This window comes from Muntiacus reevesi, chromosome 1 (assembly GCF_963930625.1).
Source record: "Muntiacus reevesi chromosome 1, mMunRee1.1, whole genome shotgun sequence".
NCBI lineage: Eukaryota > Metazoa > Chordata > Mammalia > Artiodactyla > Cervidae > Muntiacus > Muntiacus reevesi.
In genome coordinates this window covers 118,434,324-118,506,412 of record NC_089249.1, presented here as the reverse complement: position 1 = coordinate 118,506,412, position 72,089 = coordinate 118,434,324, and the positions used below count along the sequence as shown (strand labels likewise).

Sequence of the window (72,089 nt, the reverse complement as noted above, 5' to 3'; positions counted from 1 at the left end):
CTATATCTATTAGTCTAAAAACAGGAATTATGTTGTCAGATGTTCCCCCAAACAGCTCTCTTTAAAATAAACTTCTTTAGAAACCTAGGTTTATAATTGCTAGTCATAACAAAAGTAGGGCTTTGGAATCTCCATCCTTTGATGGTCTGTTTAGAGATAGTAGTAAGTAGATTACAGTTTTAGCAAACTTTCAGACAAGGGCCATGTTAGGCTGAATAACATCCCTTCCCCCAAAAGAAAGCATGCCCTTATCCCTGCTGCTGCTGCTAAGTCACTTCAGTCGTGTCCGACTCTGTGCGACCCCATAGTCAGCCGCCCACCAGGCTCCACCGTCCCTGGGATTCTTCAAGCAAGAACACTGGAGTGGGTTGCCATTTCCCTCTCCAATGCATGAAAGTGAAAAGTGAAAGCGAAGTTGCTCAGTCGAGTCTGACTCTTCGCAACCTCATGGACTACAGCTTACCAGGCTCCTCCATCCATGGGATTTTCCAGGCAAGAATACTGGAGTGGGGTGCCATTGCCTTCTCTGGTCCTTATTCCTAGAACCTATGAATATTGCCTTACATGGCCAAGACAGACTTTGCAAATATAATTAAGGATTTTGAGATGGGAAGATTACCCTGGATTATCTGGGTGCATAACCCTTACTGTTGCTATAATTTATAGTTGTACCATAGTACCACTTTGTCAGGGTAACTGTTTAATTTAGAGGCACAATGGATTAGGATAAATCTTGCCTTCAAATTGATGTAAAAGACAAGGTTACCTGGATAATAAAAGTCAACACTCTCTGGTCCACCTCTCCTGAATGAACCAGACTTCCATTTATTCCCTGATTTGGCTCAAAGGCCAGACTGTGCTTCAGGCAATCACAATCAGTTACTCACACAATTGCCTCACTGACCCTCCTTAAGAGAGTCTGGCCTCATTTGCTCCGAGTTATAACTTAATCTATTAATAATTCATGACCTGTCAGATTGTCAGGCCAGATTTTCATGATACAGCTCCTGAAAAGAACATTTAAGGATGGAGATCTCAAAGAACTGTTTTAACTTTTTATGATATTTAACTAAATTTTGGAATAAGCCCTCTGCCCCACACTTCCTGGATAGACAGATAAGTTCTGGCAAGTGTGGCTTGCTTCCCTAATTGCTTTGGATGGTTTGATTATCCTGCATATTCCCAACTGTCCTCACTGTCATCAATCCATACACCTTTAGACTGAAAATTAAATCTCAGGTATAGGCTTTATCTTTACTCTCTGTAATTGAGACATTTTTATACACACACATGCCAAAAGCCTTTTAAATTAAAACCTTTTGGTGGTAATACTTTCCATTGTGGAGATGATGAGAAGTAGATGAAAAGTTTTGATTCTGTGCAGAGTATTCCTGTTTTAAATCAAACTAATTTTTCCATAGAATATTCTGTAATTTGCCCACTCTTTTAATATTCTTCAGCCAGACACTCTCTTTTGAAATTAATTCCAGTTTGTGAATTTCAAAAAGTGAAGACTAGAGGGAATGTAACTTCATATTAGTGATTTCTGTGGCTGGGTAAACATTATTAATGTTTTCACAGTGGCATGGTAAGTAATTTAATTCACTAAGCAGAATAGACATACAGTATTATGTTTGTAATTAGCTATGCTCAGTACATGAAAATAAATCACTAAGTATAATCCATGTGCCTATTTTTATTTTTAGTAACCTACTGCATTTGAATATGAATTTGTCACCAGTAATGAAGAACTCAAGTTAATATGAACAACAGCAAGAAAGAATATACCATTAGATATATAGGTTAATAACTAGAACATACAAAAATTGATGATTAGAAACTCAATTCTATAAATCCTGGGATCATACTATGTGACAGGCCCTATATTTTGAACTGGGGTTAAAGGAGTAAATGAACCAGATTCTGCCCCTGTGCCACGGAGGCCAGTGTACCAGGGAGGTAGCACTCCTGCCAGACTGTTGATGCAGTGACAGGGATGGACAGAACAGGCTGTCTTTCTTACTCAACAGGAATTCCAACCTCCCTCCTGTACTCCAGAGCTTTCACTTACAACTCAAGTTAGAAAGCTAAAAACTGAGCTTTCCAGACTTCCTTATAAACAGAGTTTAGGATGTAATTAGGATTCCACTAATCAGGTGCACTTATCAAACACTTGGATTAAGGCTAAATTAATTGGAGACTGGGCTAGCTGCAGAATTTGTGGGACCCAATATGAAATGAAAACACAAGGCCCCTGTAGGGAAAAAGGTAGGAGCTGGGAGGAGGACTTTTGTCTTCCTTTTGTGGTCTTTTCCATAACTTATCAAGGTGGTTTCTTTCTTTCTTTTTTAACCCCTCTGTTTTTATTTAATGTGAAATCCCAGAAATCGAGGACCCTAAAATGCTCACCGTCCCAGGGTCCCTGTCCGTGACCACGTGCTCACTGGCTGCTCAGTTTCTTTTCCCACAGGCTGCTGGACCAACAGAAGCTTCCAGAAGTCAATTCAGATATCCCTCTTTTCCAGGGGCTGGCACCCCAACCCACGGAGGATGAGTGACCCTTGAGAGTACTGCCACCTCCACGCCCAGAGGCCCCAGGCGCCTAGATAAAGGCAGTTAAGAGGCTCACCCCTGCCACCAGCTGTGGGCGCAGCTTCCCGAGCCAGGGAGGCGGACGGTGCCGAGCTGCCCAGCCCCTGCTGAAGCGGCGCACGCGCCTGACGGGGGTCAGGCCCAATCCTCCTGGTTCCTGGGGCCAGGTCTCCACCTGGGGTTGGAAGGCGGTGGTCGCTGGGCAGTAGCAGGGAAGGGGAGGCCTGGGGCGCTAGAGTGTAGGGGATGGGCTGGCGGAGAACTTGTCACAGGCAGGCGACAGGAGAAAAATCCAAGCTCCCGGCGCATAATTCCCAGCGCATAATCCACTGTCCTAAAGGACTTCTCTTCAGAATTTAATTTTAAATCAAGAATTTCAAGATGGCAACCTCAGAGTATTAAACTTCTAAAGTTGCGCCCTTCTAAGTGTTGAACCTTAACTGGCTGCACGGGTTGCTTGCCCATGAAGCTGGTCCTGAGTGGAGAGAAAGGGTGGGAGGCTTTCCTTCTGTGCCTGTGGATGGGCAAAGACTAAGGTTTTCATGTCAGTAGTCTTCTGTAAATGTCAAGAAGAGATTGTGAAGGTTCTGGCCATGCAGAAACTGTGTGATTTTGGATATCAGGAGTTGTTTCCTGAAACCTAGATCCTAGGTTTCTCAGCCTACAGCCTCTTCTTATAGTCCTTCCAATAATTTTATAAACCATCTAATAGCTGGCAATAATTCCATTCACTTAGCCCAACGAGCAGTGTTCAGTTGCGAACAACAGAAACCACGATAGATACAGTAGTAAATTCTCTCTGGAGAGGCATGAAATAGAAAGACTCCAGGAATAGACTGTGGTGGGTGGACAGGGTTCAGGTGCAAAGAAAGCACTTCATATTAGGAGTTCATTCTATGCTATAAGAAAACCAGTTATACTAAAGCAGAGCATTATTAAAATAGAAGAGCTGTGCAATTCCTCAGTGTCCTTTGTAGCACAAGAGCTGGAGAGGATTCTTGAAGCAGAGCTGTGATTAGATTTGAAAGTGGGACTTGAAGTAATCTGAGTCTACTAAGACAGAAGTAAGAGTTGTCCCCTTTATATGGAAGGAAAGCATGAAAAAAGTCTACTTGCTGTAGATCTTGACAGTATAGATTTACTTGCTGTATTATCTTGAGTAAGTAAATTAACTTCTCCAAATCTCAGGTTTCTCATACTTTCCTTCCATGGTAAGTTCAGTTCAGTCACTCAGTCGTGTCCAACTCTTTGCAGCCCCATGAACTGAAGCATGCCAGGCTTCTCTGCCCATCACCAACTCCTGGAGCTTGCTCAAACTCATGTGCATAGAATTGGTGATGCCATCCAACCATCTCATCCTCTTGTTCCCTTCTCCTCCTGCCTTCAATCTTTCCTAGCATCAGGGTCCTTTCAATGAGTCAGTTCTTCACATCAGGTGGCCAAAGTATTAGAACTTCAGCGTCAGTCCTTCCAATGAATATTCAGGACTGATTTCCTTTAGGATTGACTGGTTTGATCTCCTTGCAGTCCAAGGGACTCTCAAGAGTCTTTTCCAACACCACAGCTCAAAAGTATCAATTCCAGGTTAAAGATAATATATAAAAAGAAAAGAACAGGGAATAACATCTAATTCATAGTACATTTTCAGTAGTTACTGTTATTATTATAATAAAATCAAAATTTCATATAGAGACATGAGGATGGCTTTCCTAGGTCACCCCTGCAGCTGGATACATCATCCAACAAAACTTTGAATAAAGAAACACCACCCCAGTTCTCTACCAGATTCCTTGGCATCTACCGCCTATCTCCCACTTCTAGTCAACTTACCCATCCACCTCTAATCTTTCTCTCTTCCAAAGCTGGAACTGTTATACGAGTTGATATTTAATATTCAGAAGTGTTAAGTTATCCTAGTAGCCATCTATCACAGTAAGCCATAAATTATTTACTCCAAAATAAAGTTAGTTCAAAATCCATATAAAATTTTCTCCTCAAAAGTTTGCACCAACTTCATAACAGTCACAGGGATGCTAAATATTTGTTTTGTCATGGAGAGGAATGATAGAGGTGGGTCTTCACATCACTTCTATCCACCATATTGAATATTCATGAGAAATCTCCCTGAACTTTTGCATGTGCTATTTCCTCAACTTGGGATTGCTTTCCCTGTTTTATGTGATAAGTTTTAGGCCTATTTCATGTTTTTACTCTTCTTTGAATCTCCCAGCATCCCTAGACAACTGGTTGTCCCCCACGGCCAACTTGTATATACCTCTGCTTAGTAAATTACTATGTTTGTTTATACACGCATATATTTGATATATACATTGTTTATATTTTTAACCTAATACCTAACTCAGTTGGGCATTTTAGGTATCTGATAAATGATGAATTGATCTAGAGTTTAAAAGCAAGCCTAAGCCCTTTACTCCCCACTTGTAGGCTCAGCCCAAGGTTTCCCTCTTCATGATGAGGGAATATATGTGACCAGTATGATGAGCAACTCCACCCATCATTCCTTCCTCTTAGCAGAGCTCCTATGAACCCAGCTCACTGGGTGATGATACCAAGGTCACACACCATGTATGGTTCAGGAAAGGCCTCTCTGAGAGTGAATATCTGAGCCAAGACCCAAGAGATGAGAATGAATCTGCTGTGTGAGAGCATGGGGGAGAGAATCTGGGGCTGTGGAAAGAACGAGTACCCAGGCCTGGAAATGGACAAGGATTTTTGCAGGTTGAATTATAAAAAGGAGGTTGGTGGGTCTGGATGAGCAGGAGTAAGGAGGCAGAGTACAGGAGATGAGGCTGAGGGGCAACAGGGGCTGGATCACACCAGCAGGCAAGTGCATGACGAGACGGCTGGTGAAGCCAGAGTGGCTGGAACAGTTGCAGTGGAGCTGAGGTGGCAGAAGGCAGGCTTAGCAAGGAGAGAGTGGGAGGTACAGAAGTGGAGAGACATTCAAAACTGCATAAAGAACACTAGCTTTAGAAAGGGGGGAGAGGATGGTGATGAGAGGCAAGGTGTGGGATTGACAAACCTTAGATACATATAAACGCTATGGGGAATGAAGTGAGGACAGAGGAAAGAGGAGGGATGATGGACTGAGCAAGGTCTGCACGCACCAAAGGGCTAGGGTTCAGGGCATGGTGGGGGGACTAGGTTCAGACAGGGGAAGACAGAGTGATTCCAGTATGATGGGAGTGATGCAAGGAAGGAGAATCAGGACACACGTGAGCTCATGGGTGGAGTGGAAGAAAGCTGGGGAGTTCTTATCTCTTTCTTCTGTTCTGTGAAGCAGGTTCCTCAAATACTGTGTCCCACTCACCTAGTGAATACTCATATCCAATTAGGGCTGAGACTCTTATTCCTGGCCCTCATCCTAGGCTTGCTTGCCACTCCCAAGTCAGGTTCTTTATGGGGGTCACTGCTCCTATTTCCTTCTCTGCCGACCAAGAGGTGCTCAGTACAATCTAATGCTTTGTGCTTCTCTTCCTGAGACCTAGTAATACCTAAGGGACTTCCCAGGTGGCTAAGTGGTAAAGAATCCGCCTGCCAAGCAGCAGACGTGGGTTCGATCCCTAGGTCAGGAATATCTCCTGGAGAAAGAAATGGCAATCCACCCTAGTATTCTTGCCTGGAAAACCCTGTGGACAGAGGAGCCTGGTGGGCTACAGATGACGGGGTCATAAAAAGTCAGACATAACTGAGTGACTAAACAACAACAGCAAGTGTAACTAAACTCTTAAAATGGCAGTAATATATACTCAGAAATTAAAAATAATACATGATAGTTGATCTCTTTATCAAGGAACTTTATAACAAATGGCTTAGTACATAGGCAAACCTCATACTATGACATGATGCCAAAGAAATGTCATAGCTTCAGTATCAAGGAAAACATTTCAGTAGAGGGTGAAATGCAGTCCTCTGAAGACTCTCCTCTGGCAGCATTGATACTGTCAACCTATATTTCATATAGACTGAAGGGGATCATGGATTCTGACAGCTATAAAATTCCACTGGTGCAAGACCTTAATGAGCATATTCAATAAAGCTTATATGATGAAATGACATGTTCATTCAAAACCAGCTGCCCACAACTTACCCATCTCCTTTTGAGAAAATTACAACAGTTGTGTTTCTCTCCATTAATAATTAAGATAATAAGGACAATCCATATAGAAAAGGATGAGTTACTTGCATCAATCAGAATGAGTTTTATATACAATTTACTCACTTTTGAGAAGTAAATTCTCTCCTCCTATGAAAAGGCTAAAATTGTAACTTAAAACAATTATATAAGAAAATTTTCAGCTAGATGATGATAAGGGCTGAGGACCTAATGTGTAGCATGGTGATTAGTTGTTAACACTGTATGGTATAATTGAAATTTGCTAAGAGAGTAGAACTTAAATGTTCTTATCAGAAAAAAGGAGATATATATGTGAGGTGATGGACGGGAAGAATTAACTAGGGAGGAATCCTTTCACAGTGTATAAACATATTAAATCATTGTGATGAACATTTTAAATATCTTATAGTTTTGTCAAGTATACCTCAATAAAACTGAAAAAAAGTCAAATGATTTGTATATATATTTCCTCCCATTGCTAATTTTTTTTTCCTCTTTCTACTGCAAGCAATAATAACAACAATAACAATGAAAACCAACTGAAAGTGATTGAATAGTTAAGGGGCTAATTTTTTATGTAATAAGATCTCTCATGTAAGGCTATAGAGGGCTGGTGCATGAGCTCCCTGATTCCATCAAGAACCCAGGGTCAGACCTCCTATCTTTCTGCTCCACCATTCTTGGCAGGTGGCTTTTCTCCACATGCTTAAGAGATGGTTGCTAGCCCACCTCATGGTTCATCTTCCTTCCGAATCAGGGAAGCTTAGTGTATTCCTTTAAAATGCAGTTTCCAAGTTTAATCCAATGACTTATATATTATTGGCTAGAATTGGGTCATCAGTAGTGGAAAGATTGTAAGAAAGGTATTTTAGCTTTAAAGCCCCTGTGTAGAAGAAGACAAGACTGAAAGATTGTGAATAGGTTTTAAGCCACCTTGTCTGCCTCTGTGGGCAAAAGGATGAGGAAGTTTACTAAAAAATATTACTAGGTCATCCAAATATTTTAAATCATAGAAAGAGAACATTTCCTTAGCAAATACTGACTTTTATAAGCACTACTGTTTGGCAGTACCAGGCAGATCTTACTGATTTAGTGAGTCCATGCAAAAGTCATTTACTTACTGCTGGGATGGTTTCTCAAAATGCTAAGCTCCTACTATGATTTGACCTTCAGCTGAGTTCTATTTTTCAAATACTTCTATTTAAACTCTGGTCAGTTTCAGACACCCAAACTAATGCTGAGTACTACTGCATGAGGAAAAAGAAGAGATAAAAACAGAAATAGCATGGAAAATCTTGAGCAAATTATTGAACTTCTGTAGGTTCAGTTTTCCCAGCTTGATTAAATTAGTTCATCCATATAAATGTGTAATTCAGTGCATGGCACATGGCAAACACTTAGATATTGTTTTACTGATGTTAATTTTTTTAAAATCATTTTTCATCAAATGGAATTTTTCCAAGGCAGGCAATAATATATAAGAGCATAGATCTTGAAGACAGCAAATGTGGTACTTAAATTCCAGTTTGGCCACTCATTAGTTAAACTGACACTAAGCGGGTAAGCCATTTGATCTGAGTCTCAGTCTTCTCATCTATTAAATGTGAATAATACCTTTCTCTCATGTTGTGCCTATTAGAAGATACGTATGCTAAAGCATAATTTTCAAAACAATAAAATTATGACTCATATAAATATAAAATGGACCTATATCAAAGATTTTATTCAACTCTTCATTTTTTCAGGGAACCAATAAGATGGTAAGACCTGCTTTCAAATGAGCATTTGACTTAAGCTTTATAATTGACCAGTCAAAATACATTTACCTTGTTATGAACACACATTGCATTGCTATTTTTTTTCACCATTTAACAGCTGCCTCTTTGGAATTATAAAATAATCTAGTCAAAAAAGTCAATTGAAAGTACACATTCCTGGAATCAGATAATGTCCTGAGGGTCACCTGGCCAAAGGCCAGCCCTTCACTAAAAGATACCAGTAATCCTCTTTGCCCACTTCCAAGTCCTGACATGTAGATAAAGTGCATGGTAGAGTGTACCTGCCATGTAGTAAGTACTGGTTAAAAGGTGACTCCAGTTTTTGTTATTCTTGAGTAATGTGATTACCTAGAAAATCCAAGCAAATCAGCAAAATGTACTGACAGATTTACCATTGATGTGACACTATGCATTTGTGCTATACATTCCTCCCTCTGCTGTAAACAGAGCTATGATAGTTTTTTTTTCTTTTTTTTAATTTATTTAATTTTATTTTTTTTATTAGTTGGAGGCTAATTACTTCACAACATTTCAGTGGGTTTTGTCATATATAAAGAAAAGCCATAATCATATCAAAAGCAGGATGAGAGAATCTGTGGCAATATGCAGGAGCCAAAGCCTCAGGCAGCCCAGAGTTGGACTTGTGTGGGGTGACAGAGCAAGGCATCCTTTCTAAAGCTGGAGGCAAGGACAGTGTTACCCTTTGCTAGCTCAACAACTAGGTCTCTGATATGTCCGGTCACCAAGGGACAAGAGCTCAAGCCACAACTGAGACCAAGCCCGGGGCTAGAGATGTGGGGGAAAGGAGGGTGCAGGTGACTGAGAAACTGACAAAATGGAAGCTTGGAGGAGAGGAGGGTGAAACATTCACATAAGATAAACTCTAAAACTAAAATCTCAAATAAGGAAAATTAACACTAAAAAAGACAGCAATAAACTTAACAACTAGAGCATTAGTAATTAACAAAGAACATGATGCAGCCATTAACTGTGGGAAGAATATTTAACAACACGAAAAAAAACCATGTTAAACAACACACAAAAAAACACGTTAACAACACGTTAAAAAAAAGTGTTTTAAAGACTGGTCTGCTTCTTGGCCATTCCCCATGGTTGCATTTCCACATTTCTATGCTTCTTGGCATTGTAGGGAGGCAGAAGTCTGCATACTCGTCTTTCCATCCTCCCTGGCAGAGTGGAAAGAAGGATTTCCCTTCTCCTGGAGGTAGCGCCCACAAACAGCAGCAGCAGCAGGTAAGCCTTAGCCCCTGACAAGCAACATGGTTTGAAAAGGAGGGTTCCCAGACTCTTGTAACATCTTCAGGATGTTTTATTTTTCATTTTTTATTTTAACTACATTTTATTTTCATCCAGGTCAAGGAACAATTTAGAAAAGTTCCTATCCTAAACACAGCCAAGGAAGACTAGAAACGTTCTTGATGCCATTGTTTTGAAGTTAGCCTATCAGTCATTGTGATTGAAACATAACCCTGATGGCTTGCACAAGCTTAATAAAATGCTTCCCACTGTAGAATGTAATAGAGTCTCAGTTCAGTTCAGTTCAGTCACTCAGCTGTGTACGACACTTTACTACCCCATGGACTGCAGCACGCCAAGCCTCCCTGTCCATCACCAACTCCCAGAGTTTATTCAAACTCGTGTCCATTGAGTCAGTGATGCCGTCCAACCATCTCATCCTCTGTCGTCCCCTTCTCCTCCTGCCTTCAATCTTTCCCAGCTTCAGGGTCTTTTCCAGTGAGTCAGTTCTTCGCATCAGGTAGCCAAAGTATTGGAGTTTCAGCTTCAGCGTCAGTCTTTCCAATGAATATTCAGGACTGATCTCCTTTAGGATGAACTGGTTGGATCTCCTTGCAGCCCAAGGGACTCTCAAGAGTCTTCTCCAACACCGCAGTTCAAAAGCATCAATTCTTCGGCACTCAGCTTTCTTTACAGTCCTTTCACATTCATACATGACTACTGGAAGAACCATAGTTTTGACTAGATGAACCTTTGACTAGATGGCAAAATAATCTCTGCTTTTTAATATGCTGTCTAGGTTGGTCATGACTTTTCTCCCAAGGAGTAAGCGTCTTTTAATTTCATGGCTGCAGTCACCATCTGCAGTGATTTTGGAGCCCAAAAAAAGTCTATCACTGTTTCCACTGTTTCCCCATCCATTTGCCATGAAGTGATGGGACTGGATGCCATGATCTTAGTTTTCTGAATGTTGAGTTTTAAGCCAACATTTTCACTCTCCTCTTTTACTTTCATCAAGAAGCTCTTTATTTCTTCTTCACTTTCTGCCATAAGGGTGGTGTCATCTACATATATGAGGTTATTGATATTTCTCCTGGAAATCTTGATTCCAGCGTGAGCTTCCTCCAGCCCAGTGTTTCTCATGATGTACTCTGCATGTAAGTTAAATAAGAAGGGTGACAATATACAGCCTTGACATACTCCTTTCCTGATTTGGAGCCAGTCTGCTGTTCCCTGTCCAGTTCTAAATGTTGCTTGCTGACCTGCATACAGGTTTCTCAAGAGGCAGGTCAGATGGTCTGGTATGCCCATCTCTTTAAGAATTTTCCATAATTCGTTGTGATCCACACAGTCAAAGGCTTTGGCATAGTCAATAAAGCAGATGTTTTTTTCTGGAATTCTCTTGCTCTTTTGATGAGCCAACAGATGTTGGCAATTTGATCTCTGGTTCCTCTGCCTTTTCTAAAACCTGCTTGAACATCTGGAAGTTCACAGTTTACATACTGTTGAAACCTGGCTTGGAGAATTTTGAGCATTACTTTACTAGCGTGTGCGATGAGTGCAATTGTGCAGTAGTTTCAGCATTCTTGGCATTGCCTTTCTTTGGGATTGGAATAAAAACTGACCTTTTCCAGTCTTGTGGCCACTGCTGAGTTTTCCAAATTTGCTGGCATATTGTAATAGAGTCTGCTTAGCTTCATTTCTAATGCTGCACAACTCCCTGCTCCCCGCAGCCTCAAGGGCACACGACTGTGGCTGGGGTCTGGGTAGCAGCACCTTCCATCCTGCTTCTCCTGTCTCAGCGTGTTAGTTGCTGCCAAAGTTACTCTTCTTTAGGTAAACTTAACACCTCTCTTTTTTGCTCCTCCAATCTTTCCAACCATTTTTCTGCACTGTATCCCCTCTATTGGCCCTCATTGCCTGAGTGAACAGTAACTGACAGTCAGCAACCAGCAGAATATAGATGACATTCAGCATTGACATAAATGTGAAAAACTGGAGGAGCAGTGATGCTTAAGGAACTGAGAATGCCAGTAGGAACTGACCTGTTACACTAAAAAGTAAGCAACTAACACATTGCACCTGTTTAAGCAGAACTATAGGAAAGAGACCAGCTTTGTCTGGTTAGCAGGATTGCAGCTGACTTTTACATGGTGAGAGGATCACAAAAGCTAGAACCAGCCTATCTATAGGTTCAAATCTCAACCCTACCACTTCTGGGGTGTGTAGCCTCAGGCAGGATTTTTACCCACTCTACCTCAGTGTCTCCAAATGCAAAGTGGGTTATATAATATATCAAAAAATTATTTGAAGAAAAAAGGTGAGTTAATGAAGTTGAAGAACATAGAAGAGAGCCTGGCATATAGTATTATGTAAGTAGTTTTTGAACTTGTTTTTTTTCTTTATTTTCCAATTTTAATAAAGGGTATGTATTGTAACTGACCAGAACACGTCATATGTAAGAAGAAAGATGTGACATTCTATAAAAAGATAATATAAATGATCTTAAAGTTATTGCTACATGTATAATTTTTACAGTAGCAGTGACCTGGCAGGGTGTGGCAGGGCACTGCACAAGGGTGTGAAGGAAGGCTGGGATCACTGTGGGCCATCTTGGAGACTGGCCACCACAATTAGGAGTATGAACACCACTGTCATGCATACGTCCTAGGTCACTTCAGTCACGTTCAACTTTTTGCTACTCAATGGACTGTAGTCTGCCATACTTCTCGATCCATGGGATTCTCCAGGCAAGAATACTGGAGTGGGTTGCCATGCCCCCCTCCAGGGAATCTTCCTGACTCAGGGATCAAACACACATCTCATCTCTCCTGCATTTGCAGGTGGATTCTTTACCACTATCACCACCGGGAAGCCCATTGTCATGCTTATTGCCAAATTAAATAATTCTTGAGTCATTTAGTAATGCACGCAGCTAAAATATGCATACAACTAAGAGTAATGGGAACCCCAAGCAATGGTGATTTAAACAAGATGGGCTTCCTTCATGTCACATCACAAGAAGTCCCAGAGCAGGCAGTCCACAGCTAGTACAGTGGCCCAGGATACCTTTAAGGTCCCAGCCTCCTGGCTTTCAGTTCTGTCACCCTTAGTGATGACGGTAGCATTTCCAGAGCCCTTTGGCAGAAAGAAACCATGTGGCACCAACAGCCTTCCCTTTACGTCTCAGTGGCCAGAATCCCATCGTGCAGCTTCTAGCTGAAAGGCAGGCTGGGTAATTGAGTTTTTAGATATTCCCACCTTTATGGTGGATGAAGGTAAGATAAAACAAGGAAGACTGTGTTTATGGAGCCCACAAGTTTCTGGCATGTTTCTCAAGTTCATATTTTGAACACTGCATTTTCTTTAGATCATGAAGCAGTAAATTATTGAAGCTACATTATGACAAAAGTAGCACAGGGTCTTACAAGGAAGAGGTCCTCATTAACTATTTTTTGAATGATTACGTTATATAAACATTATATAAGCTTGTCCTGAAATGACTTTGTGTTCTATTTACATTCACTGGGAAAAATAGATTTTCCATTACTAAGAAGTGAAAAAAGCACAACAATTCTATGCAGTTTATTTTTCTCTTAATTTCAGACTTATTTCAGGCTTTGGTCTGTGCATGAAATGCTAAGCCCAGCTACATGTCAGCTCTGGGCTTCCCCTGCAGCCCCCTGGGCCTCCAGATCTTTCCTGCTACCCTACAGCCCTGTCCTCACACGGAAGTCCCTTTTCTATAATTGCTCTTTTGTGTTCAGAATCTTCTTTCTTAAATAATACAAAAATAAAAGTGATGGGACAAGATGACTATATATATTCCCTTTAGAAAAAAAAAAAAGTTAGAAGAAACTAACTTTGTAAAGAGACAACCTGAAAAACAAACTGCATTCTGAAAATACCATGAAATGCCAACATAGCATTTTTGTACTTCAAAAAAATATCTTCTACTGTCATGCCAAAATTGACTTTAAAATTGAGGCTGTTAAAAATACACACTTAATTTAGTAGTTTTTAATTCACAGAGCTTTTTCATGGGTGGGGTTGCAAAGTGGTGAGTTAAATCTTGCCACAGAGGAATATACTGCCTGTGTACAAGTCAAGCTTTTGACTAAGAATAGACTGTGGGCTGCAGGATAATTAAAAAGTGCTTGGCATAATTGAAGTTCTGGTGAGGAAATGATTAAAGTCATGGCCTTGCCTCTTGGGTGTATACAAACTACTTTAAAACTTGGATACTGGAATGTATGGCCTTAAAAGGACTGCATTAAGTGGAAAATATATAAAAGACCACTGCTAAATCATACTTTCATTTTTAAAATAGAACTTAAGTTACTACAATTTTACAGTGATTTTATGTGGATAGTAATAGCAAGTAAAAATTTCTATACATATTAGAAATAGAGAAAAACATCTTTTTTCAAAAGAGTAGCTTATGCTCTTACTCAGAAGAGACAAAGGAAAATAAATTGCAGAAAAATTTTTACTTAGCCACTTCAGCATTAACAAACATGTTAAATATTATTCAGTAATCTCTAGCTTTGTGGGTTACTAAACTTTTTAAATATTGAAAATTAATTCTTGCTATTTGTAAAAGAACCAGATTCTGTTTCTTTGTTAGACTAAACTACTTGAGAACTAGGCTATCTTTTGAACTTTTGAACCAGATTCTGTTTCTTTGTTAGACTAAACTACTTGAGAACTAGGCTATCTTTTGATCTTTTGAACTACTAGGCTATCTTTTAAAGGTTAAATGGTATGATTAGGCAACTATTATCAGTGGCTACTTTGGGGAGTGGAATTTGGGATGAGAAACCGCTGAAGTAATACTTCTCACATCATATTCTTCAGTACCCTCTATTTTTAAATAAATATTTGTTATATTCATAATTATTAATGATAAAATTAAGTTTAAAAATGTGTGAGATCAACAATCATTGAAGAAGCTGAAAAAGAATTACCCTGACTGAAATTTGAAAAGTAGCCTCATATATGATAAGAACAAGTTTCAAAAGAGTAAGGCCCCAATGTAGATATAGAATTAATGTCTTAAAAACAAACAAAAACTGAAATGATTGCATGTTATTCTGAGTTAGTTTTTTTTTTTTAATCTATCTTAAAAATCAAGAAGCCTCAAGTTCCTTACTAAATGTTAGTTAACTTGTTAACAAAAGGAAAGAGCATTTTCCTCATCTATTTCATAGCAATTTAGAAGTCTGTTTAACATGGTTTTATTGCCAGCTTCAGGGTTTCCAGGCTAGGTGTGGATTCCTATGAAATCAGTTAAAGATAAAAATATAAATGCAAATGATTATTTTATAACATTAATTTTTATTTTTAAAGTAAAACTATATTGCTCTATGAAAAACCAGTAAATTATGGAATTTACCATCCCAGACTAAATTATCAAAGACTGAGAAAGGAAGAGGATGGAAAAAGTAGCAAATTCCTTGTTTCCATGAAAAGTCACTGAAACAAAATAAAACCAATGAAATAGGCACAATTTGATTCCTATGAAGGAAAAAGGATAACATCAAATAATAACAACATTAACTTATGTAGAAAAAAGTATTTCATATAGAAGGAAAAATGGACAGCAACACATATGGAGTGGGAGACTTTTATATACATCAGAATTACTCCATGACAGATAAAACGGACAAAATAAGGAAGATTTGGAAAAATGAATACTAAAGTAAAAAAAGATAATAAATTCTCAATATCAGAAATCACAAAGACCATATTTTACTATATATAAAAATGAAAGCAAGAAAATCTTTTAAGAACACATATATGAAATAAGAAAAATACAAACTAAAAAATGCAAACCAGGCACACACATACCTACCCAGATCTCACTCACTATTACAGGAAAAAGAGGGTTTTTTTAAATAAAAATAAGCTACTGTGGTGGGTTACAATAGGCATTGTTGTTTAGTTGCTAAATTGTATCTGATCCTTTTGTGACCCCATGGACTGTAGCCCATCAGGCTTCTCTGTCCATGGGATTTCCGAGGCAAGAATACTGGAGTGGGTTGCCATTTACATATATATACATGTATTTATACATAAAATCTGTTAGGATATACTAAAAAACCCAAAACCTTATTTGTCACTTTTTGAGGCTACTAGGCACTCACTCTGGAGAAGGCAATGGCACCCCACTCCAGTACTCTTGCCTGGAAAATCCCATGGACAGAGGAGCCTGGTAGGCTGCAGTCCATGAGGTCTCGAAGAGTCGGACACGACTGAGTGACTTCACTTTGAATTTTCACTTTCATGCACTGGAGAAGGAAATGTCAACCCACTCCAGTGTTCTTGCCTGGAGAATCCCAGGGACGGGGGAGCCTGGTGGGCTGCTGTCTATGGGGTCGCACAGAGTCGGACACAACTGAAGCGACTTAGCAGCAGCAACAGCAGAAGGCACTCACTCATTACTCTAAAAATTGAATCAAGCATTTCAGCTTTCCTTCAGGATAATTAAACAGTTGAGGAAGTAAAGTTTTTTAGTAGAAAATGAATAATGAATAGATGCAGAAGGATAATAGAATTTGAAAATCACCATATTAAAATTTCTTAATAAAATAACAGACTTGGCAATGATCATCAATGGCTGCTTAAAAGCATTTGGGAAAACGTTGATGTAATTCTTTTTTAGTGACTGAATTGGTCTGACATCGTCTGAATCCACTGGTCCATTTTAATGTTAATAACAGTAGGACACCCAGACATTGCATTGTTCCTAATGTCATGCAGTTGAAAGCATACAGATTCTCTCTCTCTCTTTAGTGGCAAAGTTGTGTCTGACTCTTGCGACCCCGTATTTTTGCCAAAAAGACTTAAAACTGAATGCAATCAAGATTTTGGACCTAATTACTGGTTTACAGGAAAGACAGGAGATGAAGAAACATATTAAATAATGTCATGAGAATATAATCAGCCAAGTACAGACTGTAAGAAGTTCTCTAGGGTAAATGATCCATGTATTCCATAAATAAATATAAATGTTCCATAAATAAATGAAAAATTAAGGAACGGAAACTGTTAAAGACTCAGGAGACATGTCCACCAAATGCAATGTATGGATTTTGTTTGGATCCTGCTATAAATAAATCATTTGTAAAAAGACATTTTAAAGCACAAGTGATACTTAACTAAAGTACAGTGTTAATACTAATACTACTAATTATAATCTTTTGCTGCCTATTTAGAAAAGGCCAGAGTATCCATTGGAAAACAGAATTAATTAGTAATATAACTGAAAACAAGATAAAAATGATAGTATTCATATGGATTATTAGTCAGTAGTTAGAAGCTAACAATTCTGATTCTACATAAAAACTCCAAAATACTTAGAAATAATTTTACAAAGAAATATGTGTAAGCAGTCTGAAGAAAACGAAACTTATACTGACAGATAAAAATACTTAAATTAATTGGGAACTAGAGTTAAGAATGAGAGTTGGACCATAAAGAAAGCTGAGCACTAAAGAATTGATGCTTTTGAACTGTGGTGTTGGAGAAGACTCTTGAGAGTTCCTTGGACTACAAGGAGATCAAATCAGTCAATCCTAAAGGAAATCAGTCCTGAATATTCATTGGAAGGACTGATGCTAAAGCTGGAGCTCCAATACTTTGGCCACCTGATGCAAAGAACTGACTCATTGGAAAAGACCCTGATGCTAGGAAAGACTGAAGGCAGGAGGAGAAAGGGATGACAGAGGATGAGATGGTTGGATGGCATCACTGAGTCAATGGACATGAGTTTGATCAAGCTTTGGGAGCTGGTGACGGACAGGGGAGCCTGGCATGCTGCAGTTCAGGGGGTCACAAAAAGTTGGACACAACTGAGATTGAACTGAACTGAGAGTTAAGAAACTCTATTTTATACTGTCTCCCACTGCCTTAATAATAAACATTAAATACACTCCATTATACAATACACCTCACTCTTTACTCTTATCAATCCAATAACATATGATAGGTAACTTTTTTTTTCTTTTAGTAAAAATGTCTCCTTTTACTTGGGAATACAAAATCATTAACTGAAGTATATGGTTATAGAATTGCCTTCTTATTGGCAGTTGAACAGAGGATCATAACTGGATCCTTTTGCCTTTAACATTTTGTTAACTTACTTCTGAACCATTTAGGATTAGAAAGTTATTTAGTTCAGTTCAGTTCAGTTACTCAGTTGTGTCTGACTTGGCAACCTCATAAAGCTTTATTCTGGTGGCACAGCCTTTACCATTTCCTTTAGTAAACGCAGTCCTTCTTGGCTGATGCTCACTAACACACACACAGTAGCCCATCATTTATAACACTCCCACCATCAGTACCAACCTGATGACTATAAATTAGCTTAGAGAATCTTATTTTCCCAGGCATTCCAGTTACCCCCAACTGAGTATTATAGTAATTACACTATCTAATTATAATCTACTTCTTGCAGGAATTAATGCCATAATCATAGGCTTTCTTTACATATTTATCATCCCATAAAAGGACATCACATTGAATCCTTAAACTCTAATGTGTAAATACATTCTAATAGTCTTCCACATCACCAGCTATCACAGTAAACTCTCAATTTATTATTGGATTAATTATTTATAAATTAAATAAAACATTTGTGAACTAGATAAAAGCTTACATTTTTAATAAAGCAAGAGGTTTTCTGAGAACTGTATAAAGAATCTGTGTTTATCATCTGTAAAATACTAAAAAAGTTATCCATGGATTTAGAATTTTTAAAGTTAATAAAATTATAAATAAGTATAAACTCACAAAGAGGTCACAAAGAGTCGGAGCAATGAACTGAGCAACTAACACACACACACACAAATGTTGACATTATTAGAAAGCAACTTAAAAGTCACTATGGTTACTGTGTTAAAGGAACAAATGAAAATCGTTGACAGTATGTATAAACAAATGGGAAATTTCAGCAGAAAAATAGAAACTAAAAAAGTTAAATAGATATGTTGTAAATAAAAAGCATGAACATTGGGGTGCACGTGTCTCTCTCAGATCTGGTTTCCTCAGTGTGTATGCTCAGGAGTGGGATTGCTGGGTCATAGGGCAGTTCTATTTCCAGTTTTTTAAGGAATCTCCACACTGTTCTCCACAGCGGCTGTACTAGTTTGCATTCCCACCAACAGTGTAAGAGGGTTCCCTTTTCTCCACAACCTCTCCAACATTTATTGCTTGTAGACTTTTGGATAGCAGCCATCCTGACTGGTGTGTAATGGTAGCTCATTGTGGTTTTGATTTGCATTTCTCTGATAATGAGTGATGTTGAGCATCTTTTCATGTGTTTGTTAGCCATCTGTATGTCTTCTTTGGAGAAATGTCTGTTTAGTTCTTTGGCCCATTTTTTGATTGGGTCATTTATTTTTCTGGAATTGAGCTTCAGGAGTTGCTTGTATATTTTTGAGATTAATCCTTTGTCTGTTTCTTCATTTGCTATTATTTTCTCCCATTCTGAGGGCTGTCTTTTCACCTTGCTTACAGTTTCCTTTGTTGTGCAAATATTGCAGCACTGTTTATAATGGCCAGGACATGGAAGCAACCTAGATGCCCATCAGCAGACGAATGGATAAGGAAGCTGTGGTACATATATACCATGGAATATTACTCAGCCATTAAAAAGAATTCATTTGAATCAGTTCTAATGAGATGGATGAAACTGGAGCCCATTATACAGAGTGAAGTAAGCCAGAAAGATAAACACCAATACAGTATACTAACACATATATATGGAATTTAGAAAGATGGTAACAATAACCCTATATGCAAAACAGAAAAGAGACACAGATGTACAGAACAGACTTTTAGACTCTGGGGGAGAAGGTGAGGGTGGGATGTTTTGAGAGAACAGCATCGAAACATGTATGTTATCAAGAGTGAAACATATCACGAGCCTAGGTTGGATGCATGAGACAAGTGCTCAGGGCTGGTGCACTGGGAAGACACAGAGGGATGGGGTGGAGAGGGAGGCGGGAACACATGTAAATCCATGGGTGATTCATGTCAATCTATGGCAAAACCCACTACAATATTGTAAAGTAATTAGCCTCCAACTAATAAAAATAAATGGAAAAAAGAAAGCATGATATCAGAGATAAAGAACTTCTTCAAAGGGTTTATTAACACACTAGACCTAACCAAGGAAAACAATCAGTGAACTGAAAAGTAGATCAACAGAAATTATCCAGACTGAAACAAAGAAAAAGGGAAAGAGATACAAAAAAGAGAGAGGGAAAGAGAGAGAGAAAGAAAGAAAAGGGGAAAGAAAGGGAGAGAAAGATAGGACAGAGTATCCAAGAGCTGTGTGACAATATCCAAAGTCTAACACATAAGAAATTAAGAGTCCTAGAATGAAGAGAAAGAACAAAGCAGGAGAAACATTTGAAAATGCAATGGCTATAACTAATGAAAGACAAAACTCTCCAAGATCTAAGATGCTCAGAGAACTCTAAGGATAAGAAAAATAAAATAAAAAGGAAAAACCTAGACACATCATAGTTAAACTATAGAAAATCAAAGACAAAATGTTGAAAGTAATAGGGTGGGGGAAGAAAACAAGGAAAGAATCAAAACAGAGATAAAGATAGGGTTGATAATGTACTTCTTGTCAGAAGTTATGGAAGTCAGAAGACAATGAATTTTGTTAGAGAAATGAACTTTCTAAACTTTTGTTTAAAACTCAATCTAAAATTCTATGGAAAGTGAAAATATCTTTCAAAATGAAGACTAGTTTTTTCCAGAAAAACATAAAAGTGGGAGAATTTACTTCCAACAGACTTCCACTGCAAAACACATTAAAGGGTTTTGCAGATATAAGCAGTATGATAGTAACTGCAAAAAAAAAAAATGGATCAAAAAGAAGCAAATGATGCCATAAATGGTAAGAATGAGGGTAAACATAAAACACAGTTTTTCTTATTTTTAATCACTGTGAAAGATAACTGTCAAAGAAAATATAGTAACAATATATTGTGAGGTTTAGAGCAAATACAGGAGTAAAATGTGATAATAATAATAATAGCAACACAGATGGGAGAGAGCCAATAAAATTATACAGTGTTAAAGTTCTTACATTATATGAGAAGTGTTGTGTTATTACATGAAGGTAGACTGTGAGGACTTAAAGATATTATGTCTTAAACATGCTAAAAATAAAAAGAACAATATAATTAATAACCCAATAGTAGAGATACAATGAAATAATGATATTTAATTAATTCAAATGAGGGAAAAGGAAACTAAAATAACAAATGGTACAATTAGAAAACAATTAGCCAGATGGTAGATTTAAATTCAACCATATTATTAATTATAGTAAATGAAAATTATCTAAACACCTCAGTTAAAAGCAGAGATTGTCAGATTTCTGTTTGTAAGGAAATTTCTTTAAACATAAAAGCATAGATGGCCTAAAATAAAAGTGTTAAAAGTAAATATAGCATTCAATCACAAATTAAAAGAAAACTGAAGTGGCTCTATTAATATGAAACAAGGTAGACTTTAGAATAAGAAATATTATCCGAGAGAGATTCTGTAGTACTAAGGGTCAATTCACCAAGACATAACAGTCCTAACTGTATATACACTTAACAATAGAGCTCCAAAATGTATAAAGCAAAAACTGATAAAACTAAAAGGAAAATAGGCAAATTCCAAATTATAGTTGAGAATTTTAATACAACTCTTTCAGTAATTGGAACAAGTTGACAAAAAACAGTAAGAGTATAACAAGACCTGAAAAATGCTATCAACTAAGTTGACCTAAAACAAATCTAAATGAACATCAAAAGACTGAAACTGTTCATGGTATATTCTCTCATCATAAAAGAATTTAACTGGAAACCAGTTACAGAAAGATATCTGAAACATTTCCATGTGTTAGGAAATTAGAAAATAACCAAATGCCTAAAAACTAGAACTATATTCACAAGTTATCCATGGATTAAATATTAAGTCAAAATAGAAATCTATAGTCATTTTAAACTGGATGATAATGAAGATAAAATATACCAAACTTTGTTGGATACATATAACGAGTGCTTAGAGGGAAATTTCATATACAAAGCATGTATAAAGCAGATTCCCAATGTAGGTGGGTTTTCCCCAATCCACTGAGGGCTGGAATAGAAGAAAGGTGGAGGAAAGGAGGGTTCACTGGCTCTTAGCCTGACTACAATGCGTGGGGACATCAACATTCTTCACCCTCAGCACTCCTGGGTTTCAGGCCTTTATGCTCAAGACTATAAACTATACATTGGCTCTCAGGCCTTTGAGGAATGCCACCAGCATTCCCAGGACTCCAAGTTACAGACATCAGATCATGGAACATCTCAGACTCCATAATCACATGAACCAATGCCATATATATTCTGTTTCTCTGGAGAATCCTAACACAATATTCAAATTAAAAACTCTGATTAAGAGGGATAAACTTCCAGTTACACAATAATGAGTCACAGGGATGAAATATACAACATGGGGAATATAGTTAATAATATGGTAATAATTCTGTATGCTGACAGATGGTAACGACTTATTCTGATAATCATGTATAGAAATAGCTAACACTATGTTGTATGCTTGGAACTGACACAGTAGTTTAGGTCAATTACACTTCAATTAAAAAAAATTTGTTACTTAGGCAGTTTCAAAATAAGTGGGGAAGGGGGAAGGCCTTGAAATATGACTGAACCCCTCACAATCGCAAATATTATTGATATTTATTTTAAAACATTTATTAATTCACATCTTAATAAACTTCTTGAAGAATTCAAAAACCAAAAATCCTGATCAGCAAGTCATAATTTTAAAAAGTGTTAGGCAAAAACAATTCACAAAGTAGAAAATGTTTTATATAACTATCTTCAATGAAAATCATATCTGGAATTCATTTCACACTATCTACACCTGACTTTTAACTACATAAGAAAATTTTAACATAAAAGGATAGTAAAATAAACAGACATGGGAGAAAAAACACCAGCTTCAGGTATTACTAAACTGTTAACAACTAAATATTAATGAGAAATAAAAAATACAGCACCTCTAAAATTAGGAAGAAATACTAATATTTACAGTTTCAGAACTCTATAATTTTCAAAGCATGTTCACATTCCTACTTGACAGATATAACAAAACTGAGAGATGACCAAATTCATACTCATCTGAATGCTGAATGACAGAACCGTTTTCACTAGGTACCAGGCAATGACTAAGCAATGGAATGGCATTTAACAGTAGCTCTGCCAGCACTTAACTATACCTCTTGATAAATGGGTAAATTGCAAATTATTGTAGCAAATGGCATGAACAATTCTGTGTTTCAAGAATCTTGAAATTTTTCACGGCATTTGATACAACAATTCACATATAGGCATTTATCTTAAAGTCGTAACTTGATGCAGACAACAAATTGTACATAATGATATTCACTGCAGAAAACAGAAGCAACATAACTATACAATAATGAAGCAATAAATAATATATTATGATATATCCAGAGATAGGGGAACAGTAAGCTATTGGTAGTGTATGATCATTCTCATTTTACCCAACCTAGTCAATACTAAGATTATGTCTTTTAAATTATTGTAGGGGAAAAAAAGATTAATTTTCATTTATATTTCTTTACTAATAATATCTATGAACGTCCTATGAACATGTTTATTGGTCATTAGTGAATCTTCTGAGTTGTTTGTTTTTTTTCCTGTGGCTATTTTATCTGACAGGCATTTATATTTTATTAATTTGTAACAGCTCTTTAAATGTTGGGCAGATAAAAGAAAGTATAAAAGTCTTCTAGTCTATTGTACCCTCAAGTGTTATGCTTAGAATTTTAGCATGAATCAGCTCATTAGAAATTATTTCTAGAAATGCTTCAACTTCTGATAGTGTTCAAGTTCATGGGTACTACTGATAAGGCTAAAAAAATTTTTTTTTTCAAATAAGTTCACAATAGTAAAAACAAAGCTGAACTTCTAGAATAGAAATGAAAATCTATGAAATTTTAAGGTAATTAAGTGTTTTATCTGTAGAGGTGAAAACAAACCTTTTAAAAATAAGAATAGTTTTATGCAATATTACAGTCAGGTGAGAGTCAAGAGGTTTTATTATTATTCAATAATTTAATTACTGAATTAAATTCAATTATTTAATTAAATTTAAATTATTTATTAAATAATTTAATTTAATTTAATTAAAGAAATTTAATTATTAAAATGAAATCATCATTTTTTTAAGGACCATGTCTTACTGTCCTGGCTTTAGATGCCCTCTCTAGTTAATTCCCTTTTTGAGTTCGTTTTTTTGAATGACAGGGAAAGATATCTGTTTTACAAAAAGGCTGCAAAAAATAAACTTTAAGCTTACCAAATAAACTGTTTCTAGTCAGTAATGTATGACAGTTAATTACAGGTTTAATTTTTTTGTTTGTTTTGACCAAAAACAACTGTCAATTTTAACTTCCTCTAATAGCAAACTAGATATAGAGGATTCCTAACAGTTGTTCTTACCTCCCACTCCAAACTAAACCTATATAAGAAGAAAAGAAGAAGCAAGATACTAAAGTTATTTTTAAAAATAAGACTAAACTTTGTGATTTTAAAGAAATCTTAAATTTTAAGGAAAATGTTATTTATTTTTAAATATTTGTGCAAGTGTGTGCATGTGTGTATGTTATCTGAAAGTACTGCATCTGGTTATAATGTTAAATAAATCAAAACCACTAAGGTACACGTGGGATTTAACCAACTTCCCAGTTCAGTAGCATCAAAAGAAAAGATAATGTATGGGATTTTTATTAATTCTTAGACAAGAAAAAAAAGAAATTCCTATTAAACTATCTAAAGCAAACAGCTGTAAGTAGAACCCATTCTATTTTCCTGACTTCCAGTACCTGCTCCCTCCCATTTTCCACTGTGGCCTCTGGGACACATGTGTATCAGATTATAAACAAGGTCTCTACATCCTAAGTCTCTTCTGTCTCTACCTCTGCCTAAAAGATAACTTGACCCCTCACCCAGGAAACTGCTTCCCTGGCAGCTCTCAGAAGTCAAAGATACTCATTCTCCCAGACTCCATACAACTGCCCTTTAGTAGCCAAATCCTGTCCCTACTTTGAAGCTCAGAACTAGGAACAATATCACACCCCATCATCTATCCATCCAACAAGTATGTACTTAGCGTCTGCCATGTGCCAGGCACCTTGTTAGCTGTAGGCTACAGTACAGTAAATCCTCATGAAGGTTAAAATCTAGTAAGACAAATATGAAGCATAATTATGCAAATCATTGTCAATTATGAAAGAAAAAAATAAGAAGGTATATGAGAGAATCCGCAGGAATTGGTCAGGCCAAGAGTGACAGCATTTAAGGATGAGAAGGAAACAACTCAGTTTTCAAGGAAACTGTACAATTGGGCAAATGGGTGAGGGGAGTGGTCTGAGGGGTTGAGGAGAGAGGCAGGGTCTCAAAGGTCACGTTAAGGATTTTGGATTTTATTCTAAATGCAACCAGAAACTTGACTCCTTACCAGAGTCATGACTCATCTGCTCACATTTAACTGGGTTAGTTGCTTATCCTTCTGCTCTATTCCAAAGCTCTCCACATCCCAGATAGCCTATCATGCCTGTCCTCTGTTTAAAATTTTTAAAATCTGATTAGAAAAAACAATTGAAATATAAGCTCATCAGAATAAGTGAAAAGTTATTACTATTTCCTCCAACCCTATCAAGGCATTGTAGGCTTTTCTACACCTTCCTCCATGCTCATACCAACATATGTGAACTGTCTCTACATATGTGTATATAAATGCTTGTTTTGATTATGAAAAGTTAACCATATCCAATACAAAACTCCGAGAGTTATTTTACCCTAAAAATAAAAATCATCAGCAAATCTCTGATACAGGCTGAATTCCTTCTTTAAAGTGCTGCATATTGTTCCTGGTAGAGACGCTGCCCGTGGTTTCCCTCCGAAGGGACCTTCACTCATTGTTTCTACAACAAACTTGCTGACCCCAGAAAACCTTGAAGCAGACTCTTCAGTGGAGTGATGTGCTTCCAATATTGGTAGCTGGAAAAGCACTGATGCTTGTGACTGGAAAAGTCTGGGAGCAGAATGGTTTCTCACAGCACCGCATTGCAGTGTAAGAGGTTTCAGGTCATGAGAATTGAAGCCATGGTGCCTTTCACCACTTAGCTTCCTACTGCCCCAGAAATATGCAAGGCAGGCTGCTGGCAAGTACCGAGGGAACCACAACCATGAGTAGGCAAGGGAAATTAAAACTCACTCACAGCGCTCTGAAAGAAAGATGGCCAACAGAACAGAAACAGGAGATGCCTACTGAAGTAGAACCAATGGAAGAAACAAGAGAATTTTAATGAAAATAGAATGGAATTACAGTGCAAAATACAAAAAAACTCCAACAGTTTTAGGAACTAAAATTCAAGACTTCTTATTTAGAAATTCAGTATCCAACAAAAAAGAGAATGACTGCCCCTGAGAACCATATAAGTGGTTAGAAACATCAGATGGAAGAAATGCCTCACAAGAAGTCCTGTAACAGATAGCCTGAGGGAAAAGGCAAGTGGTGTGGAGGTCAGATCCAGCAGACAAAATTAGGAAGAGGGGAGGAATATGTAGAGACGTAATAATCACATAAATAATGGAAGGAAACATTAAGAACTTAAGAGTCATGAGACCCTGAATATCAAGGATAAACAGAAAATCCTGCCAGCCTATTAGTACTGTGGGAACAAGGGCTTTCTTTCCCCGTCTGGGATGACGGGAAGTTGGAAGCAGACACTACTTGGGGACTCCAGGGGACTGACTGTGAGCCTCCCTGACACTGAGTTTGGTTCACATGCCAGAAAAACACAATATCTATGCTTAACGCTTCACATAGAAACATTAAGCATGAAGATTGCTGAAGTTCTAGTTCTGGTAAATTTCCTTTGTTATTCTGTGTCACTACATCCAAGTACCAACCTTAGGGTATTTTCCTTCCATAGTCCAGCCAAAATATGGTGGGGACCAACTTTTAAATACCATATGCACAAATTTCTTTGATAAAATTAAAAATGTTTAAAAGAGAAAATATTCATAGATGAAGTAATGCATGACTGTTACAAGAAACCATTACCTTTATTTATGAAATATACATGAAGATAGTATAGTCATAGCAGTCTGGATACCTGCTACTTACTAGCTGTGTGACCTTGAGTGAGTTACTTTTCTGTGTTTTGGTTTCCTGAAAAGTAAATGTAATTAATAGCACCTATCTCATTAGACAAAGTGTAAATGAATTAATATATATACCAGAGTCAGAACTTTGGCATAGACTCAGTTCAGTTCAGTTCAGTCGCTCAGTCGTGTCTGACTCTTTGCGACCTCATGAATTGCAGCATGTCAGGCCTCCCTGTCCATCACCAACTCCCGGAGTTCACTCAAACCCATGTCCATCGAGTCGGTGATGCCATCCAGCCATCTCATCCTCTGTCATCCCCTTCTCCTCCTGCCCCCAATCCCTCCCAGCATCAGAGTCTTTTCCAGTGAGTCAACTCTTCACATGAGGTGGCCAAAGTACTGGAGTTTCAGCTTCAGCATCAGTCCTTTCAATGAACACCCACAGACTAGTGGTCAATAAATAATAGTAATGCTGTGGGGAGGAGCCAAGATGGCGGAGGAGTAGGACGGGGAGACCACTTTCTCTCCTATAAATTCATCAAAAGAATAACTGAACGCAGAGCAAACTTAACAAAACAACTTCTGATTGCTAGCTTAGGTCATCAGGTGCCCAGAAAAGCAGCCCATTGTCTTCGAAAGAAGTGCTGTATAGTTGGAGAAGTCCTGAGACTACTGGAAGAATAAAATTGAAATCCAGAGGCAGGAGACTTAAGCCCAAAACATGAGAATACCAGAAAACTCCTGACTACATGGAACTTTAAGTAAGTAATAAGTGACCGTCCAAAAGCCTCCATACCTACACTGAAACCACCAACCACCCAAGAGCCAATAAGTTTTAGAGCAAGACATACCATGCAAATTCTCCAGCAACGCAGGAACATAGCCCTGAAGGTCAACATACAGGCTGCCCAAGGTCACACCTAACACATAGACCCATCTCAAAACTCATTACTGGGCACTCCATTGCACTCCAAAGAGAAGAAATCAAGTTCCATGCACCAGAACACCAACGCAAGCTTCCCTAACCAGGAAACCTTGACAAGCCAATCGTCTAACCCCACCCACTGGGTAAAACCTCCACAACAAAAAGGGACCACAGACCTCCAGAATACAGAAAGCCCACTCCAGACACAGCAATCTAAACAAGATGAAAAGGCAAAGAAATACCCAACAGGTAAAGGAACATGAAAAATGCCCACCAAGTCAAACAAAAGAGGAGGAGATAGGGAATCTACCTGAAAAAGAATTTAGAATAATGATAATAAAAATGATCCAAAATCTTGAAAACAAAATGGAGTTACAGATAAATAGCCTGGAGACAAAGATTGAAAAGATGCAAGAAATGTTTAATAAAGACCTAGAAGAAATAAAAAAGAGTCAATTAAAAATGAATAATGCAACGAATGAGATCAAAAACACTCTGGAGGGAACCAAGAGTAGAATAACGGAGACAGAAGATAGGATAAGTGAGGTAGAAGATAAAATGGTGGAAATAAATGAAGCAGAGAGGAAAAAAGAAAAAAGGATCAAAAGAAATGAGGACAACCTCAGGGACCTCTGGGACAATGTGAAATGCCCCAACATTTGAATCATAGGAGTCCCAGAAGAAGAAGACAAAAAGAAAGGCCATGAGAAAATACTTGAGGAGATAATAGCTGAAAACTTCCCTAAAATGGGGAAGGAAATAGCCACCCAAGTCCAAGAAACCCAGAGAGTCCCAAACAGGATAAACCAAAGGCGAAACACCCCAAGACACATATTAATCAAATTAACAAAGATCAAACACAAAGAACAAATACTAAAAGCAGCAAGGGAGAAACAACAAACACACAAAGGGATTCCCATAAGGATAACAGCTGATCTATCAATAGAAACCCTCCAGGCCAGAAGAGAATGGCAGGACATACTGAAAGTAATGAAAGAGAATAACTTACAATCTAGATTACTGTACCCAGCAAGGATCTCATTCAGATATGAAGGAGAATTCAAAAGCTTTACAGACAAGCAAAACCTGAGAGAACTCAGCACCACCAAACCAGCTCTTCAACAAATGCTAAAGGATCTTCTCTAGACAGGAAATGCAGAAAGGCTGTATAAACGTGAACCCAAAACAACAAAGTAAATGGCAACGGGACCATACCTATCAATAATTACCTTAAATGTAAATGGGTTGAATGCCCCAACCAAAAGACAAAGATTGGCTGAGTGGATACAAAAACAAGACCCCTATATATGCTGTCTACAAGAGACCCACCTCAAAACAAGAGACATATACAGACTAAAAGTGAAGGGCTGGAAAAAAATATTTCACGCAAACAGAGACCAAAAGAAAGCAGGAGTCGCAATACTCATATCAGATAAAATAGACTTTCAAATAAAGGATGTGAACAGAGACAAAGAAGGACACTACATAATGATCAAAGGATCAATCCAAGAAGAAGATATAACAATTATAAATATATATGCACCCAACATAGGAGCACCGCAATATGTACGGCAAACGCTAACGAGTATGAAAGAGGAAATTAATAGTAACACAATAATAGTGGAAGACTTTAATACCCCACTCACAACTATGGATAGATCAACTAAACAGAAAATTAACAAGGAAACACAAACCTTAAATGACACAATGGACCAGCTAGACCTAATTGATATCTATAGGACATTTCACCCCAAAACAATCAACTTCACCTTTTTCTCAAGTGCACACGGAACCTTCTCCTGAATAGATCACATCCTGGGCCATAAATATGGTCTTGGAAAATTTAAAAAAATTGAAATTATTCCAGTCATCTTTTCTGACCACAGTGCAGTAAGATTAGATCTCAACTACAGGAAAAAAAATTGTTAAAAATTCAAACATATGGAGGCTAAATAACACACTTCTGAATAACCAACAAATCATAGAAGAAATCAAAAAAGAAATCAAAATATGTATAGAAATGAATGAAAATGAAAACACAACAACCCCAAACCTATGGGACACTATAAAAGCAGTGCTAAGGGGAAGGTTCATAGCATTACAGGCTTACATCAAGAAACAAGAGAAAAGCCAAATAAATAACCTAACTCTACACCTAAAGCAATTAGAGAAGGAAGAAATGAAGAACCCCAGGGTTAGCAGAAGGAAAAAAATCTTAAAAATTAGGGCAGAAATAAATGCAAAAGAAACTAAAGAGACCATAGCAAAAAATCAACAAAGCTAAAAGCTGGTTTTTTGAAAAAAATAAACAAAATTGACAAACCATTAGCAAGACTCATTAAGAAACAAAGAGAGAAGAACCAAATTAACAAAATTAGAAATGAAAAGGGTGAGATCACAACAGACAACACTGAAATACAAAGGATCATAAGAGACTACTACCAGCAGCTCTATACCAATAAAATGGACAACTTGGATGAAATTACAAATTCTTAGAAAAGTATAACTTTCCAAAACTGAACCAGGAAGAAATAGAAGATCTTAACAGACCCATCACAAGCAAGGAAATCGAAACTGTAATCAGAAATCTTCCAGCAAACAAAAGCCCAGGACCAGATGGCTTCACAGCTGAATTCTACCAAAAATTTAGAGAAGAGCTAACACCTATCTTACTCAAACTCTTCCAGAAAATTGCAGATGAAGGTAAACTTTCAAACTCATTCTATGAGGCCACCATCACCCTAATTCCAAAACCAGACAAAAATGCCACAAAAAAAGAAAACTACAGGTCAATATCACTGATGAACATAGATGCAAAAATCCTTAACAAAATTCTAGCAAACAGAATCCAACAACATATTAAAAAAATCATACACCATGACCAAGTGGGCTTTATCCCAGGAATGCAAGGATTCTTTAATATCTGCAAATCAATCAATGTAATACACCACATTAACAAATTGAAAGATAAAAACCAAATGATTATCTCAATAGATGCAGAGAAAGCCTTTGACAAAATTCAACACTCATTTATGATTAAAACTCTCCAGAAAGCAGGAATAGAAGGAACATACCTCAACATAATAAAAGCTATATATGACAAACCCACAGCAAGCATCACCCTCAATGGTGAAAAATTGAAAGCATTTCCCCTGAAATCAGGAACAAGACAAGGGTGCCTGCTCTCACCACTACTATTCAACATAGTGCTGGAAGTTTTGGCCACAGCAATCAGAGCAGAAAAAGAAGTAAAAGGAATCCAGATAGGAAAAGAAGAAGTGAAACTCTCGCTGTTTGCAGATGACATGATCCTCTACATAGAAAACCCTAAAGACTCTTCCAGAAAATTACTAGAGCTAATCAATGAATACAGTAAAGTTGCAGGATATAAAATTAATACACAGAAATCCCTTGCATTCCTATATAGCAACTATGAAAAAACAGAAAGAGAAATTAAGGAAACAATACCATTCACCACTGCAACAAAAACAATAAAATACTTAGGAGTATATCTACCTAAAGAAACAAAAGACCTATACATACAAAACTATAAAACACTGATGAAAGAAATCAAAGAGGACACAAACAGATGGAGAAACATACCATGTTCATGGATTGGAAGAATCAATATTGTCAAAATGGCTATTCTACCCAAAGCAATCTATAGATTCAATGCAATCCCTATCAAGCTACCAACGGTATTTTTCCCAGAACTAGAATAAATAATTTCACAATTTGTATGGAAATACATAAAACCTCGAATAGCCAAAGTAATCTTGAGAAAGAATGGAACTGGAGGAATCAACCTGCCTGAGTTCAGACTCTACTACAAAGCCACGTCATCAAGACAGTATGGTACTGGCATAAAGACAGAAATATAGATCAATGGAACAGAATAGAAAGCCCAGAGATAAATCCATGAACCTATGGACACCTTATCTTCGACAAATGAGGCAAGGATATACAATGGAAAAAAGACAACCTCTTTAACAAGTGGTGCTGGGAAAACTGGTCAACCACTTGTAAAAGAATGAAACTAGAACACTTTCTAACACCATACACAAAAATACACTCAAAATGGATTAAAGATCTAAATGTAAGACCAGAAAGTATAAAACTCCTAGAGGAGAACATAGGCAAAACACTCTCCAACATAAATCACAGCAAGATCCTCTATGACCCACCTCCCAGAATATTGGAAATAAAAGCAAAACTAAACAAATGGGACCTAATGAAACTTAAAAGCTTTTACACTACAAAGGACACTATAAGTAAGGTGAAAAGACAGCCCTCAGATTGGGAGAAAATAATAGCAAATGAAGAAAAAAAGGATTAATATCAAAAATATACAAGCAACTCCTGAAGCTCAATTCCAGAAAAATAAATGACCCAATCAAAAAATGGCCCAAAGAACTAAACAGACATTTCTCCAAAGAAGACATACAGATGGCTAACAAACACATGAAAATATGCTCAACATCACTCATTATTAGAGAAATGCACATTAAAACCACAATGAGCTACCATTACACACCAGTCAGGATGGCTGCTATCCAAAAGCCTACAAGCAATAAATGCTGGAGAGGGTGTGGAGAAAAGGGAACCCCCTTACACTGTTGGTGCGAATGCAAACTAGTACAGCCACTATGGAGAACAGTGTGGAGATTTCTTAAAAAACTGGAAATAGAACTGCCATATGACCCAGCAGTCCCACTTCTGGGCATACACACTGAGGAAATCAGATCTGAAAGAGACACGTGCACCCTAATGTTCATCGCAGCACTGTTTATAATAGCTAGGACATGGAAGCAACCTAGATGCCCATCAGCAGATGAATGGATAAGGAAGCTGTGGTACATACACACCATGGAATATTACTCAGCCATTAAAAAGAATTCATTTGAATCAGTTCTAATGATATGGATGAAACTGGAGCCCATTATACAGAGTGAAGTAAGCCACAAAGATAAAAAACATTACAGCATACTAACGCATATATATGGAGTTTAGAAAGATGGTAACGATAACCCTATATGCAAAACAAAAAAGAGACACAGAAGTACAGAACAGACTTTTGAACTCTGTGGGAGAAGGTGAGGGTGGGATGTTTTGAAAGACAGCATGTATATTATCTATGGTGAAACAGATCACCAGCCCAGGTGGGATGCATGAGACAAGTGCTCAGGCCTGGTGCACTGGGAAGACCCAGAGGAATTGGGTGGAGAGGGAGGTGGGAGGGGGGATCGGGATGGGGAATACGTGTAACTCTATGGCTGATTCATATCAATGTATGCAAAACCCACTGAAATATTGTGAAGTAATTAGCCTCCAACTAAAAAAAAAAAAAAATTCCACTGACTTTCTCTCCAGAGTAACTTAGTAAAATGAGAACTCTTAAAAGAAAAAGAAAAAAAGAAACTCAGCTTTTTAATCCAGCTTTCAGTTTATAGCTGAGATACAAATTGGCCTCAATTCATGCCTGCGCTGGAAGAAAATGACCCTGAACTGGGTGGAAAGAAACTGAGAAAGTTCCAGAGGAGTGAAGCAGAAATGAGAAATAAATATGTGGGTTTATTTTGTAATTAACAAATCATGTGTGTAATTTAAAGATCAACTAGCCCTACATACAATTAAAAATAGTTGCCCATGTCCCCACCCCCAAAAGTAATAATAATAGCAATACTGCTGCTGAGCTAATGCTGCTGTCACTGCTTACAACAGGAAAAAAGTATTGTACAGAGATTTTGGAGTCAGAAGATCGAGTTCAAATACCAACTTTAAAACTCAAAGAGTTTTATACCACAGCCACAGGAGTAATCCCTCTTATACTCTTCATATTTAAAACAAGAATATGAATACCTCCTTCTTTTAACATCCATCTACCTACCTATCCACAAACATCAAGTAAGTGTCTATATACCAGGTCTTGTGTTGTAGCTGAAATAGAAACATCAGTAAGACACAGTTCTGTTCTTAAAGAGTTCACAGTCTAGTGGCAAATATTCAAGAACCTTAGTTTTCTTTCTTGAGAGTATTTTTTTTTTTTTTCATGAGAATATTTCTTAAGGCTGCCTTTGCTTACGGAGATGAAGAAAGAACGACAAGGTTCAAGCATGTAACACAAGTAGTATGATTTAAAATTAAAAGGCAACACTAATATTGTTAGCAATTGTTAGGCAAAAAATGTGACCAGTTTCTGAAATTACTGTATTTTTGAAAAATACCATGAAGCAATTGGGTCACTGGGAAGTATGCCCCTGCAGATGATACGGCAGTCTTAGGAGTGAGGGGACCAGAGAAAAGCAGGCCCTCATTTCTGGTCAGACAAGTAGATAAAACATCTTGGAGGGACTGAGTTCAGTTCATAGGATCGACTGTGTAGTACACAACTTGCTGCTTTGAATGATCTTTTGAGACCTGAGTATCATTTGAATAAACAGCTCTCAAGTCACTCTCTGAGAGGAGTCACTGTTACTTGATTCTTTGTCAATTATATCCGACCCCTTGTAGAGTGTGGAAATAACAGAGAACATGTTCTTGGTGTCTCTTCTACTCCAACCCAATAACAAAGATCTCACTCTAAAGCTTCCTGGTATTAAGAGTGTTTATTTTGATCATCCCATGTGAGTTGGCCATGGGAAGGGGTAGGAAAAATCAGTCCTCTTTAATCTCTCAGTGAACTCAGGGGTTTCAGAATGTCTACACTAATATCAATCACTAACATAAGATGAACAAAAAAAGACTATAAATTCACAGGAGAGACTAAAGACCTATTCTTTATAAAGGAACAATGCATGCCAATGTGTTTTCATCTGTCACTGTCAGTTGACATTTAATAAAGCCATGACTTAAAATTCTATATTTAAAACCTCACAGAAATTATAATGGCATTTTAGCATATATTTGTAACAATACTAAGTACACTGAGACATTTAGCAACTTTAGAAAGTATGCAAATACATCATTATTAAAAATAATACTCAAAGTATTTTATTATATTAATATATACACATATAGGACTATAATGTAAAACAATTACATACATTATTTAAAATCATGTACTTGGCTCATAATAAGCCAAAGTTTATTACAAATTCATTTGAATGGTGGCTAGAGCCACAAAGAATGATTCTAGCTTCTTTTCTGTGTATAAAATATTCTAGAAACCAAAATAAATTAAATAGGATATTAATCCAGAGTTAAGTGAAGACTTAACAGCAAAAAAGGAATACTAACATGTATCTTGTTTTAAAATTTCAATTGGATAATAAATTATGTTTCAAAAATCTTTACATAAAAGCCTAATAGCACCACTCATAAATCATAAAGTATAGCTATAGATAACATATTTAATTTTTACCTAATTACATTTTACTCATAGTAAAAATCTATTGTTTATAGAAAGTAAAGCCAAAAATTTATCCAAACATTGTTACATAAGAGGTTTTAAGAAACTGTAAATAATTTTTAATACTCTCATTTTGATTCTCTGACTTTTCAAGACTATGTTGTATTTCTTTCAAACATACTTCCTGATGCTGTGCTTTCTAAATAAAAAAAAATAAAAATAGTTAATAATTACATTAATATCAAAGGACAGTCATAATATAAAAATTTATATACACAATAATTGAATACATGGTTTTTAATTTTTTAAATGAAAAAATCTTAGAGCTCACCTTTCTTTAAAATCTAGACTATTAGAGCACATACATGGTTGATCTCTCTGTGATAGTTTGTTGTAATACACACTCACTTACCCCCAAATTACATGTATTTAATATGATTAACTTAAACAGATTTTACTTAAAACTGTCACAATTTCTATTACATTTAACATGGCATATTTTATTACTAGTTTTTGTCATTTTCTTTGCTTAAAAGGCTGACTAATTTTGCTATCTTAAAAACTGACAGAATTCTAGTTTTGATAATATGAACATTTTATTTTTAGAATCTTTTAAAAACAAAATGAACTCAATATCATATGTAGTCTTTGAGGCAAACATTTAAAATGTAATGTATTTTTAAAATATTCAGTTGTGTGTAAATTCCCAAATAGATCTGTTCACTGAAACTATTTTACATAGACAGGCTACAAAAATCACCTAGCTTCCAACTAAAATACAGGAACCATGAGAAGAAAAGTCCTTTATATCCTTCCGACCAGGTGTTCAGTGACACCAAATACCTTCTGAAACGGAGCAGTGCCCCCAAGGAAAGTGTAGTGGGTGGTATAAAACAACTCGCTAGGCTGCAGTCTACAAAGGCATAGAATGACTATAATGGATCTTTGAGAAACATTGATTTTACTCAACAACTCGGAGGGAAAAATATTAATACAAACACACATACTATAAGGTAGAACGCAAAATGTACACAGATTTTAGTATAATATATAAGTATATAACATATTCCAAAGACATTTCAGGCTTCTTGATCTAGAGTAGGCCGCTGAGGGTCACCCTTGGGTCTGTGCATCTATTCCACCCGCCCTTTCCCTCTGAAGCACTGGGCAGAAAATCTGTAGGGGCCTGCTACTGTGGGGCGGGCACTATGGAAGACAGCAGCATACAATTAACTATGAGACAGCCTCTCAGGGTGCTTACAATTCAGATGGAGCTAAGGTACGTATACAAAACAAATATCTGAAACTGCCAACTGAACTGCTCTCGGGAAGGGACAGAAATAAACCCATTTTGCAGCAATGTCTAAATCCAGGGTCAGAATTCTAAATTTTTACTACTGTAAAAATCATCAAGCTTAACAAAACATCAGATCTTAAATTTACTTATTTTAGCAGCTTTAGCCAAGTACTGGGAATATTGTAACACACATACCTCATTTTAATATACTTATTTTTTAGAAGTTTCAATTACACACAGAATATTGCACATTTTATAATATAACAGAAACTGTGACTAAAAAATTGTGAAATAAAGTGAAGGCCTGTGCTAAACTAAAGATGAGAAATGTTTTGCTCTAATTAAATTGCCATGACGCTTTTGATGGTAATAAAATTAATAATGATGGCTAAAATATTTAACTTTTTAACCTTTCATGTTTTCAATGGTTTACATGTTTGGGAATGAAAAAATAGTTATCATAGAGTCTGGCTCCTGGAAAATATAAAAGTACTATTATTTCCTATGTCACTGTTAAGTAGATAGTTTTCAACTAAGTCAATCACAACTTGTGCTAGCTTTCATAGTATATTACACCAACTATTTCATGAATAGTTAGGAGAAAATATTAGAAGACTAACTAAACACAGCCAATTTGGTATTCTCATTTTATGACTGAGTAGACCCAAGCATCTACCTCACATGCAGATATAACTAAACATCTAAATCATCAACTTGTAACTTCCTAAAATATAATATTCATCATTTAATACTATCAAAATCTAATCATAGTGTTTATCTTAAAAATGAAAAATTCATAATAGAAAGAAAACAAGTAAATGATATCTGTAACTTTCATTAAGCATCTGTCATGTAAAAATAATACGCAGAGAAAGGGCTTGATGAGACTTTGGGGGAAATGTAATAGAAGCTACCAAGGATGCAGGATAATAATTCTTTGGCCAAATGCTGACATTTTTATTTTTATGATTTATATTGTTATTTTTAGTACTATCAGTAAAGTAATAGCCTTGATTCCCTTCACTTTAACTGTTTAACTAAAACTCCCTGGTAAGAATGTTAAATGCTAACCTATTTTTAATGAAAATACATTAAGCCATACTAATACTTACACTGTTCATTTTGCAAACAAGTTGATTTTGTTCTTCATTTTTCTTTCTAAGCTCATTTTCCAGATCTACTATTTTGACTTGTAAAGCCCTTTCTCTAGATGACATTTTCTCTATTTCTTCAGAAACCTATAATTTTAATTGAAAGAGTAAAAGAGCTAAATGTGCTTTAAGATATAATTTAAAGCCTTGACATAATTATACTGTATCTCTTCTTTCCAAACAGATAATATTTGGATATTAGACAACTTAACTAGAAAGTGTTTAAAGGTGTTCTATCTTGAGAAACACATATAGCATAAGCATGCATTCTCCTGTTTGGTATGAAAGTATCTGAAAAAGTAGCCTCAAGTGGAAGAGGTGTATATATTACCACAGATGTGACATAGGCAGGTTTTCCCCAATACTATATTTCCACAACCTGCTGAGATTAACTGCCAAGTTTTTACAGCATTTATATTTATCATGGCATCCAAAGTGGTGGTGGGACATAGAAAGTTCACAATCAATGCTGATTATAGACTTGGATGGAGAGAATTAGGGGTAGGGTAGATGATATTCACACCACACACCACATATACACACACACATACACACGCACACAAGATTGGTTTTTCATTCATTCACTTCCAAAATGGTCTGAATTTGAGATTTCGTATTTCTCTGATGGTTTATTTCAGCAGAAAGTCTAGCTTAGTGATGTTATCCAAGGATTCAGAAACATGGGAACCTATTTGCAGGAAAGGGGTTGGAACCACAAGAATGAAAGTGGAGGCAGAGACTAGTTCAGGAGCAAGGAGCTAGTAGGAAGGACTGTCTTCTAACCTAACTCCCACAGACTAAATTCTAAGTTATTATACAGTTATTTACAAAGATTTCTTGTGCACAAATTCCAAGGGTGATTGTGAGAGAAGAATTCTAACAGGATTTGAAGCTTTGGGAGAAAGAGCCCCCAGGACAAGTATCTGTGTCCTTTACAATGTCCTGCAGTGTGGACAGCAGTGACAGGGCAGTGGTGGAGACAGCTCCATATTTCACTGCAGCAGGAGAGAAAGGAGCGGGCAGACACATCTCCGAGGACTCTGCATACTTCTGAGAAGGAATCTGAGAGCATCCAGCATTTCCAAGGTTCATTTAGTCTGAACCCAGGCTCAAGTCACTTCTCCTCCCACAGGATGGGACTGAGAAACCTGGATTACATTTCTATCACTGGCAGTACATTTTACTACTCAGCTTTCATTCAATGATATGTCTTTCAAAGTCAACTTAAAGAGCTTTCCCAGAAGTTAAAAAAAATAAAAATATGTCTACGTGACACTTAAGATTTCAAGGGTATCAGAAGTTCTCTCACTCTTGTGGAATTGCCTTTAACAGGCTTGCGAAAGACCACAAGTAGAAGAGTTCAGAGAGACATTTAAAGTCTGGTGTTGGACATGTTAAGTCTGAGTTGCCTAAAAATGTTAAGAGGAGATAAATAGCAGAGCATACGAATTTAGATGTCAAGAAAGAGAGAAGCCTGTGGCAGAGATATACTTCTGAGAGTCATCAGGGTATAGACAATCTCTTTCCAGTGTCATTCAATCCTATGAGGAAGCTCATCATCCTCATTTTATCAATTAAGAAACTAAAGTTTGGAAAGTAGCTTGCCCTGGGTTGGGATATAATGTGTCAGGGCCAGAATTCAAATCCATCTCGTGTCTTTCAAGATTACATTTTCAAATCATTTGATAAATTTACCTCTTCTTTGACATCTTCCTGAATCATTTCTCCTCATCTCCAGATTGAACTAACCCACCTGGCAGTGTCCCTTGTGTCTTCCCTACATTGTACTTCCCTACTTGCTGGGTGATACTGTCTGTTCACATGTTGTTTCCCTACTGAACTGTGAGTGTCCTGAGAGCTGAGGCCAGTTCTTACTCATCTTCGCATCAGAAGCACTAACAGAATGCTTCTCAACAGACAGTGAGATATTTATTAAATGCTAATCACATGGATTTAACTGGAAATTAATTCTTGTCCATATTTATTTTTACAACATTTGCCAAAGGGGAGTTAAGCTTTATAGCTCACTGAATCTCAACCAAAACCAAAAGGTTCAGTAACTTGCATATCTGCTCTGGTTTCATTAAAAAAAAGAAGAAGAAGGGCGATCCCTATAAAGTGTTTTCCATTCCTGCCCTTTACCCTGCCACATCACCATTTATTTAGTGAAGAACTCTGAAACAGTAATGTATCTGTTTAGCTCCAAAAGGGAAAAGTAGATAAAAAACAAAAATGTAATTGCTCCCTTCACCCTGTCATCAGGATAAAAACAATAACTGTAGGTTTGGCAAGATGAGATATCGTCTGTTTAAAAAGATGACTCTTTGGTAATCTAATTAAAACGTTTCTAAATAAAGGCCATCTGTACCTTTTGTCTTCCTTCTTCTAAAGCAGCTTCCAGCTGTCTGGCCAGTGCTGTATATTCTGCAGATTTCTCTTTAAACTTAAGATTGCTGTGCTTAAGACATTCTTCTTGGTTTGCCAGCTTCTTTTCAAGCTCTTTATTTTCCGCATCCATCTGTTCTAATTTTCTTTTTACATAAGACATATATTTTAAAATTATAGTGTGTAGAAAAAAAATGCAATACCAACTTTAAATCAATTTAATACTTACTGTTTAAGGTTTTCACACTTTAACTGAATAAGATAATTTTCTTCTTCCAGGGAAAGCTTTGTCAGAAGATTATGATTTTCATCAACCTAAAAGAGAAAAAAAGTTTTCTTGGTTATTTTCTTTATAAGTGACTTCCAGAGAAATCTACATAGTTTATTGCTAGAACAATTACAAAAGAGAAGATGGTATAAATATTATTACCCCTACAGAGAGAGACACCAAGAAACATTACATTGTTAAGAAACAAATTCTTAAATTCCTGGATTTTTTTAAAAAACTACTGCTGCCTCATGGAAAATTATCTACTAAAATTTTTACTAAAAGATGGCAATTAAAACATTCTGAGTAATGTTTTATTGAAAAATAACATGTATTTTGTTAAATAAATATGAAGATTTTAAACAGTAACCTCCTATTGTTGGATACTTAGGATTACTCTTACAAAGTTTTCTGATTCACCTACAGGCAGTGATTAATAATTGAATATCTGTCAAGTTGTAACTACTGAATAAAAACCATATTTGTGAGAAGCAAAACAAAACAAATAAGCAAATCAACCAAATTTACAATTGTCTACACCAAAACAGAATATTCTTCCCACTGCTTTAAAAGCTACGTTTAAATAATGCAGTTTTGAAAAAAAAATTTTTTCTCATATTTCAGTTAGTGTGATTTGACATTTTCCTAGAAAAATCTCTTCTCAGGAGATAAACTCAGCAAAGTTTTGTTTGGGTTCTTTTAAAGAGATGATTTTCAATATTAAATCCAGATTAATTTGGAAGATAGGGAATTCTTCCTAAAATTATTTTGCAAATAAAAAGATGTGCCACCACCTTAGGACATGCTTCTTTGAAAAAAAGATTAAAAAATAATGACTAAGTGTTTACTATGTGTTAGGCATTTAGTTAAGAGATGGCTATATGGAACCCATTGATCTCTCTCTTCTGATGCAGTGAAAAAGTATATGTTTAAAAAAATAATTGAGAATAATCCAAACAAATTTGCACATAATTCTAACAAATAAATTCTAATTTTTATAAGGTAAATTACAATAATTTATCTTATCCTGACATCAAAAATATACATGTAAGCATAGCTTTGCTCCTTCTCTCATGCTATTACGATCCTCAAATGTTTAAATATAGATTTGTATGAATAAACTAAATTAGCAATTTAACTACCATTTCTCATGATAAAATACTAACAAGAATAGCTTACAAAATAATCACAGTATTCACAAGAAACTGACACTTTATCAACTTGTTTAGATAAGAGTAAAATAATCAACCCCTGACAGGACTGCCCTCAACTGGCGAAATTAGTCCAAAGCATTTAACAGTCTAATGAAAATCAAAATGATGGCTGGACACCTGGCCCTGAAGCTCCCTAACGGTGTGTGCCTGGTCTGCACACTTCCCCTTGTGGTGCTGCAGGCTCTCCTGACACTCCTGAAGCCTCTGTTCCACCGCCGTCAGGGAATCGCGGACTCGTTCTAACTCCTTCAGATGAGACTCCATCTGGCCTCTCATCTGAGTTGTAGCATTAGGGAAATAAGTGCAAGATCACACATTCAGCATTCATGTTTTTACTATCTTAAATACTAGATATGCCTGTAATATAATAAATATTTTAGGTATAAGAGTTTATAAAAAGAGATTTAACCAAATAAGAATAAACTTCAAGTTCGACTGTGCTAAATAAGAATGAAAAGTGAAACTTTCTCAGTCATATCTGACTTTTTATGACCCCATGGACTGCCGCCAGGCTCCTCGGTCCATGGAATTCTCCAGGCACATTCTGCCGATCCCTTCCCCAGGGGATCTTCCCGACCCAGGGATTGAACCTGGACCTCCTGCATGACAGGTTAATTCTTTACCATCTGAGCCACCAGGGAAGCCCACCCATTAAATAAGAACATAAGAATATAAAACACAAAAGTAGGTTGGACTTTAATTAGTGTACAAAAAGTCTGTTGAGTAAATGAATATGGTGATATTAGCTTGCAGGGCGAATGTTTAAACTACTTAGGAAAGTAAACTTTTGACTCCGTCCTGTCATTTATATGCAAGCACAGACATTACTAAGAAAGCTGGTACAGTAGTCTTCTGCTGTCCAGCTATCAGTCTGAAGTAACTTTAGACTTTTTTCCAAAATTTGATCTAGTAACTCAGATATTTTGAATAGAGCAGCCTTGCTGCACTCAGCTTAGTCGGAATTAGTGAAGTTTGCTGTATGTAAATTCAAAATACCTAATATCAGTAGTATTCAGGAGACTATAATTTGATCATTAATGTTACTATGTTACTAAGAACAAATCTAATTGTACCTATATTATCTCTGGGCTGCTACAATTCCTCCCTGCAGCACTTTTGTAGAGATGTGACAAGAAACAACCATAAAAATTGCTTGAACTGATAATTAAGAGAAAATAACAAGACATAAGGCACCAAGAATGTTCATAGGGAAGAAAAACAAAAGCTAGACTTCTCCCCAAGACAGGGAATACCAAGAGCTACTATGTAACATCAGGCCTTCTGGATCACAAACGATAAAATTAGAAAAATGCCTGCCTCTGGGTCCCCAAACATCTAAGAGCCCAAGAGAAAGACAAGAGACTTAAAACAGTGGACAAGAAAAAGAAAGCATTTCACTTTAAAAAAAACAGCTTATCTGATTTAATACCAGTAAGAAAACACTGTGACCTCACAGTATCTGAAAACCCTGCACAGGCTCCAGCCTGAAGCCTTTTGAACAGGTTTTCTAAAATAGACTTTTATTTATAGTGTTGCCTATAAAAGAGGAGGCATTTGCATTGGTATGTCTCATGAGAAAAAGTAATCAAGAGGTATGAAATGATTTCTTTTCTAGTCTGCTAAAAATAGGTGAAAAGTAGTAAGTTGCACATCTGATGGCCTACCTTTCTCTCTTTTAACCAGCAGAATGCCTGCTCTGACTGACCGCTTCTTCACACTGGTGTCTCACTCAGACTTCTCAATTCCAAGATGTGGGGGCAACCCAGAGACTTTCACCTTAGTACACTCAGTTGGAACTAACCAGTAACATCCCATGATCTCCCCAGCCAGGAGTCAGGGGTGTCAGCGTCCTACAAGTTTCACTGCTTCCTTACCAAAAGCAATGTGAGAAGACCCAAAAAGGATGCGGTTTCATTTAAAAACTTAAAAATAGTCACAAAAACATCATAACTTGCCAACACTGACCTTCCCCTCATTCTTTCGCAATAGGGTGAAAAAAAAGGAAATGATTCTGGGTTCTTTTTTTTTGTTGTTACTTTTCTTCCAAAAAAGCATTTAGGAGAGAATATTTACTTTGTTTTTTTACACAAAAGATTTAGTATCAGAATAAAAAAGGTGAGATTAAAAATGAAAGTCAACTTTGCATGAAGCTCAATGATAACCACTTTTTGATGCTACTTAAGTCTCCTCTTGTATCAGAAAAATTAAACATTTATGTTATTTTTTAAATATTTAGGAAAAATTTAAAAAATATATTATCACATTTCAGGTGAAGAAATATTACTTCCTTAGACAACAAATTGCCACAGAAATCGAAAACAGATAATTCCTAAGTCTAAACTAAAGAAAATTAAAGAATTTATATAAAACTTATATAAAAGAACTCATATAAATTTCATACAGTACAAAACATAAAAAAAATTTCATTATTTAAAATGTCAAGCTAACCTTTTTTAATTTTTTACTTTTGTTTTTTGTTATTCGGCTATTTTCTTGAAGCAAATTTTTGCATCTGCTTTTTACCATTTCAGCTGCTTCTTGCACCTTTTGTATCTGAAAATAAGAAATATTATTACAGTAATATGCATTATTTTCTTATTAGAACCATTATATGAAATAAAAAGCTAAAAATGTGAATTTAAATTTTTAAATTTCAATTTTAAACCCATTATCATTACCCTATTAATACCGTCAGTATGTGTATCTAATGTTATTCCTTCTTTAAATACACGAATCACTCAGTGCTCTATTCTAATCAACAGTCCTTTTGTGATTTATCTGTCTTCTCCCATAATATTTCTAGAATCTTCACCTGAGCTCTGAATATTAGAGAGAAACCTTCATTAGCAGGTCAATGTCACTTTAAAGAATTGGTCTCTGGTCCAAACTAGCTCCCAAAGCAACTACTTCACTCTAAAAATCAAAATATGTTAAAAAAAAAAAAAAAAAACCTAGGCACTTTATACAAGACCCAGAGCCAAGAATATACTCATCCACAGTATTCTTGATGGAGGGTTGAATCAGAACCACCAGCTGGAAGACCCAGATGATATTTCCAGTGAGGCATCACACAGTCCATCACAGCCTCCACTCTTATCTGCAGCAGGGATAACTGGAATATTCTAACTAAATTTTAGTCTCAATTCCAGTTTCCCATCTAAACCATGGGAATGGAGTCCTTCCTACTTATCTACATTATTTCTCTCCTCCAGCTTTAACCTTTAGCTCATTATCCTTCAATTCAAACACTCTCTTTCAAGAAAATAAAATCCTTATTGACCAATTTGTTACCCATCATTCAAGGACCTGCATATGTCCCACCTTTCAAATGAAGTTTTTCTTAAATACTGTATTTCTAAATCATAAGCTTTTCTATAAATTATCAATTAACATATGCTCTATTCAATACATATGTTCTTTTCCAGGTCTTTCATGAGAATAAATCTAAATTATACTTTATTAAGATGCAAAGAGGAAATATTGCGCTTTAATGACCCTTGAATGGAGTCATTACTCTAAATCAATACCATTAAAAACACAAGATGACAAATATAACTAAAATTAACTAACAAGATTACTATAAGTTCCATTACACCTATGCAATTAATTTTAGATCACTTTTAGGAATATCCAATATAAACACAGCACATTTGAATTAGGACTAAGAATCATTTTATGAATTTGGGACCTTAAGAAATATTTTGAGATAAATTATATTTTAACACAATAACTCCATCTTTCCTCAGTTCTGCTTTTTTAAACCATAAACAAATACAATGTTTAAATTATCTACCAAATTTAACAAACATTAAAATAAATGCAATGGTCACCTGAGTTTTATAAACTTCAACAAGGGTTTTCTGTTGTTTTTCTACTTCTTGCAATTCTAAGAGTTCATTTTCAACAGAGGCAATCTCATCCTTCAAAGCAGCAAGTGTAGTCTATTAAGGAATATATAAATAGATTTTATAAATCATTAGAATTCATTTGTACTTCAATACATTAAAAATTAACTCATTTATCAACAAAGCTAATAAAATTAGCTTATTTCTGACTGCGTATGATTACCATTAAAATTAAGAATTTCAAAAAGTAATTTATTAAAAACATATTTTTAAACTTTAAAAATTTATTGACCTAAAAGACTTGAACAATAGAAAGACCACATTCCTGGAAGGGGAGACTCAATACTATTGACATATCAGTTTTTTACAAATCAATACAACTTTACTATAATTACAACCAAAATAGTTGAGGGGAAGAGGAATATGAGAAAATTAATTTAAAATTCATATGGAAAAATAGAAGAGACTAATAACAATTTTAAAGGATACTAAGTAGAGAATCTCAGTACTTATTAGATATTAAAATGTATGCTGTTGTTCAGTTGCCAAGTCATGTCTGACTCTGCGACCCCTCTCTATATAATACAGAAGTCTATGGAATAGAAAAAAATATACTAAGATTATATTTATTATATGACAAAGATTGAATTTTTAAATAAACAGGGAAAATATGGATCACTATCATGGTAATAAGACAATCATTCATTAGGAAAAAACAGGTTAACAATATACCTTCAGCAAACATGATTTTTACATTGGTCAATTATACATTTATTTTAATGTGTTAAATATTTTAAAAAAACTAAGCTTACACTTTTTTTCACAGAAGATTCAGGTAAAATTTGATTTAATTTTAGAATAGTAAAAACCTAACTAAGCATAAAATCAAAAAACGATATCAAGAACTGTAAGAGTCTGAAATTTTTACCCTCCAAGACTACCAGTTAGCCAGCATACTCTCATGGTTACTAGAAGAAGACACAAGACTCCTGGGTGAGTCTTATATCAGCGTTTATGTTAGTTTCCTAAGCCTCACTTCCTCCAAAGCAATACCAAGAAGGCCGATGACACCTGTATACATAGTGAGAGGTATAGAGAAGCAACTCCAAATTTAGGGAACCCAAATCTCTTATAACAGGCAGTAAGCATGCCTTTTGGTAGAAGGAAACACTACTATCTTCCAAGGATATTCACTATACAAACATCCTTGAAAGGATAAGTCTGTTTCTCGATCATAGTCAGTACATTGCTCCCAAGATATGCAGAAATGTGGGAGACTAACAAAAGAAGCCATAAAGGAAAAAAAAAAAACAAATATATATATATATACACACATTATACACACACGCACATACACATATACATACGTAGGTTCATGTGCATCGCCAAAATTTCAGAGCCCTCAAAGTATTAACAGGCTAACAAAATGTGCAACAGTGAAGGATTATGACAAAAGATTAATACCCTTAATATAGAGAGAGCCCTTATATAATAATTCTGAAAAAAAAATGTAAAGGATAATTAGTAGGTAATTCCAAAAGGCAAAAATGTAAATGATGAAAAATACATGAAAAAATATGCTTATCAGTTATTACAAAATGCCCTAAGCACTGGTTATAGTCTTTCAGTAGTGAACATAAAGAGCAAAAACCCCTTCCATCATGAGCTTAATGTACCCCATGCATAGACAGACAAAAACAAGGAGTATATAGACAAAGAAAACAAGAACAAGATGTAAGATATATCATACATGATAGCAAGATAGTAAGGACAAGTTGAGAAGGGCCACCAGGAAGGCCTCCTGAAAAAGACTCTGGAGTAAACATCAAAAGGATGTGTTGCTTTGAGGAAAGAGGCCATAGTGGGAGAAAACCTGGTCAGTTAGAGGAAAACAGAAAGAAGGCCAATGTAGCAGAAAGCAAGAAAAAGGGAAGTGTGGAAGAAGATAAGGTCAGAGAGGTAATGTCAGAGGTCAGATAGTATAATACCTTGGAGAGGTTTACTCCATTAACCAAGAGCAGTGGCATGGTCTGAAGACGACTCACATTTTTATAGGAACTACTCTACTACTACACTGAATGCTGACTGCAGGGGCAACAGCAGAAGCAGAGAAGATACAGGAAATCACTATAATGAAAGATGACAGTGGGCTGAACCAGGACAATGACAGTGAAGCTGGTGAAAAGTGGTTAAATTCTGGATGTATTTGAAGTAGATCTGTTGACAAACTGGATTGTAGGATGAGAGAAAGGAGTCAAGTAATAGAAAGGATGACTGCTACTAACTGAGGCAAGGGAAACTTTGTAGGATGAACCATACTGAAGAATATAGGAGCTCTATTTTGGACATGATAACTTTGAGACATCTACGAAATATCCAAGAGGAGATTTCAAGTAAGCAGTAGAATATATAATATGTCTGGAATTCAGGGCCAAGGTCTAGGCTAGAGATATAGATTTGAGAGCCATCAGGATATAGATGGTATCTAAATCCCCAAAACTAGGTAAGATCACTTATCAAATTTGGAGAGATTTGTTTTAAAATTGTCAAATGTTGCCAAAAGTATAAGGACCCATTTATGATGGGTGATTTGGAAATATATAATACTAACATTAAGAATGGGTCTTTCTTTTGACCATATAATTCTACTTCCAGAAATTTATCCTAAATATATATATATATATATATATATATATATATATATATGCAAAAAGACTAAAACCATCCATATTTTTATTTATAATAGAAAAAAATCTGAAAGTAATACAAAATCCCAATTATATATATGCTAAAATAGTAACTTCATTTCTTTCATTTATGAGATCATAGGTGATTTTTAGATTTATCTTGTGCTTTTCTGTTTTTCAAACTTTCTATAATGAACAAATAGAACTTTGTAACCCTCCAAATAATTTTTGTTGTTTTTAAGAGAGGAGGTCACTGGGCCTTGGAAACAGTATCAGCTAGTATCATCTTCATTTGAAACTAAAATCAAAAATTATTCCAAAATAAGAGAAAGTAACAAAATACAACATCTAAACAATTTTACATTGTATATAACATATGTTTTTCCTTGAACAAAATTCAGAGAATGTGTTAAAAATACATATTTTGGAATTAATAGAATATGATAACATATAAATTTTAACTCAATGATTTTTATATGTAACTAAAAACCAGACTTATAATTAATGAAATATCCTAATTCCCTCTCTGAAGGATAACAAGGAAATTAAGAAAATATAAACATAATCAATAAAGTTGCTTCCTCTTCTACAATAAAACATTTAAAGAATTCATTCAAAAGAATAATATACTTAGGAAGAAATTTACCAAAAGAAACAAAAGTCCTGTGTACAGAAAACTATAAAACACTGATGAAAGAAATCAAAGATGATACAAATAGATGGAGAAATATATATACCATGTTCTTGGATTGGAGAGTCAATATAGTGAACATGAGTATACTACCCAAAGCAATGTGTAGATTCAATTCAATCCCTATCAAACTACCAACGGTAATTTTCACAGAACTAGAACAAATAATTTCACAATTTCTATGGAAACACAAAAGACCCTGAATAGCCAAAGCAATCTTGAGAAATAAGAACGATATTGGAGGAGTCAACCTTCCTGACTTCAGACTATACTACAAAGCTACAGACATCAAGACAGTATAGTTCTGGCACAAAGACAGAAATATAGATCAATGGAACAAAATAGAAAGTCCAGAGATAAATGCATGAATGTATAGATACCTTATCATTGACAAAAGAGGCAAAAATGTACAACGGAAAAAAGATAGTCTCTTTAACAAGTGGTGCTGGGAAAACTGGTCAACTACCTGCAAAACAATGAGACTAGAACACTTTTTAACACCGTACACAAAAATAAACTCAAAATGGGTTAAAAACCTAAATGTAAGACCAGAGATTATAAAACTCTTAGAGGAAAACATAGACACAACACTCTCTGACATAAATCTCAGCAAAAACCACTATAACCCACTTCCCAGAGTAATGGAAATAAAAACAAAGGAACTATAGGCAAGGTGATAAGATAGCCCTCAGAATGGGAGTAATAATAGCAAAAAAAACAACTGACAAAGAATTAATCTCCAAAATATACAAGCAATTCATACAGCTCAGTACCAGAAAAATGAACAACCCAATCAAAAAATGGGCAAAAAACCTAAACAGACATTTCTCTACAAAAAAGACATACAGATGACTAATAAACACAAGAAATGATGCTCAACTTCACTCATTATTAGAGAAATGCAAATTAAAACCACAATGAGGTATCATCTCATGCCAGTCAGAATGGAATCATCAAAAAGTCCACAAACAATAAATGCTGGAGAGCGTGTAGAGAAAAGGGAACCCTCTTTCACTGTTGGTGGGAATGTAAACTAGTACAGCCACTATGGAGCACAGTGTGAAGATTCCTTTAAAAATTGCAAACAGAACTGCCCTACAACCCAGCAATTCCACTGCTGGGCATATACCCAGAGGAAACAAGAACTGAAAGAGACACATTTCAGTACCCCAGTGTTCACTGCAGCACTGTTTACAATAGCTAGGACATGGAAGCAACCCAGACATCCATTGGTAGATAAATGGGTAAGAAAGTTGTGGTACATATACACAATGGAATATTACACAGCTACAAAAAGGAACGTATTTGAGTCAGTTCTAATGATGAACCTGGATGAACGAGAGCCTATTATAAAGAGTGAAGCAAGTCAGAAAGGAAAGAAATTATACTAACACATATATATGTATATTAACACATGTATATGGAATTTAGAAAGATGGTACCAATGATCCTACCTGAATGGCAGCAGAGAAGACACAGATGTAAAGAACAGACTTTTGGACTCAGTGGGAGATGGCAAGGGTGGGATGATTTGCAAAAATACCATTGAAACATGCACATACATTACCATATGTAAAACAGATGACCAGTGCAAGTTCAAGGCATGATGCAGGGCACCCAAAGCTGTTGTTCTGGGACAACCCAGAGGGATGGGGTGGGAAAAGAGGTGGGAGGGGGATTCTAGATAGGGGGTCACGTGTATACCTGTGGCTAATTCATGTTGATGTATGGCAAAATCCATTACAATACTATAAACTAATTATCTTCCAATCAAAATAAATTAATAGGAAAAAAAAGAATTTGTTCAATAAATATTGAATGAGAACTAACTATATGTCAGACCTCCCCTAAGCATCCTCTACATAAAAGATGGGAGTCTGTGAGGAAAGATTTATCCTAATTGAGGAGACTTTGGGAGGAAGGAGCATTTAAACTCAACTTTAAAGAAAAGGTAGGATTTATATACTTGAGAAAAAAAATTCCAAACTGTAACAATAGTAAAACTATAGGGATAGAAGAAAACATGAACAAACTGCAGGAAATAAGCAGTATTCATATTTGGCTAGAGCTCAGGATCTCTAGAAGGCTCCATTATATAGTCTCCCTTCTAACTAGAGGGAGCCATATATTAATACCTATATAAGGCACTTGCCTGGAAAATCCCATGGGAGAAGGCTGGGAGGCTACAGTCCATAGGGTCACAAAGAGTCGGACACAACTGAGCGACCATACTTAAGGAGAAGAATCAGGTGGTATGGAACTTTCAGGAAGTCTCCATAAAGAGGAGGAAATGGGGGAAAAGGGAGAGATAATCTTTTGTTTCCCTCCATCCTGTTGTTTGAATCTTGGATATATAATGGATGGAGCCCCATCACCCATTTGAATGGCAGGGCAGAGAGCTAAAAAGTAGCTCAGTTCTCTGATGCCACTCTGGTTTTGAACTGCCAAATCTTGCCTTTTTTCCTGTAAACAGATTTTTTTCTGTCTTCTATTTACTGTCCTCCAAAAACAGTATTAAGGAACTGAAAATGATGTCATCCTCTTTAGTCAGGTCTCATCAGGTTACATATATCTATGAGTGGGAACTCAAATATCCCTTTTCTCAGGAAGCATAAAAGCTTCTACATCTTTTCTCTGGTACATAAAAACTCAATTGTCCCTCAGATTTGATTAAGTTGGAAAATTCTTTCTGGTTATGAAGCAGCCAAAAAATATACTTTCTGGTTTCAAATGGACCAAGCCTGAGGCTATATCCTATCATAACCATGACACCTAGAAATAATCTTATGCATTAAAGTTAATGTAATTTTGGAGATTCACCTAAACTGCTAAAATTGGAGAATAAATAAATTCTCTTAGGTTGAGACAAAGAGAGTTATTCAGCTTCATAAATCTTATTCAGTACTACTAAAAACAATTTTTACATGTATCTGTATACACAACTGTAAACATTTAAATATATAAGTATTGTCCATATATAAGTATATAAAGATACAAAGATATAGTTTTAGAATTACTTATTATAATGATATTCTAAAACTCTGAGAAACATAAGAGATAAATGATACAACAGCATACTTCTAAACATGTTGTTACTTCAAGCTACTTCTACAAAGGACTTAAGTTGTCATTATACAACATGATATACATACACACAAACACATAATACCTTTAATTTTGTATTCTCAAGATTCAGAGTTTCATTTTCATATTCAATTGAGTGAAGTTTTCTAAGAATTTCTTCACATGAAATTTTTCCATGCTCTTCCATTTTCTTCAGATCTTCCAAAAGATTAATGATTTGCCTTTATAAAAGCCATAGAAATTTTAATTCAAACAATATATATCTTAAGTGTGCTTGTGAAGTTATTCTTTGTACAGTTTCAAAAGTTAATCACACTCAGAACAAAGGAAATAGGAAACCATAATCTATAATGTTACTTCTACCTGAATAACTGATTAGAAATAATTATCCATGGATGACACTAATGAAAAAGTACACAATATTCTCTTCACTAGTCAGTAAAACATCTAAACTATGATCCACAGGTAGGCCTGTCTTTCTGTCATCCATACATGCATACACACATACACACAATTATGGGAAAGAGATAAATAAAAGGATGAAGTAAGATAATAAGTAATCTTTAGAAGCAAATAATATACACTACTTTTCAGTTAAAAAGTTGAAGAAAATATACAGAAAGTGAAACATTCAAAAGCAAATGTATAGTTCTTTATTGTTAACTTATTAATAACAAATAACAAAATATAAAACATACATATTTTTACTCAGATTTTCTGTTATGCATTTAAGACACCTTAAGGATCAATAATTTGTGAATAAAATGAATCTTAATGGGTAATAATTTTTAACTGCATTTTTAAAGTAGAGTAAGAAAAGTTTATAAATTATAAATAGCAAACACAGCAAATCAGACAATAGCTTTACATATGTAATTCACAGGAATCATATATAAACTACTCAAAGAGGAAAGAACTGAAAACATTTCTTTCTTTTTTTTAACATTTCTTATAAAACAGTAAAAGGACTCTTTTTTTTCTTACTTTTTCATTGTTTCGATCTGAACTTCCAACTCAGTTTTCTCTATTACAATTTTCTCATAATGACTTTTCCAGGCATTGGAAGCTGAAAGTGTTTCAGACAACTTGGCTTCCTAAAAAATACATAAAGTACTCATCTTGTAATTTAATAACACTAGTTTTGTTCTAAAAACAAATACATTATTAACAAGGAAACACTCGCCCTATAAGTTACGGAACTTTTGGTTACAGAAAATTTCAGTGTACAGATCTGAACACAGGAAAACATTAAAGTAAAATTTAATAATGACTTTATAATACTATTAGTTTATATGCATATAATAACAGTTCCAACTAAACATTTTAAGGATGTTAGTGGAGCTATTTTCAAAAAATATTTCATAATTACTGAAAATAACTCCCTTTATATTTATTGAACTCTTGTCTTTCTCTGACTTATTTCACTTAGCATAATACCCTTCAAGTCCATCCATGTTGTTGCAAATGGCAAAAGTTCATTTTTTATAGCTGAGTAATACTCCTGTGTGCGTATACACTATATCTTCTCTATCCAGTCATCTGTTAATGGATACTGAGGATGCTTTCATATCTTGGTTATCATAAATAATGTTGCTATGAACTTTAGGCTGCATATCTTTTTTAATTAGCTTTTTGGGCTTTTTTGGATAAAGACACAGGAATGAAATTGCTGGGTCATATGATAGTTGTATGGCAAGCTATTCTGTATAGATCACCCTACTGACTCTCAACAAATAACTGTCAAATGAATCTACTCGTTACAAATCCACCTAAAGAGCTGTAGCCATTGTGCCCCCTCTCTAAAGATAAACAAATTCACTAGAATGACAACGGTGCCAATAATTACTAATGAGAAGACTTAGAGGTAGTGATATGAGCAGTTTACATTTATTGGGTGCTTCCTTCTTTCCTAGCACTAAACAAGTGTTTATTCAACATCTACTGTGTGCGAGACAATTTTTTTTACATTTTTACAGTAATATTTTTAATGTATTTAAAAAAGACTAGTATTCTGTTTTTATATTACATGTAAATGAATATTAATATGCATTATGAAGGATATGTTGGGCAATTATATTAGAATATAAATTAAGATTCTTAGAAATTTTGCCTATAAAATAAGGCTAAGAAAAAAATTTAAGACATTGATGTGATTAACTGTTGTGGGGCTATTTCAAAAGGAGTAGTCAAGGAAGGCCCCTGTGAAGAGATGTCAAGTAAAAAGATACCAGAATGATTTTTAAAAGAATCAGCTATTATAGAACCTGAGAAGAACATTACAGCCAGAGGCAACAGTATAGAACAGTAAAACAAACACACTACCCGCATTAGAGGAATAGAAAGGAGCTTAACGTGGCAAAAACGCAGTCTGACAGACGCTGTACTTTGACGTATATTTTCTCATTTATTCCTATATGAGACAGGCAGTATTATTATCCCCTATTTTATAGATAAAGAACCTAAAGTTTAGAGAGGTTAAGTACCATACCCAAAGTCACCAGGCTAACGAGTGGCAAAGTCTTCCTACACTATGATCTGGGGCATGAGTGACATGGTGCTAGTTAAAAGAAAATCCCAAGAATGTTAATGACTCAATTAGTTTTTAACACATAGGAATATTTTCAGGCATTCAACTAGGCCTTCAGCCTTACAGATTTTGCACTTAGTCCTCAAGTCTTTTATCTAATTAAATTCTTCTGAATGTAGGTTAAATATTAAGAGTTTTTAAATGTTCATAGTCGAGCTTATAAAATATTAGGTTGTTTTGTTTATATAAGCTTTTATGCAAGTCTGTTTTCATTTCATTCATATCTAAGTTCTTAAGAGGTGGGATACCAATGATACTTAAAAAGAGTAAATATTTTATTACTTGGTAATTGAATAAACACAATTCATCAAAAACAAAGCACTAAGTCAATTTTCAACTTTGTTAATAAACCCAAAGATAACTTTCACATGGTGGGTTTACATCAGCACGTGTATTTAAATGCATTATGGAGTTTAAGTGAAGTGAATTATTGAATAAGGTCATATGGTCTAATAATACAAATCAGCATTTCCCAAACTGGTATTTCTCAGAATCAGTTCTAAAAGTTACTTTGTGAATAGAAGAATTCTGCAGCTAACTAAGTGGTGGAAAACTCTGAATTCAATACCCTCCTTGACGCTGAAGGCCTTCTCAGAGCCTTTGTTAACGTACTTTAATTTAAATTTCCAAGGGTGAATATGTATGAAGTGGTACAACCCTTAGTTAATCACAGATGCTTTGGGACTTACATATCCTTTAAATAAAGTCCCAAGGAAAGGCTGATGTAATTCAACAGGCAAATTTGTCACTTTATGTAATCTTTCAAAATAAAGACTAAAGCAAAATTAGTATGAGTAAAGTTTTTCTAACAAGATAATTATACTAAGCATTACAAAGTTAAGTACATAAACTAAGTACATAAAACAATTCTTTAAGGAAGAATGTATATAACTCACCTGCTCTCTAATTTGGGAAGTAAGGTTTTCCATGTCTCCAGTAAAATGTTCAATCCTTTGTTTGTAAATTTTGGATGCCTTTTTCAGAGCAATAGTTTTTTGCCTACTTGATTCTTTCATTGCTACAGCCTCATACTTACTCTTTTTCAACTGCAAATTCCATTCTGATATTTGGGTTTCTAAGCTCTAAAAAATATCAGCAGTAGTTAAGTTATTTTAGAATGCCAATGTTGACATAAACATTGTTAAAATATGTAAGCAATCTTCCACATAGAATTTATCAAAAGGACTAACAAGTTTAGTAAAAAGCAAAACAGTGAAGAAAGGTGATTTCACCAATGTTTATTTGTAACCAGTTATACAGTGCAAATTTAAAATGTATAAACCTATATAAAACTAATACTACTCTTACTAAAGATGCTAATACTGGTGATTATGGCAGAAACACTAATTCCCTTAAAACCTTTTTGATTAACTAGAATTTTTTTTAAATTTCACATCTAGAATATTATATATAGCACTTACTAGTTACTGCAAATAAAAAAAAAATGTAATTAAGCCGGAGACAATTCAAACAGTAGGTACATAAAGCTCAAAGGAATCAATAGCTCCCCAAATATATTAGGACTCCAGTTCAAATTATAAATGCTAAAAGGCTATATAATCAAAACCTATACATCATGAAGAGTATAGATGAGATAAACAAAAACTTATTTGCTATATTTTATTTCACTAGAATTAAGTGGGAAGTCTTGACATTTGAAAGAGTTACATCAAGACAATAAAAGTGCTACTTTGCCCAGTAAGTAGTAAGCTATTTGTTGATGCTATTATTCTAAGATCACACAGGGTTTGAGAAATGACTACCAGATCAGTAAGAGTCATTAAGGGTAAAAAGATGTTTGGTTATCTTTTTACCCAAAGGTAAGGCATGTTTTTATCCACTGAGTCTGATAATGTTAATTGACATAACTTTCCTTACATATCTCTTGGGGATACAACTTAACACAGACTATTAGGTTGGATCGATGATGAATATGATTTAGTGTGATAACTCATGTTTTCATTTCAAATTATCTTAAAACTTTGTATTTTAAAGCATCTGAGTACTAACTAAGAACTTAAAGACTTAAGGTTTTAACGTTTCTACGTTTCTTAAAAGTTGTGTGTTTCTGAAAAGAATGCAAAATTATTAAAGAATTTAAATTTTAGTCTTTCATTTCCTGGACAATCATTTTAATAAAAAAAACAAAGGAGTTACAGTAAAAGATGGAGCTTTTCTACCTTATGATCAACAAAAAACTACACTTAACTTTCAGTAAAACTGAGTTTAAGAGATACATCTTAAACAAGAGCTAAAGACTTGATCTCTTTGAAAAGTAACTTCACAAACTAAGAGAAGAAGCAAAACATTCTTAAAGTGTCTTTAAAAATCTCTATAAACTAAAAAACCCCATTTTAATAAGTAGCTGGGGAAAACAAACTGCAATATAGTTAAGTTGACTGAGAGAAAGGAAAAACCCTCCCCAACCCAAGAAAAACAGCTGTACTTTCTCTAAGAAACCACAGGGTGTCATCATCACATCATGAATGACAGGCACACTTAACACAGGGTGAAACAGATTTTTTTTGAACATGGATCCACAAGACTTTCTTACTAGATCATCAAATCCCATGCTCAACCACTATCAGGAAGTGTGCTGAAACTATCAAATTATTTTTATAGTTTCAAAACAATCCCTTCACCGTCATTTGCCAAATGAATGGATATATATTTTAAGCCAACTATTTGCCTTTTCCTCTTCCCAAAGAATTATACTTGCAGTATATTATAAAGATAATTATTCTGTCTCTTCTAAAATGTGAAAATCTTCTAACTATAATTGACATATTTTAAAGATCTAGAAATAAAAATGAGTTCAAAGTATCTTCAAGGTAGTTCTCAAAGAATTATAATGTAACTAAAAAATTTAAAAGACCTAATATAATTGTTGAGTTATCAACAGTACTAAAAAAAAATGAGATTTATGTTGGCAAACTCAGTTAGTTAGTTCACTATGCACGCATTTGTTAAAAAAAAAAAACAAAACTTGTCAACCCTAAATAAATTCCAAAACTGTGTTAGAAGGAATGTTAAAAAATTCCATGAGCTAATTCAACTCCTAATTATTTCTAAATAATAGAATTTTATAAGAGACGGTCAACTCAAAGTATTAGACAGGTGAGTGTGATGGCAAAATCTTAGGATTTTATAGCCTTATATTTGCTCTCCTAAATATCATGAATATAAAAAGGAGCTGTCAAATTTAACTTAAAAAAATTTTTACTATTTCAGTTTTAAACTGAAGAAAATATTTTCAAGAACTCCCCAACTGCTATTTAAGGACATAATTTAAAAAAAAAAGAAAAGATAAATTGTAGTAGATAATCTGGGATGTTAAATTACATGTATTCTCTTATATTTACCATGACAGAGCAGTACATTTCAACTCTAGTTCATCTCCAGTGCCCTAAGACACGGACACAAAGAACACAGGGAATCTCTGGAGGAAAGTGCTAAAAAGCACCTAAAGGCAGACAAAAGAAAAAATTTATATCTCAAATAAGTCTGCTTAATGTCTCACGGGCAAAAGTTTTTTGCCACTGAGCAAAAAAAGAAAAAACAGCCCTCGATATGCAGTCGTGAAAAACATGTGCCTGGGCTACAGGCATCTGCCATGATTCAGGACGATAAAAGCAAACAGAAATCCCGCACAGAAGTTCTCACACTCAATGGGGTTTGTCTTTATACACTTCTCTTTCAAAAGTGGCAGCACTGCTTCTTTTCCTTTGGCAAAAATGACAGTAGATCCAGTTAGCTTGTGTCATACCAAAGCAATCTCAAACTCTCACCTCAAAGAGTGACTGTGAGGCTTCCACAAGAATATTTAAACTATGCAGTTTAAACCAGAGAATTCCTCTTAATTACCCTGCTAAAAAAGCTGTGTAACAGGTTACTTGATTATCTAAACACCAATGCTAGGTTACCTAATCTTAATGTTATTATCATTAGTAACAAAAACAATATAATAAACATTACTGTCTCATTAAATAAGTACAAGAGTATTTAAGTACATTATAGGTGCATAAAAGGGATGACTGTATACCAAATATTAATAACTTCAGTATTTTTAAGTTATTTTAATTTTCTCTTATATTTAATAGCTTTTCCAAATAAATATAATTTAACTAATAATAGGAGAGATTTTTTTTAAGTAATTCAATCTTTACAAATCCTTCCTAGAACAGTACTAAACAGAGACAGCATTTTCATATTAGGATCTGGAGCCAAATCTTTAGAAAGACCAGAAATGTTAAGATTTGCCTCAAATATGGATTTCCCATGGCAACACTTAAATTCTTTCAAATCCACTAAATTTCAGAATTAAGACTATATTGTCATTCATTACTTTTAGCACTTAAAACTATAAAAATGGGTGAGTATTTATAACCTTTATGTGTTCTTTTAATTTATCATTCTCTGCTTCCTTTTTATGAATTTGGGACTGCAGTCGTTCATGTACTACTTTCACTGATTGTGAAAAACGGCTTGCTTTCAAAGCATTTGCCTGTAAGAGAAAACAAAACAAAAATGTGTTATTTAATGTATTTCTCTACAATATTAAACGTCACAGTACTTGGATATGATCTAAAAATTTGCTAAAGAGCAAAGTACAACACTCCCATTACGAATGGATTTTATATAAAATCAAGGGGATGTTTCCTACTCCCCTTTTTAATTTAATAACTCCTAATTATCTCTTGTTACAAGTTCCTATCTATCCTCCTAAGTAAAATCATGGATATGTCTAAAATGATCCTACAAACACAGAAATACCTTAATTTATACTAAAACTGAAATATATATTTATACATAGGTCTCTGACTTATGCCAAGTACTCTGAATGAAGAATCATAAAAATCTAAAAAGAAAAAACAACTTTAAAAAATTAAGATGCTATATTTGATACATAAAACTGGGGGAAAAGTCCAAATAACCTAAAAAACTTTGTGTCTATTTATGAGGATAAATAGGAGGCCAGCATGGAAAAAATAGAAAGGAGGAGACAATATTAAGAAAATATGATGAATTAAGCTCAAAATTTGCTTACCTTTTCATTCTGAAACAAAGAAGAAAGTTCTTGGATATAGGTCTCCTTTTCAAGTACCTTGTTCTTAAGATTCTTCAATAAATATAATGTAAAAGTTAGAATATCACAACTTGGGTAATGTTGGCTAATTTTATAAAACTGACCAGCATATAAACAAAAAAATTCAAAAAACTAGACTCCCAAGTATAAAAGACTTACAATGTTTTCACTTTCATTATCAGTTAGTTTCTCTAACAAGTTGGATAAACTTTCCCCTCTCTGTGGAAAAAAGAAGTTATAAATCAGTGTTCACAAGCTATATTTCTCTACACAACAACAGAAAGTGGATTAAGCATCACTTAAGAAACTGATGTGGTGCAGCATATAGTGGTGACCATAGCTGCCTTCCAAAGAAATTAATATGGACAACTACTATGCATAGTTCAGCTTTTTTAAGTTAAAAACCAGAAAGATTTTTGCTTAAGTGTTCCAAATCAATTTTTGTCCACAATTTATAAAATTAATTTCTAAATAATATCTCATAAAGTACAAGCCAATAACATAAAAGTCATAAGAACCTTGTATATAAAGGAGGCCCACAATGCTGTTTGTAAACAGGTAAAAATTATAAGCAATCTAAAGTCTAGCAAAAAGAAATGTTTCAAAGAATTACAGCAAATCAATAAAAGAATTCCATGTAGATATTTTAAATGAGAATGCAGAAAATGTTTATTCACTTTGAGGGTCACACATACCATATGATTCTATTTATATAAAATATCAGGGCTTCCCTGATAGTTCAGTTGGTAAAGAATCTGCCTGCAATGCAGGAGACCCTGGTTTGATTCCTGGGTCAGGAAGATCCACTGGCGAAGGGATAGGCTACCCACTCCAGTATTCTTGGGCTTCCCCTGTGACTCAGCTGGTAAAAAATCTGCCTGCAATGTGGGAACCCTGGGTTTGATCCCTGGGTTGGGAAGACCCCTGGAGAAGGGAAAAGCTACCCACTCCAGTATTCTGGCCTGGAGAATTTCATGGACTATATAGTCCATGGGGTTGCAAAGAGTGGGACACAACTGAGCTTCTTTCACTCACTTGATAAAAAATATGTGAAATTAGCAAATCCACAGATACAGAAAAAGCAGATAATGGATAAAGGAGGGGTAGATGGGGATGAGAAGCAAAATTCTAAAGGACTAAGGGTTTCTATTTGTAGTTACAAAAATGCTCCAAGGCTGATGGTGATGACTACACAATTCTGTGAATATACCAAAAATCACTGAATTGCACGCTTTGAACCAGTGAACTGTATGGTATGTGAATTAGATCTCAATAAAACCGTTAAGAAAGGGATATATGAATGCATAAATAAAATGAATACAAGAGCTTAAATTCCAAGAGTTTTTTATAGTAATCAACTGAAATCAAGTAAAACAAATAATGAAAGTTCTTGAGACTGAAAAGAAAAATGTATTTTCTATAAAATATGCTGCTTTCATGTAAAACTACTCATGAAACACTGAAAGTGAGGGTTAATGATTGCCATTTCAAACAAAAATTCAAGAATCATTTCCATTTCAAATATACCAATATTTTAATTTCTACAGTTCAAGAACCAATATACCCTTCAAGTGAGAAATATCACTATTGAAATAGTGCTTAGTATTTCTTACTTGTTAGTATTCTGTCTTTCTAAAAAATGTTCTAAAGTTTGTTTTACAAGTTTAAGTGTCTAATTCTATTGTTAATATTTCCGTCTGTTTAGAAATCTTCAAATTGGATGCAGAAAGATTAGCCTGACCAAATATAAGAGCCACAAACACATTTTAAGACATTGCATTAAGACACTCTAAAATGTAACACTACTATTAGCACAGAATACTTTTTCCCAGTAAAGACAATCATTCTTCTGCACTTGTTGTTTAGTCACTAGGTCATATCCAACTCTTTGCGACCCCATGGACAGGAGCCCGCCAGGCTCCTTTGTCCATGGGATTTCCCAGGCAAGAATACTGGAGTGGGTGGCCATTTCCTACTCCAGGGGATCTTCCTGACCCAGGGATCGAACACGGGTCTCCTGTACTGGCAGGTGGGTTCTTTACCACTGAGCCTCCAGGGAGGCCCTCTTTTGCACACAGTAGTAGTAAAATCTGCCAAGTTTATAGCAGTAAATAGTATCTGTTACGTGGTACACTAAAGTAAAATGAAATCAAAATAAGGGCTTAAACCCTAAAATATTTCAGGAATCTATTATAATAAAACTAATATTATACAATCTATTTTTTTGCCCTTAACTCAAACTTTAGTACACTGTAATTTTAGAATAGAGGTTTTTATTCCACATAGTACTATAGAAAATAGATTTCATCTCTCAGAATATTTTAAATTCACTCTTGAGAGAAGTTGGCTCTAGTTCAACTCCAGGTAAGTCAAGCACTGAGGTACACAATTTCTAGCTTGGCCTCTCATCAAGTGCATTCCTGAGACTATCTTTGACGAAAAGAATTGCAATTAATGACATAAGAAAAAAGAACACCGATAAACTTGCATTTTTTATATCAAATACCAGTGTGTGAGCATAATTACTCTAAGATATAAGACCTCAGTTAATGCATTCTGAGTATTATCCTAGCTCCTCATTTTATTAGATGTTCACTAGTCAAATACTCACATTTTCAAAACTAATCTCTTCAATGGTGTCCTTAAATAATGGCAGAAGTAATTCTGCAGAACAAGTTGCTAACTCGGCTTCCTTAAACAATGCTTCCAGTTCGGTCTTCTCATTTTGGATGTCCTGCTTTAGGCTAGTTAGATATGCACAAAGAAAATTTAAGTTAAAACTGTTACATAAATTTGTTATACTTTTTGTGCAAACTAAGCATAGCCTGATTAAGTATTACAGTTCCATAAATTGCTCTGCAAAACTTAACACAAAACTGGCACTGAAAATGTATGAAATTTTCTATACTTTCATATTTTTCCTACACATAACTATAAGTGGTAAGACAGTTTCTAAAATGTTAAGATGTATAAAATATGAAGACTACCAACAGCAATGTATCACTGTGCTATTTGATAATTATTCAACATCTCTTCTTCAGTTTGTAAAATGATTTATGTGAATGTGTGTCTTTTTTTTCTTCCCTCCCTTCCCCCTAGTCCAAAAACAAAAGATCTGACTTTCTAGTCCTTATTTCCAATCCTTTCTTGAAATCCATGGTTCTTCACAAAAAAATTCCTCCAGAAGAATGTGTAAGCTAAACTCATTTGTCACACAAAAAACTAAACTGCTCCAGACACCTAAAAATTCTTCACATTTGGTTTTATAAAACATCATTTAAAATGAAACTGATATTTGCTTTCTTGGTTATGTTTTATCTACATTACTGTGTAACACTATAAGATACATTTCTTGGGGAGGACAAGAAGTTCATACTTTTATGTCCCGAAATAGGGATGCTTCTTACTAATCTTTGTCAGTCTGGAAGCCGTCTTGAGCTGTATCTCCCGTACATGTCCAAAACTTATAGAATGAGCATCAGATAGTATGAAGACTATCCCAGAGATGGGATATAGCACTTTTTTAATCTCTAGCAAAGACAGGTCACACAGAGGGCTTGAAGGAGTTGCTGAAGTAAGAATGTTTAGCAACATTCCAGAAGCAAGATTCCAAGGTAGGCTTGCTGTATACTGTAAGTAAGAGCCCACCACCAATAATTTTCATTTCAGATATAGATGTGCCTAAGAAATACCATTTCTCTAATACTCCTAATAGCAGAGAGAACTCTGAGTTAAAAAGTGACTCAAAGAAGTTGGATTTTGAGTATAAAGAAGCTTTAAGAAAACCTTCACTAATTTATTTCATTTAATCTTTATATGAGCAGAGTCATTTGGACAAAAATCTATGTATAAGTTTGAAGGGGCTTTTACAGTATTTATAAATAAAATTCCAAGCATTCCAAGAAAGCACGGTGTCTTTCTTTAATTGACACCACTTTTTCTTCTATGGAGCATAAAATAATGGCTCAACAACAATGAAAGGCATCTTAGAGGCTATGTCTCTAAGAATTACATTGTATTCTTAAGCACCACTGGCTTAAAATGATGGGCCTAAGGAATGCTGGCTAAAAAAGACAATTATAATTATTAGAAACCATGTAAAGAAAGTCAAAAATAATTATATATGACCAAACATTATTTTCATTTATAACTAGAAGCTGCACTATACCATCCATAGCAACAACCACAGTATTTTAAGATTGTCACTTTGGGGAGCAATGAGTCATACAAAAAACAAGTGCATCCCCATACCAAAGAAGCAAAGTATGACAGGTATCTGTTACATAGCAATATACCAAATGACAGTGAATTAGTACTCATGAACCAAATTTCCACTATTACATGGTATTTATATTTTCATTTACCTTAGGTAAAAAGGTATACACTTTATAAATTTTTATAGGTAATGTTTTCAATTTTAATTGCTGTCAATAAAATTTCAAAATAGCCACATTCTGCTACATGAGTACTTTGTAATCAAATTAAATAAATATCAATTACTAGACTGTTAGATGATAACCTTGAAAGAATGCTATATTTGATTCAAATAGCTTACAATATGGACAAAATATGAAACCTTGAAATCAAGAAAATTAAATTATCCCCTGCTATTGTTGAGAATACCAGCTGAGATGACTTTCACTGGCATCCGGTGGTAAATGTTCTTTTTCTGATCTACTTTCAAAATGGGAAAAGAGTTCTTCTGAATGACTTCCATCATTTGCAGTTTCCTCCATAAATTAAATGGATTTATAGGTGGCTTCCACAGGAAGTTCTCCACATAAGCTGAAACCTAGGAAATATTTTCATTATTAAACATTTCAGTAGATTACTTTTTTCTGTTATCACCATATAAGATAAAAATCCTAAAGATGCATAAAAGAAAAATATTTCACAGACAAAACTCAAATTGTAGCTACTACTCATTGTGATACTAATTTAAAATAGTATCAAAACTGCATAGCACAATCATTCAACAATTGCCATCTGCCAGCTTCCAAAAAGTCACTATTTTCTACATACTCACAAGAATGTAGAAATTACTATTAGTCTATTTCTTGAAGTATTAAAATATCTTGATCCAAACAGACTAGAAAATGGACATAAAATTCATAAAATAACTATCAATTTCAGTTTCATTAGATCTAGTCAACAAGAAATGAATGTTATTCATGCCTATAACAGTAAAAATTTAAGATACTTTTGAAGTATTTGGTAACAGTAGCTGCAAAGATAAAGGTTTTTTAAAAAGTAGACTTTTCAACATTAAATTCACTTATTTCTACAAATAAATCCTATTCTTTAAAAAAAGTTTAATCTGGGATATTCTTTGGTGACACTGACTGGACAGATGATATTACATCCAAGTCTTAATAAATAATCAAATTGCTTTCTCTCAAATTTGGAGATGTTATTTAAAATGTGAATTTTAAATTTATGACATTTATGAATTTCTTCAAAGCTATTCCATTTTAAGTAATGAATTAGTGCTTTGGCAATCATTAAGACTGTATTTTCACAATTCTAATATATGGAAATGTGTCTCCTTGATTCTGTTTATACAAAATCAAACATCATACTTAAGGTCTTCTGCATTGTTGCAGAGATACTTTACCTCCTTATAATTTATTTTTTTCTGTATCATAAAATATATATGTTCAAAAATTTTCAGATCTTTAGATAGATGTGAAATTAAAGGTTGAAAAGTATTCACAATATTTAATTAGCAATTCAGAAATCATTTAAAATGTCTATAAAAAATGTATCTCTTTTTTGTCTGAAGGTTCTCTACATCAGAGATATTTAGGATATAGGCCAATGAAAGCATGCTCATATTTTTTAAACACTAGCAACTTATGTCAAAATGGAAATGCAGAATAAGATACATATAGTCTAAGATGATCTATGTGACTGCTACAAATATGCAACATCTATTATTAGAGTATAACAATATTTTGAGCTACTGGTAGTCCAGAAAAAAATTTTTAATATTAATATACAGGTATTCCCTGGTGGCTCAGATGGTCAAGAGTCTGCCCACATGTGGGAAACCAGAGTTGGATCCCTGGGTTGGAAAGATCCCCTGAAGAAGAAAATGGCAACCCACTCCAGTATTCTTGCCTGGAGAATCCCACGGACGGAGGAGCCCTGTGGGCCTCAGTCCACAGAGTCGCAAAGAGTCAGACATGACTTAGAGACTTCACTTTCACTTTCATGAATATACAAAATCAAATGAAAAACCAAACTTAAAGATGAAAACGAATATGCCTGGATAAGTCACTGCAATCAAGGAAATTATCATCTACTCACTTGCTCAGTTTTGGTACTTATCTTTGTCCATTAACTTGTTTAAATATCTGTCTCTCTGTACAATGAAATCTCAAGAAAAATTTCTTCTTTACTAGAATCCTCAGCACCTATAAACCTTGTAAAAGCTAAGCAATAACTGAAGGAGAGGGCTCAAGGCTTGGCATAATTTACAAATATGATGAATCAAGACTGATGCATTTTATAACTATTCACCCCTTGATTCATCTTTTAGGGGCTCACTAAAAGAACAATAGCTCATATATTTAAAACAAAAGTTTACAAAACAGTGTAAGAGGATAAGGGTCCTCAATGTATTTAAAACATTTTATGAGGTAAGACTCAGTTGGAGAACTCCTTGTGTCCAGTGGCTGATTCCACACTTTCAATGCAGGGGGCCTGGATTCAATCTCTGGTCAGGGAACCAGATCCCAAATGCCTCAATTAAAGATCCTGCATGCAGTGACGAAGACCCTACATGTAGCAACTAAGACCCAATGAATGCAAATAAATAAATAAAAATAAATATTTTTTTAAAAAGATTCAGCTTGGTATTAGTACTTTAAATAAGTTCTTGCTTGGCTTTGTGGGAAACGAATATAGGATTATTCACTTTTAATATATAGGAATACAGGAACTTCTCAAAATTATTGTTGAGAGGTTCCAAGGTACTCCACTATTTTTGTGTTGTGATGATACTATAAGCAGAAACATATGTATGCTGAAAAATGTAATAATTTTCTTTAACATAAAAAGTCTTGCCTTTATTTAAAAAAAAAAAAGCTTATCATCTTGGTGCACCAAATGTATTCTTGCATGGAAAAAAAGGAGATATTTCACAAGGAAATGTTATCAATTGTGTAGAATAAACTGCCAATTTACAAATGTATTAAACTTTTATCCAATTTGCTCGTGGTGAAACAAAGACACATATTCTGGCACACACACTTTTAATGATCAAATCCCTAAAGAACAGCAATTTTAAAATATTTTTAATGTTTAAAGAATTAAATTTCCTATATAGAAATGACTTTCAGTCTTCTACCCAAAAGGCATATATTTAAAGCCTATTCCAGTAGTCATGGGTTTCTGGCAACCCAGCTACATTCACTAAACAATGTTCCATTTTGGCCAACAACAAGCATTTGAAAGATGGCTGTTCAGGGACCATGATGCTGCCATGATCACAGAAAGGAAAGATCACAGTCCATGACCTTTCATAGCACCTACATTGTTCTACACAAACTAATCAGCTTCAAATATGCATTCAAAACTAATCTCTCTGAAGAAAAAAGCATATGAATCTTGCATATTTCTTTTGTTTTGCCAAATACTAACCCTTGGAAAACTAGTTCCCATTAGCGTCAAACAAAAGCATGCAGCTTATACTGAAAAATTCACTATGAAATATTCAGCAAAGAACACCAACTAGATACAGAAATGCTACTCATTTCCCTCACTAAACACTAGTCAAAAGTTTACTAGAGAAGTAATTGTATAGCTTTTTGGACTCCATAGCAAAAAAAAAAAAAAAAAGGTATTTGGAATTAGGCAGAGTAAAAATAGCCAGAGATGGAAAACGGATCTTATGAGTGAAAGCTATCAAAATTGTAAAAAAGCATTTTTTTTTATATAGAGATTAACTTTGAAAATTAGATAATGCTTCTGTCCAACGAATAAAGGAATTTAAAAATAAAAGGGTTGCAGATTGGATAATATCAAGAAAAAAGTTGACAGGAAAGAGTGTCTGATTTGTAAATAAAGGATACATACATATTTTCAAGGCACAAGTACTCCCTCCTTCTCAAAATATTCCTCTGACTGATTCAGTCCACTAAGAATCCTAAACATCTAATAATATTTTCAGAATTACACAGTTTAGAATTTAATTGCTCTATAAATGGTAATATTTTTAAATGGCTACTAAATCTGTGAGGGCAATATACTCGTCACCCTTTACCCTCAAAAATTACATAATACAGTGAGAGGCATAGGTTAGGTTCCAATATATAAGTGAGCGTGACCAAATAATTTATTATTCAACCTGAAACAGTTAAGAGATCAAGCAAGCCTCACAGAGAACCCAATTACCCAGAAGACTGGACCAAAGTCTTCAGAGTACCATTTCACCCCAAATAGTCAGTATCCTTTTATCAGATAAAAATAAAACATTTTCTTTCCCTTCAACACATGAACAGCATGAGGACAAGCTGCCATTTATCACCAGAGCATTAACTTACCTTATAACATCACCTCACAAAAACCCTACAGTTTCTATTAACATCCCAAAGCTACACATGAAGAAACCAAGTTTTAGAAAGGTTAAATAGCTTGCTCAAGTTTATAAGTAAGGAAGTGGTGGAACTCAGTATTGAATCAAAAGCCAGCAGTTACTAAAACATAAGAATTTACAGAGCTGAAAGTAACACACAAACTTCTCTTTTATAAGTGTTTTAATAATACTCTTATAAATTCAGTTTAGATCTTAAAAATCAAAACTGTTCTGTACAAGGAAATAAAGGATGAGTAAGACTGAGCTCCTTGAAGGCACAGACAAGTCTAACTTGAGAGAAGACTCTGAGCGTGCTAAGTCACTTCAGTTGTATCCAACTCTTGGCAAACCTATGGACTGCAGCCCGCCAGGCTCCTCTGTCCATGGGATTCTCCAGGCAAGAATACTGGAGTCGGCTGCCAGGCTCTTCTCCAGGGGATCCTCCTGGCCCAGGGCTCGAACCCATGTGTCATGTCTCCTGCATTGACAGTCAGGTTCTTTACCACTAGCATCACCTAGGAAGTCCCAGAAAAGACAGAGAGCAGACAACTAAAATCCAGTGTGCTAAAGGTTTTAAGGGACTCACTGGGTACCCTGAAAGCAACAAGCAGGATCCTGGGAGACTTCCCAGAGGTGAATCCGCAGTAGAGTCCAGCAGAACACATCTGAGGTTGGCAAAAGGGAAAAGAAAAAGGCATTCCAGATAGAGAGTAAAGTACCAGCAAGAACAAGGAATCATGGCAGAACATGATTTGAAAGGGCACTTGGCAAAAGGTGAGACTGACTGGACACATGAAAGCAGTAATTCTATGCAAAGTTCAAGAGTTTGAGTTTTTTCCCAAAAGGTTAAGATAAACCATTAAATAATTTTAAGCAGGAGAATGCCAGATTAGAAGTGCATCTTTTAAAGATAAACCCAGTCATGTTTTGGAAAATAGACTAGGCATATGGAAGAGAGTAGAAATAGGTCCCAAGACAGATGAAATTTCAACAATGTTTTACAACAAAAATTTTTTTAAAAATCAAAAGTTGCTCCTGCTGGTGATTAAAACAAACAAACAAAACCCCACGGAAAACAATGAAGGAATTAGACTACAGGAAAAGCAAGAGAACAGTGTGGAAATGATCAAATGTAATCCCTTGTTTACTCATGACCATCTGAATGGATGCTCAATATTTAAGCTGCAGAAAATGACTGCTTATCCCGTTAAATACAAAACTTAACTTAGACCAGTTTGAAGAAAATCTTTCAAAAGTGTGTATTAGGACTTCCCTGGCTGTCCAGTGATTTAGACTTCACCTTCCAATGCAGGAAGTATGGGTTCAATTCCTGGTCAGGGAGCTAACATCCCACATGTCTCATGGCCAAAAAAATCAAAACATAAAACAAATGCTACACTGTAACAAGTTCAATAAAACTTCAAAAACTGCCCATATCAAAAAAAAAAAAACCTTTCAAAAATAAATGTATTATTTTTTCATTCTCAGAGTTATCTGTAATAGAATCAACTCAATTTCAAAATAATTCTTTCAAAAATCATTCTTGCAGAATTATTACAAATCATCTTCAATGCAGTAAAAAACTGACTGAGTTCCACTAAGCCAGGGCCCAGGGGAACCATCATTGACTTCCAACAGAACTGTGCCCAAGGGAATAGATGTTATGTTAACCTCATTGCTATACCCAGCTTCTAGGGTCTCAATCATTTGCACAAACTAAGCAGTGATTAGCAGCGATATAAACAAAGCCACTTTCTCATACCTTTGGGAGTTTCAGATGCAAAACTTCCTTACTAATACACATCAATATTGAAATAAGAAGAAAGAAGCAAGAAAATGGATACCTGGCTGTTAAGGATCATAACAAACAACTACCGTGACAATCTTATTGTAAGCAGGAGGGTATTAAACTCATTTTAAAAGTAGACAGGCTTTCTGCAGTCTATTCCTTAAACCATAACTAACCAAGTCGTACTTAAAACTACTCCAAGAACGTCATTCACTGAACCATCAAGGAAGCCCTCATTCATTTAAAAACACCTGAAACCTAACTGTGCGTGAAGTGATAGGAAAAATGTCTTTGCCATACTTTCTCCCCAACACCAGCCAAAGTCTGGCTATGGTTTTCTCACTAAACAAGCACAACTTACCGACCACCTATTCAAAACCTGACACTGGTTAACTTAAATCTCTTATTACAACCACTCGAAAGTGGCTTATCCCCCTCATTTTACGAATAAGGCAATTGAAACCAGGAAAGTCACTGACTTGTCCAAACCATACACTTTAAAGAATAGAGACTGGAAATCTAGGACACTGAAAAAGGAATGATTTCCTGAGGCCTGAAGTATTCTTTACTAAAGGAGCCCCGGAGCCTACTAGAGCCTGGCATATTATATAGTGGGCACTTCAAAATCAGCCGAATATGTGAGGGGCCAGTATTTCCTAAAGAAGGGCTGCCGTTACCAGGGCCGTCTAGATCACGTCTCCGTCCTGGACAAGCCCACTTCGCTAACATCTGCCAGGCTGTTCCAGGGACCACACCCTTCCCCGCTGCCTTTCCCAAGCCCAGCCTGCGAGTGGGAGGTGTAGGCAGAAAGGGGCTGAGGTTAGTTTTGGGTAGACGCGAGGGCCTTTCACTTCCGTAACTCGCCACGGCCCCGGCCCCGGCCCCGGCCCCGGCCACGGCCCCAACCCGGGACCCTTAAAGCCACCCGCGGTAACCGACCCTCCGCCGCGCTAGCCCAAGTTTTCCCCTCCAAAAGCAGGCCGTCGCTTCCACCACTGCGTCATCACGCCGCCGTGACGTCAGGCCGCCCCCGGGTCCGCAGAGGCCCCGAAGGCTGACGTTGGGTGAACGTTGGTGCAAACCCTGGCGCGCATACCTGTGCTCTCCAGCCCTGGGTGGGCCAGCAGGGAGCAGGATGCGGGGGGCAGTGCAGTGGATGAAAGCTAGGAAGGAAGGCAAGGACGCGACTCCGGAAGCAGGCGAATCCGGGTTGGTAACCAGCAAGCAGCTTCTCTGGCAACGGCCGCCCCGCCCCTTCGCTCGGGCCCGCAGCGGCGCAGCCAATTGGCCGAGTTCAGGAAAGCGAGCGCCGGCGTCTGCTGCTGTTGTCAGGAGTGAGGGGGCGGGGCGCGAGGGAGGCGTCCTGTCTCTGAATTGCTTCTCCGGGTAAATTCCCCCACCCCCAACCTTTTGTTTTAAGAGAAGGGTAGCACTTGTGTATAGTTACCGGAAGTCCTAACTGTTGAGTTCACCCAGAAAGGGACAGAAGACCGATGCATTGCAAATCTTCTGACAGTAGGCTTGAATCATCAAAAGTGCCCTCCTTTTGTTTTTTAAAGGGGGAAATTTGAAGGAAAAAAAAAAAAAAAAAAACCCAAGGCAATCGCGACTTGAAGAAAGTTCACTGTAAATGTAAACAGCTAAAAGCCATTTATCCGAGGTAATTCTCTGGGCCTCTTTTGTCCTGTTAATTGAGAGATACTGACGGTTACCTCCTAGCCGTCTTTCGGGTCTCAGATTATTTGTATCGGTGCTACAGCCTGCTGATACGTTTATAAATTGAACAAGGCAAAATTCTACTTGGAAAAGTTAAAAAACAAAAAGTTATCCAGCACTTCAACCTAACGTTAAAAATCGTGGGCATCACATTAGGTTCACAAATAAACTTATCAACTGAGTAGTTTAACCGTGGCATACCTCTTATTGGTTTCACTAAAGAACAATTTCCGTTGATGATTCCAACAATGCTCCCCCATCCCCACCCCCAGCCCCAGCACAAGTTCACAATACATTAATTTCCATATATGCTAATGTTAAAAAGCAGTAGGAACTGCACTTGTAAGTACGTAATTTAATGGATCATGACCTTTGGCAAGTCAACTTCTCTGAGCTAGTCTTCTCACCTGAAAAAAAAAAGACAAATAGAATTGAGGCAACCGTGCCTGCTGTC

General features: G+C 35.6%; 1 protein-coding gene across 7 annotated transcripts; it reads right to left on the bottom strand.

The window, feature by feature from the left end:
- Positions 1 to 34,644: 34,644 nt before the first annotated feature.
- Positions 34,645 to 71,164, bottom strand: ODF2L (outer dense fiber of sperm tails 2 like). 7 transcript variants are annotated; one of them, XM_065909707.1, is made up of 17 exons: positions 71,016 to 71,163; positions 69,893 to 69,978; positions 64,176 to 64,344; positions 62,164 to 62,296; positions 59,712 to 59,771; positions 59,514 to 59,585; positions 58,854 to 58,970; positions 55,363 to 55,548; positions 52,864 to 52,973; positions 51,965 to 52,100; positions 45,403 to 45,513; positions 44,021 to 44,125; positions 41,690 to 41,848; positions 40,320 to 40,405; positions 40,074 to 40,236; positions 37,667 to 37,792; positions 34,655 to 35,456 (listed from the first exon to the last, which is right to left on the bottom strand). In XM_065909707.1, exons 3-17 carry the CDS (start codon positions 64,286 to 64,288, stop codon positions 35,328 to 35,330), a joined length of 1,806 nt encoding a protein of 601 aa, XP_065765779.1. In that variant the 5' UTR covers positions 64,289 to 64,344; positions 69,893 to 69,978; positions 71,016 to 71,163; the 3' UTR covers positions 34,655 to 35,327. The 7 variants fall into 7 exon arrangements, with proteins under 7 accessions (XP_065765806.1, XP_065765779.1, XP_065765788.1 ...); XM_065909716.1 differs by lacking the exons at positions 69,893 to 69,978; positions 71,016 to 71,163 and adding an exon at positions 70,859 to 70,935; XM_065909725.1 differs by lacking the exons at positions 69,893 to 69,978; positions 71,016 to 71,163 and adding an exon at positions 70,597 to 70,705.
- Positions 71,165 to 72,089: the final 925 nt, after the last annotated feature.

Coding starts and splice junctions, on each gene's coding strand:
- ODF2L (XM_065909707.1), bottom strand. CDS start 64,288: ATGGAGGAAACTGCAAATGATGGAAGTCATTCAGAAGAACTCTTTTCC. Junction 52,974..55,362: donor CTTCCCAAATTAGAGAGCAG/GTGAGTTATATA, acceptor TGTATTTTTTAG/GAAGCCAAGTTGTCTGAAAC. Junction 52,101..52,863: donor CAGATCGAAACAATGAAAAA/GTAAGAAAAAAA, acceptor GCTTTTATAAAG/GCAAATCATTAATCTTTTGG.